At 35.0% G+C, this 52,646-nt stretch overlaps 12 protein-coding genes and 2 long non-coding RNA genes across 22 annotated transcripts; 10 read left to right on the top strand and 4 right to left on the bottom strand.

The window, feature by feature from the left end:
* Positions 1–717: 717 nt before the first annotated feature.
* LOC101899173 (protein YIPF5 homolog) lies at positions 718–2,446 on the top strand. Its single transcript, XM_005180943.4, has 5 exons — positions 718–947; positions 1,005–1,248; positions 1,677–1,787; positions 1,864–2,048; positions 2,180–2,446. Exons 1-5 carry the CDS (start codon positions 862–864, stop codon positions 2,340–2,342), a joined length of 789 nt encoding a protein of 262 aa, XP_005181000.1. The 5' UTR covers positions 718–861; the 3' UTR covers positions 2,343–2,446.
* A 146-nt stretch (positions 2,447–2,592) lies between these two features.
* Positions 2,593–3,547, bottom strand: LOC101900367 (INO80 complex subunit C). Its single transcript, XM_005180950.4, has 2 exons — positions 3,039–3,547; positions 2,593–2,980 (listed from the first exon to the last, which is right to left on the bottom strand). The coding sequence occupies exons 1-2, from the start codon at positions 3,340–3,342 to the stop codon at positions 2,781–2,783; spliced, it is 504 nt and encodes a 167-aa protein (XP_005181007.1). The 5' UTR covers positions 3,343–3,547; the 3' UTR covers positions 2,593–2,780.
* Positions 3,548–3,744: 197 nt separating this feature from the next.
* On the top strand, positions 3,745–4,873 carry LOC101900541 (rhythmically expressed gene 2 protein). The gene has a single exon (XM_005180951.4). The coding sequence runs from the start codon at positions 3,947–3,949 to the stop codon at positions 4,709–4,711; it is 765 nt and encodes a 254-aa protein (XP_005181008.2). The 5' UTR covers positions 3,745–3,946; the 3' UTR covers positions 4,712–4,873.
* Positions 4,874–7,724: 2,851 nt separating this feature from the next.
* LOC101899351 (large ribosomal subunit protein eL30) lies at positions 7,725–8,860 on the top strand. The gene is made up of 4 exons (XM_005180944.4): positions 7,725–7,811; positions 7,886–7,952; positions 8,024–8,169; positions 8,638–8,860. The coding sequence occupies exons 2-4, from the start codon at positions 7,932–7,934 to the stop codon at positions 8,804–8,806; spliced, it is 336 nt and encodes a 111-aa protein (XP_005181001.1). The 5' UTR covers positions 7,725–7,811; positions 7,886–7,931; the 3' UTR covers positions 8,807–8,860.
* A 1,843-nt stretch (positions 8,861–10,703) lies between these two features.
* Positions 10,704–12,483, top strand: LOC101900718 (zinc finger protein 501). Its single transcript, XM_011293159.3, has 2 exons — positions 10,704–10,885; positions 10,950–12,483. Exons 1-2 carry the CDS (start codon positions 10,763–10,765, stop codon positions 12,318–12,320), a joined length of 1,494 nt encoding a protein of 497 aa, XP_011291461.3. The 5' UTR covers positions 10,704–10,762; the 3' UTR covers positions 12,321–12,483.
* A 2,018-nt stretch (positions 12,484–14,501) lies between these two features.
* On the bottom strand, positions 14,502–25,123 carry LOC131801122 (uncharacterized). 6 transcript variants are annotated; one of them, XR_009341709.1, is made up of 6 exons: positions 24,995–25,116; positions 23,702–24,925; positions 23,138–23,638; positions 22,666–22,772; positions 15,500–15,568; positions 15,103–15,430 (listed from the first exon to the last, which is right to left on the bottom strand). XR_009341709.1 is itself a non-coding variant. In XM_059119233.1 (5 exons), the coding sequence occupies exons 2-5, from the start codon at positions 23,427–23,429 to the stop codon at positions 15,076–15,078; spliced, it is 576 nt and encodes a 191-aa protein (XP_058975216.1). In that variant the 5' UTR covers positions 23,430–23,638; positions 23,702–24,103; the 3' UTR covers positions 15,003–15,075. The 6 variants fall into 6 exon arrangements, 1 of the variants encoding a protein (XP_058975216.1); XR_009341708.1 differs by having other exon boundaries at positions 23,133–23,638; positions 24,995–25,113; XR_009341711.1 differs by lacking the exons at positions 15,103–15,430; positions 15,500–15,568 and adding an exon at positions 14,502–14,773 and having other exon boundaries at positions 24,995–25,117.
* Positions 14,897–17,396, top strand: LOC131801123 (uncharacterized). The gene is made up of 2 exons (XR_009341713.1): positions 14,897–15,035; positions 15,104–17,396. It is a non-coding gene; the product is annotated as an uncharacterized LOC131801123 (long non-coding RNA).
* LOC131801124 (uncharacterized) lies at positions 24,392–25,584 on the top strand. Its single transcript, XR_009341714.1, has 2 exons — positions 24,392–24,530; positions 24,599–25,584. It is a non-coding gene; the product is annotated as an uncharacterized LOC131801124 (long non-coding RNA).
* A 2,603-nt stretch (positions 25,585–28,187) lies between these two features.
* On the top strand, positions 28,188–30,433 carry LOC131801125 (zinc finger protein 726-like). Its single transcript, XM_059119234.1, has 2 exons — positions 28,188–28,622; positions 28,700–30,433. The coding sequence occupies exons 1-2, from the start codon at positions 28,500–28,502 to the stop codon at positions 30,317–30,319; spliced, it is 1,743 nt and encodes a 580-aa protein (XP_058975217.1). The 5' UTR covers positions 28,188–28,499; the 3' UTR covers positions 30,320–30,433.
* Positions 30,434–32,402: 1,969 nt separating this feature from the next.
* On the top strand, positions 32,403–34,307 carry LOC101900895 (transcription factor grauzone). Its single transcript, XM_020035862.2, has 2 exons — positions 32,403–32,615; positions 32,676–34,307. The coding sequence occupies exons 1-2, from the start codon at positions 32,493–32,495 to the stop codon at positions 34,272–34,274; spliced, it is 1,722 nt and encodes a 573-aa protein (XP_019891421.1). The 5' UTR covers positions 32,403–32,492; the 3' UTR covers positions 34,275–34,307.
* A 1,477-nt stretch (positions 34,308–35,784) lies between these two features.
* Positions 35,785–38,286, top strand: LOC101901076 (zinc finger protein 816-like). 2 transcript variants are annotated; one of them, XR_009341715.1, is made up of 3 exons: positions 35,785–35,985; positions 36,052–37,964; positions 38,031–38,286. XR_009341715.1 is itself a non-coding variant. In XM_020035863.2 (2 exons), the coding sequence occupies exons 1-2, from the start codon at positions 35,860–35,862 to the stop codon at positions 37,756–37,758; spliced, it is 1,833 nt and encodes a 610-aa protein (XP_019891422.2). In that variant the 5' UTR covers positions 35,785–35,859; the 3' UTR covers positions 37,759–38,286. The 2 variants fall into 2 exon arrangements, 1 of the variants encoding a protein (XP_019891422.2); XM_020035863.2 differs by having other exon boundaries at positions 36,052–38,286.
* A 1,657-nt stretch (positions 38,287–39,943) lies between these two features.
* On the top strand, positions 39,944–42,145 carry LOC101901245 (transcription factor grauzone). The gene is made up of 2 exons (XM_005180955.4): positions 39,944–40,410; positions 40,473–42,145. The coding sequence occupies exons 1-2, from the start codon at positions 40,288–40,290 to the stop codon at positions 42,075–42,077; spliced, it is 1,728 nt and encodes a 575-aa protein (XP_005181012.1). The 5' UTR covers positions 39,944–40,287; the 3' UTR covers positions 42,078–42,145.
* Positions 42,146–44,128: 1,983 nt separating this feature from the next.
* LOC131801066 (cytoplasmic dynein 1 intermediate chain-like) lies at positions 44,129–47,135 on the bottom strand. Of its 3 annotated transcripts, none has more exons than XM_059119041.1 (7): positions 46,907–47,135; positions 46,698–46,829; positions 46,503–46,633; positions 46,249–46,365; positions 45,898–46,190; positions 45,383–45,836; positions 44,129–44,757 (listed from the first exon to the last, which is right to left on the bottom strand). In XM_059119041.1, exons 1-7 carry the CDS (start codon positions 47,056–47,058, stop codon positions 44,246–44,248), a joined length of 1,791 nt encoding a protein of 596 aa, XP_058975024.1. In that variant the 5' UTR covers positions 47,059–47,135; the 3' UTR covers positions 44,129–44,245. The 3 variants fall into 3 exon arrangements, with proteins under 3 accessions (XP_058975024.1, XP_058975023.1, XP_058975022.1); XM_059119040.1 differs by having other exon boundaries at positions 45,898–46,184; positions 46,249–46,407; XM_059119039.1 differs by having other exon boundaries at positions 46,249–46,407; positions 46,907–47,131.
* Positions 47,136–47,652: 517 nt separating this feature from the next.
* On the bottom strand, positions 47,653–48,209 carry LOC101899525 (small nuclear ribonucleoprotein F). Its single transcript, XM_005180945.4, has 2 exons — positions 47,954–48,209; positions 47,653–47,889 (listed from the first exon to the last, which is right to left on the bottom strand). Exons 1-2 carry the CDS (start codon positions 48,126–48,128, stop codon positions 47,798–47,800), a joined length of 267 nt encoding a protein of 88 aa, XP_005181002.1. The 5' UTR covers positions 48,129–48,209; the 3' UTR covers positions 47,653–47,797.
* Positions 48,210–52,646: the final 4,437 nt, after the last annotated feature.

The raw sequence follows: 52,646 nt of genomic DNA on the forward strand, positions 1-52,646 counted from the left end.
CAATTCAATTGAACATTCTCATGAGCATTTGTTTTATACACACGCATTACCTAGATGTATTTATTGCCCTAGATATAGTATATGTGGTCCTTTCAATGAATGGACTCATTAGAAGATGGCATATTAATGTCAAATTATAATGAAAAACGGTGACAGGGTTCGAGCGTGGGTCTAGCATCGCTTTATGATGTGTCACAAAATATTTCATGCCAGGACTTCAAACTGCTTATTACCCACACCTTTATTCTATGAACATTTTTCATCGGTGTGTATGTCAAAATAGCCATTTTACATATGACTCATAATTCTTGCTATCACACGTTTGCATTAACTTTGTAATTCCGTTTGATAACATCCCTAAATATTTGTCGTAGACCCCATAAAGTATATATATTCATAATCACCATAAAATTCTAAGTCGATTTAACGATGTCAGTCTGTCTGTTGAAATCATGATTGTTTATAATCAACTATTAATAATAATATTGTTCTCAAGCTGTATTATAGTTTCATTTATTTTTGGTATGTTGGGTATATATTCAATCCCAAAACATTATTGTGCACAATTATGTATGAACCCGTTATTATATTTTTAACGTTTTTTTTTTTTGACTTGGAATGTGTGAACTCCCTGAATGATGCGAAATGACGCCGCTGATTCAGTAACATGCCGCCGACAAAGCAATTGCTAGCACTTTGTTATCCGTCATATAAATGCATATTCAAAAATCGACCTTGTCATCCCTACATCCAAATTCTTGTTTGCTTTCGTGGATTTCTGATTGAAATAGAAAAAAATAAAAAGGAAAACCTCCTTTCCCTAAGCTTAGTTTAAGGTGTTATTCTATAAACAATCACAAAATGGCTAATTTTGGTGGACCCAATGACTTTTACACGAGCGGTGATAATTCATACAACTTTGATATGCCGGAGTTCGAACAAGAATTGTAAGTTGTGGTTGCCATCATCCACACTATGTTATTTAAAATGTATTTTTCTTACAGAAATTTTCAGAATTTTGAAAATACACCAACAAATGTACCCCCAAATTATGATATGAATTATCCCAATACCAACAACAGTGGCATGAGTTCATTTTACGATCCAAATGCCTATGCACCAAATCCATACGATCAAAACGATAAGGGCTTTAAAGCTGGAGGCGGTGGCAATACCGGAAATGAGTTTGAAGATGAACCACCATTGTTGGAGGAGTTGGGTATAAATCCTAACCATATTTTTCAAAAGGTAAATTCGTATATCGAAAATATTTAAAGGGATCTCGGACCTAGACCTTAGATATGACGAATCATTGCTGGACAGCTCCTTTTGTTTACAGTAATATTAATAAAACAAATTGTATTATTACCATTAGATTCTTCTTAACAAAGTTAAATAATGCCTAAATTGACTTAGAAAATTGAGTTTTCACGTTACTTGACCAAATTAGCCTTTAGACTACAGATAATTTCAAAAACCAGTATTATTAAAAAAACGAGTGACTCCTTCCGATATATAACTTTCATTGATTATTAATTGGTAAAGGGCTGATCAATTGCAACAAATTATCCAAGATCTTATTAAATATTTTAAGAAACTGATCATTTTCTAAACTTTTTTTTTTGATTACGTGGTTTTTATTGCTTAGTATTTACTTAAATTTTTCTTATTCACAGACATTGGCTGTTTTGAATCCCATGCGTGGAGCCGATCAACAAATACTTCAGGATACTGACATGGCTGGTCCATTAGTCTTCTGTTTAGCATTGGGTGGATTTTTACTTTTGGTAAGTGCCTCGCTAGAGATCAACAACGAAACAAATTTTATAAATAAACGTTTTCCACATTGAATTTACCTTTCAGAGTGGCAAAGTGACATTTTCTTATATTTATGGCATTGGAGTTATGGGTAGTATTGCATTCTATTGTTTGCTAAGCCTTATGGCTTCACAAGCAAACGTAACATTTGGTGCAGTTGTCTCAGTTTTGGGTTATTGTTTACTACCCATGGTGGTGTTATCAGGGGTTAATGTCTTGATAACGATACAGTAAGTAAATGTAGTAAAATTTGATTCAAGCTCTAGTTTAAAAGAGTGGCGCTATGTCAAATAGATAATTCTGGACATGTGCTAACAAATTGACAAAGAATTATTTATTAAAGTATATTTTACATTTTCAGAGGAACAATCGGATTAATTGTTGCTGGTGTGTGCATACTATGGTGTTCGTTGTCAGCATCTAAGCTTTTTGTTACGGCCTACTCAATGGATCATCAACAAGTTTTGATCGCCTATCCCTGTGCCCTATTGTATGGAGTCTTTGCTTTAATTACCATTTTTTAATTCATTAAATCAATGAGAATGTTATTTGTGTACTCTATGTTTCATAAATTTAGTTTAATATTATTTCATTTAATACAACAAAATAAAAGATAATCGAAAAATTATTTCAATTATTTTCAATTTAAGACAACAGTAAGTTAAATTTCAAAACCCAGGAAAAAAATAAATCAAAAATTTTTGTTGCTGCATACCTATATATGACAAATTATTTACAATTTTATAATTTTAATAGACGTTAATAAATACCATTAAAACATTAGTTGAAGATTAAAGAAATGTTATGAATAACTGTCCTAGATTGCTAAAGACTAAGGCTCACTATATTATTGCGATTTCGTGTTAATTTTTAAATGAAAATTATTTTGCTTTTGTTTGGAAAATACTTAAACTCTTTTTATTACGCCTTACTGCCTATTCTAATAGTAATATATTTTATTATTAACCGACAATATTAGTAGCACCTCTGAGTGCCAAATATCCTTGTATAATATCCGATGGCAAAGTTCTTATGATACGAAATTCTTCGGCATTGTGATAATGTAGCTTAGTTTGGGGGTCAGTATAAGGTGCTTCCAATCCGGAAATATCGGAATACTTCTTGGCAGGTTTTAAAGATGGTGGCGCATTTAGGGAATTATCTGTAATTCATAATAAGTATATAATAATATCTAGTCAATTGGCACTTTTTATACATACACAAAACAACATCATCCGGCCATGGTAATGATCTTTCTTGTGTAACAATTTGTTTTAAGGATTTCCAAACAAACTTTTTACCACCAGGTTCAATGTAACTGAATTTGGGATTTTTACAAGAGATTTTGGGTCGTTTCGCAGTTACGGCTGTAGTTGGTGACGAAGCATCTGATGTGGTCTTGGTTATATTTACATCCTTCGGTTTGACGTCCTTATCGTCAGATGCCACATCTTCCTTAGTTGGTGTTATGGACACCGTACTAGATTTAGACTTCTTACACGGAACCTCTCCATCTCCATCCATTATCAAGTTGTTAGTACCTCTTCGCTAAGAATTCAGCAACTACTACCTTCGACATCCAGCAATACAAGCCGATATATATTTTTAAGTTATGATCTTTCAATAGGCTTTATTTTAATGACAATTTTGACAAAAAAATACTAATAAATACACAAACAGCAAATTAGCGAGTACACCTATTGTTTATGGCATAAACTGAGCGACACTACACTGAACTGCATGTACAGCTGTTTCTATGCTATGTAAAAACGACCACAGTTGTAAAATAGGGACATACAGTTCTGATGGAAATATCAAATGAGTTGTTGTTTTGGAAAAGGATACTTGTTGATATACTTATTAAAAATTAATTATTTTATGGCACGATCTGCATGATTAGGAAAAGGGGAGTACTTTTAATGCAACCATTTTTCTAAATCTTTCGAAATGTAGTGTCAATTTGATGCGATTTCTACCGCACATTTTTGCGCCGAGTAATCAATTAGGCAAATTTAGACTTACGAAAACCTACCTAAAGGTAAACAAACACAATTGGACATATGAGGAAGAAGGAGAGTAAAGGATTTCATAATACTTTAAGGCAGAGCGGGGCAAAATAATCAAAATAATGTCCAATACGACGAGATTAATAGACAACTTAAAACGTTTTCGTTTGGTAACATTCGACATCACCGATACATTGGTACGTTTTAGTAAACCACCTGCAGTGCAATATGCCAAAACAGCTGCTCAACTGGGAGTCACCGACATAGACCAAAGTGCCATGGAGGCGTGTTTCAAACGCGAATTCAAAGCTATGAAGAAATTGCATCCGAACTGGGGTTACAACACGCCAAATTTCACCTGGCAAGAATGGTGGACGTCTCTTGTAAAAAATATTTTTCTTTGCGTTAAGCCCGACATCGACCCTAAAAAACTACAAGAAGTTGCAAACACACTAGTTCGAATCTATCGTACAAAGGAGTGTTATAGTCACATAGATGGCGGAGTTGAACTAATTGATAGGGTGCGAAATAGTGGCAAGAAAATCGGTGTAATATCCAATTTTGACCCCAGTCTGAGGCAGGTGTTAAAAGAGATACATTTGGATGAGAAATTTGACTTTATAATGACATCGTATGACGTGGGTTTTGAAAAGCCGCATAAGGAAATTTATGACGCCTGCTTAAATAAATGCAATATACAATCCAATGAGGCATTACATATTGGAAATATGTACACCATGGATTATGAGGGAGCACGTAACGCTGGCTGGAGCAGCATTCTGTTAACGACGAACGAAGAAGATCTCGAAAGAACACAACCCACACAAGGTTATCGTAATATTAAAGATTTATTAAATGCCTTAGATAATGATGGTATTAAATGGTAGCTTATTAAGATAACCTTTTTGGATTTTCCTTTAGTTGTATGCAATGGTACATGTTCACATATATTATGATATTTAAGAAAAATTTTAGTATTTTGTGTATATTCGATTTAATATAAATAGGAACAAAACAAGATAATAAACAAATAGAAAAATGTATTAGAATTTCTCAGAAATCTTGTATGCTGACTTTTAATTATATAATAAGTTAAATGGTTAAAAAAGATGTAAAGTGTCCAGGTCGAACATTGCAGCCTTCCAATTGCAATTTTTTTGCGTCCTAACATATACGTGTACTCTGTTCCAAAACCTGTAAGAATCTGCTAGTTTTGCAATTTCTCTACATGTTATGATGAACAGAAATTTCCAAAAAAACAAAGAACTTTTTGCGTTTTTTAGTAAATTCGAAGCTGTTTGTGCCGTGTTAAAAACACGTTTTTTATATAAAAATGAGAAATATCAATAAAATGTATGTAATAAAATAAAATCATCATGTTCTGTTTCCGTATATCGCAGTGCCATATACAAAACTGATAATTTAAGGTTGCTTTTAATAAAATATTGCTCTGTTCCAATGAATAACTTATTTTTCATTACAAAAATTATAATTTTGATTTCAGTTCCTCAACAATTTAAAAGTTTAATACATTCATTGTTAGAAACAACCCTTTTTCTAGGGTTTACCGCAATATTTGAACGTAAGAGTGAAATTTTCTCAGGGAACTTTACTAGGTAATTTTTACTAGAAAAGTCATCGTACATACTTATTGTCTTTCTATTTTGGATTACATTTTGTGAAAACCCTAAACTTTCAATTCATGTTTTCTAGTTCATCCCCAATAAACAAAATTGGTGGAAATGTTTAAAATAAACAATATTAGCGTACTATAAACGCATATTTGAAACAATAAGACTCTAGTACATAGTTACATTCTCCCTTGCTCCTATGAATTTGAACAAACTTTCTGGTTAAGTTTGGTTGTAAATATAAATGATTATTCCATGTGAATTTAAATTTATTTTAGTTTATTTTTATTAAGTTTTTTTGACGGGTTTTGGGCGACACAAAAATAATATTTAGGAGGTTGCTTTAATCTACCTTTATTTTCGTGTCATACTTGGCAAAAATATATTGTTTTTTATCTTGGCAACATATGCCTACTTTTTACCACCATATTTAATGAAACTGAATTTGGGATTGCTACAATAAATTTTTGAGTGTTTGCAGTATTGGTTGTGATTGATCATATCGTCCTTATTTGGTTTTATAGATAAAATGGATTTGTTCCCTACATTTTAAAAAGGTAAAATTTGCCACAATAGCAAAGTGAAAAAACGCCTTTTCTTTGAATTTGAGATAAAATAATCGCTTTATTCCTTTTCTTTTCAATTTGGATAAAGTTTTCAAAAAATGTATTATGCAAACACTGATATTCTTTGAATTCTGCAGTTATTACACAGCAGAAGAACACATATAGTCGTGTAGTCGCATCGACACAGCTGCTAGGACAATGAACTGTCAAATCGATTTTGAAATTGAAAATGTTGAATGAAAAATTATTGAAATTTGACAAAATTTTTTTTAATGCATATTTAAATAACCCCCGATTTGCGTCGTATAAGAAAACTTATAAAAATCTACTTATTTTTAACAAAACATTTTAAAAATGCGATGATGCATATACATGTATTCTTCTACCATGAGTTATTGGTCTGTTCCAGAATGGCTAGAATGTAAAACTTTTTACTATTATAAAAGATTTTCCCTTTGAAATATCAAAAAAAAAAAAAAATAATAAATAAATAAATAAATAAATAAATAAATAATAATAATAATAATAATAATAATAATAATAATAATAATAATAATAATAATAATAATAATAATAATAATAATAATAATAATAATAAAATAAATTAAAATTAGTATATTTTTGCAGGTTCTGGAACAGAGCATAATATAAGAACCTGTACATTTTTTTGTTTTGAAATTAGTCCAATTGTAATATTTTTTCAAAAATACATGTTTTCCATGGTACAATAAAAATGTCAAGTAGAGCTACCAGCTGATTGAAATTTTTTTTCGGGGTGTGCCAGACTTCTATCAATTTTTTTCATGTGTTGATTGCATGGTAGAAGAATATAGGTAGACGCATCGACACAGCTGCTGGGACAATGAATTGTCAAACCAATTTTGGAATTGAAAATGTTGAATGAAAAATTATTTAAATTTGTAAAAATTGTTGAAAAACGGGAATGATGTCGTATAAGAAAACATATAAAAATGTACTTGTATTTAAAAAGAAATTTAAAATTTTTTGACATATCAATGCTTTCAAGCGTTGATGCATCTACCTGTATTTTTCTACCATGGTTGATTGTTTTGAAAAATAAAAACATTTTTTTTTTTTCAAAATCAATGATGGGAAGAGGGGTACATATCGAAGCGCATATTAAAAAAAATGTATCGGCTTTGGCATGTAATTGAAATATTGAACAGTTTTTATCATTTTTAAAAGGAAAATCCACGTATTTCATTTATCTTTTGTGCTGTTTTACTCATTTTAAAAATATTAAATAAATCAAAACTTTTTGCATCTGACTTTAATAGTTCTGACAAGAAGCGGGCACAACATTAGCTGGGACAATGAACTGTCATACCTATTTTGAAATTGAAATGTTAATTGGAAAATTATTTAAATTTGCAAAAATTGTTTAAACACTCCGAAGGAAGCGGTATAAAAAACATATAAAAATCTACTTATATTTGAAGCGTTGATGCATCTACCTGTATTCTTCTACTAGTATGTCGGCGCCTACACATATTTTATGAATGAATATGCATTCTTTCTAAGTTGAATTTGTTCAAATCATTTAAAGAAACTATCAAACGAAATCCCATATTATTCCATGGAAACGTGTAAGTACATATTATCATTTAAAAATATAGAACGTATGTACGTCATGCATAACGTCGCGCATCAGTTTTGGCAAATAGAAATAGACTGTCAAACAAAAATCAACACTGAGTGTTATTTTGACAATTTTATACTTCCGTTGCCGAGGCACTATTTCTTTCTTTTTCCAGTATCCGTCGTTGGAGGTGGGTGCATTTTTTTTTACTAAACAATATTTTTTTTTATTATAAATTAATGAATTATTTTGTTTTCTCAATAGAACTGTCATTGATTTTATATCAATTAAAACATAAGAACTAATCAACATGGTTGCCGTCAAGAAGACTGTAAGTTTTTACTTTACACGTGTTTTTATGAGAATTGTCTCTAACCTCTTATTTATTTCATACGATTACAGAAAAAGGCTTTGGATTCCATCAACTCCAAATTGGCTTTGGTGATGAAATCTGGCAAATTCTGCTTGGGTTACAAACAAACCTTGAAGACTTTGCGTCAAGGCAAAGCTAAATTGGTACTCATTGCCACCAACACTCCTGCCTTGAGGTGAGAAATTTGGATAGTGGATCAAAGACTTGATTGCAAAGTTTTTGGAACAAAATCACTACTTACCTAAGTGCAATTGTGCTGCGGGAACCATATGGAGTCTTGCGAGACTGAGAAGTATGATTCCTCATAAAGCAAATGCAGTTGTAGTTGTTGCTGAGGCACTCTCTGTTAATGCGTGTGCAGAATTGTACAAGATACTATTCAAAAGCATCTTCGAAATGTGTTACAAGACTTCATCGGGTTCCTGTTGCGTTAATTGTATACAAGTAAGTTGTTGTTTGAGTTTCAAACGAAGACAAAAATGAAAAGGATCATTTATTTTTATGATGAATGTATTATGCAGACAATGTTATGTTGAAACATATTTTACTAGAGACTCTTTCTGATGAAAAATTAAAACCATCTATAAGCTTTGCATTTGCAAGCCATGTAAAATTAATGAATATATTATTTTTTTCTTTATAGAAAATCTGAAATTGAATACTACGCCATGTTGGCCAAGACTGAAGTTCAACACTACAGTGGTACCAATATCGATTTGGGTACTGCCTGCGGTAAATACTTCCGTGTGTGCACCATGTCCATCACCGATGCTGGCGATTCCGATATTATCCGTACTGTCGGTGAAAACTAAATTTGTGGACTAGTTTTTATATAAATAAAATCTACAAAGTTATTTTGTAAAATATATGTGTGTTTACATTCGGGGTATTAATGTTTATGAACGTAGTACGGTGTGGGTAGGTTGAATTCCCCTTGGAGTCTTGAGCACGGCGATATACATTTCCGGGGAAATCCATACTAGTCCAGTTATAGGACTAGACCTCTTAGTTCTTGGTATATTTCCAGTGGTTATAAGGCCAACCAATGGGTGACGATATGAAGCCCTAGTTCCGGAGATTACAAAACCTGATAACCTTCTAAAAACTTGAAATATTAAAAGGAGGTTTAGCCTGTGCTCTGGTCTGTACATAAGTAGTCATATCGCATTGATTGCTCTTAAACACTGGAATATATCAGGCACTAGTAGAACTTTACCTCATCGTACTTAGGACCCCGAGGGGTTCCTGTGGTAATATTGGGCCTAAATTGAGGTTATCTTGAGATGGTGGAAAACTCTGTGCTCAAGACCCCAAGGGGAATTTTCCGCCATTTTGAACTAAACTCAATTTGTTCCTTGAGTTTTAATTATATTAAGCCGAATATTCATACCAAACAACTCTTTATGCACATCGATTTTTGATATTTTTAAGAAGAAATTTGAGTTTACACCAAGCTGGCTTAAAGTTTTTCCAGGTTTAGCTTAGTTAATTTTGCCTATATTTGAACTTTTTCGTCAAATATTTGCTCAATGTGACCTTACCTTAAGACATTAAATTGTTATTATGGTATGGTATTTGAAGTTCGTAATGGATACTACAGCCTGAGACAGAAAATTGTCTGTGTCTTCGTATATCCCCCCTATAACGGTACCTCCCGATATTCGGTATTTTGATGATTTTAGCGACATTATTCATCGGAATGGTTTCAAATTTGGTATTTGAAGTTCGTAATGGATTCTACAGCATAAGACAAAAAATTGTCTGTGAAGGTCTACGTCTTCTTATAGCCCCCATATAACGGTACCTCCCCATATTTGGTACTTGCTAATTTGGCATTTGGTAATTTAGCATTTGAAGTTCGTAATGGATGGTACAGCCCATGACAGACAATTGTTCGTGCAGGTCCACGGTTTGGTATAGTCCCCATATAATATATCTCCTATAGTGCCCATAAAGATACCTCCGTATATTCCGTATCTTGTTTTTTTAAGTTTCGCATTTGAATATTGTAATGGCTTATGACAAAATTTGCCTATGCATGTCCACGTTGTCGTATAGACCCTAATATAACGACTACATTTGGTATTTTTAAGATTTTAATAGAATTTTTAACGGTTTATTTTTTTTTTTTTGGAAATTGCCAATGGTGGAGGTTATTCAATGTTCGGGCCAGCCTAACATACAGCTTTTTACTTGTTTTTATCATATAAAGAACCTAAAGATATTCATATGATGTTCTATCTTTCGACGGGGTTTAAAACTTTCTTCTACAAACACACGCAATTGTAATACCCAAATAATACCATAATACCCATATCTTTAATCGGAAATGGATTAAGACTAGTTCTGATATGAAGTATAATCGATATTCAAATAAAGATAAATATATCCCATCCCCTTTTGTATGCTGCATATAAACGCATAAATATACAAGATCTTGAAGCACAGAGTGGTGGAGTATGTATGCTATACTCTTCCATGAGAGTTATTTAGCTTTCATACTGCTTTTCTTAGCCAGCTGGAAAAGATTAGCACATGAATGAGCAAACTATGTTGATGACAATGTTTGACCTACTTAGGATTACTCCGACGTTACAATGTAACCCTTAAATGGAAAATGTTATGTTTACAATAATATTCCCACCCCTTCACTGCAAAACAAACATGCGCAGTAATGTTTAGTTTTAACCCAATTTAATTTTTACAGTAAAATTTATTTATTAATCTCAACAAAGTCAATTATATTTAAGAAATCTAAATAAAAAAACATGTCCGAGGAAAAATTTTGCTGTCTATGTGTTACTTTATCTTCGGCGTATAAAGAGTTGTTCAATAAAAGTGGTGGAGAAACAGCCTTTTATGATATTACATTTAAATACTTCGATCCAGTGGTATGTTCCTATGGGCCTTATTACTTTAGTAACTTGCCAAATAATCTGTTATTATAATTGATAGCTTTTAAATGCGGAGGATGACAAAGAATCCAATGTTGTTTGTCTTGCATGCTGGAATACAATAAATGATTTCTACGAATTCCAAAATGTCATACAAAATGCACATAAGGATTTACAAGAAAGTCTTAGGGAAATTGCAAGAGAGGCTCTAAATGATGAATGTGAAAATGACCTGGAAGAAAACAACTTGGACAGTCAAACAATTGAAAATGGCACAGCAAATGAAGGGCAAATGGATGACTCTAAAGAAGATGAATATTGCCTAGGAATAGATGACGATAAAGTGTCACTGCAATTAAAGAGAAAACAGAGTCTCAGGAAAGGTACAAACTCAAAAACAGAAAAGCAAAATCGGAAAATTGAAAAAGAAAACATAGAGCACGGCGCAGAAGATTCTAATTCAAGTGAAGTATTGAATATAGATGAAATAATTGCCAAGTGGAAACCATCATTGGAATGTGTAATATGTTCCATTACTACAACCACATTTGGACTGCTGCGAACACATTTTCGTATACACCATCCGGGTCAGAAATGCTATATTACTTGCTGCGAACGCAAATTTTCCAAGCGGTGTGATGTCTATGAACACATACAGCTACATCTTGATCCCAGCACATTTAAGTGTAAAGTTTGTGGCAAATGCAGCACAAATAGTCGCAACTTGGCCAAACATATGCGTGACTTACATTCCGAAAGGGGAAAAATTAGACCATTTGAATGTGGTGTATGTCAAAAATGTTTCCCGAACAAAACAAAGTTGCGTATTCACATGGATGTGCACAAGACCGAACGTGAGTACGCCTGTAGCATATGTGGCAAGGGATTTTCGACGGAACAACGTAAAAAAGTACACGAAAATCTGGTGCATAACGTCGACAAAGTTTGCGAGCTGTGTGGTAAGACTATACACGGCATATACGCTCTCAAACAACATCTATTGGAGCATCAGGGTGTTGAGAAACCTAAGTGGCCATGTGATCAATGTAATGTCCAGCTTTATTCTCATACAAGTCTTAAACGCCACAAACAGTTTCGTCATAACGATGGATCAACCACACACATTTGTAGCGAGTGCGGTAAAAAATACCAATCCGAAACAGCTTTAAATAGTCATAAGCGATTAGTGCATATTCTCGAACGTAAACACAAGTGCACAATTTGTGACAAGTCTTTTAAACTTCCCAAAGTTTTGCGGGAACATATGGCATCGCACGAGGGCAAAAATTTGTATCAATGTCCCCATTGTCCGAAAACATATCGAATGAGTTCTAATTTATATCATCATCGTAGGAAAGCGCATCCCAATGAATGTTTAAAAAGTAAAACTAATAAACCTGTTACAAGTACAACAAGTCCTAAAAAAAACTGAAGCTGTTATGTGAATTAGTAGAATTTTGTAGGAAAATTTGCTTTGTAAATTTTGTGGATAAAATTCCACAGATTAGTAAAAGTTTTTCTTTTTTTAATTATGAATCTTGTTTGGTTTTTTAACTATTCCTTCAATAACTTCTCATATAATAAAGTACCTGTAAATGTCATACCATATTTTAATGTTATAGTAATTATATTTTATAAAATAATGTATAAAACAAAACTTCTCCATCAAAATATAAAATGTGTTTTGCGCATTGAGTTCTTATATCACTACCTAAAAATAAATAGGATGTAAATTAAAAACATCTTTACAAAAATATTCATTACTATAAAGTAGGCCACAGCTACCGACCAATTCTAAAAACCACTAAAACCCCGTTATCTTACTTTCGAAATTGTGAGGATATTCGCCGCGGCTGAACTTAACTGCTTATTTATTTGAAAAACGTTTGGGTATCCAAAGCTAAAAGGCCGGTAATATCGAGGAGAAGAACGAGCTCCCTTCTATAACATAGTAGGTCTGATCTAAGAATCGTGGTGGGCATGCTGACTGATCACTTCAGTATAGTGTTCCTGACTATTGTAGGCATGTCGTCCCATGTTATCCAACAAGAGATATAAGCTATTTGGCAGGTGGGAGATATAAATCATTAACAAATAAACAACCACCACCCTCCCAACTACACCTCCCTCTATAAATCTTTTCTACTCCTTCTCGCTTCTATATCTCTCCTATGATATGAGAGATATATAAGAGAGAAAAAGAAAATAAGAAAATTTGGGATAGGACCCCATGTCTAGCCTAGCCAAATCTATCCCAATTATTTCAAATTATTACTGAAAGAGAGATCAAATTGTACGCAGAAGATCAATATATCCATCTCGCCCTTTATGAAATTTTGAACTGACGGATCTTTTGATTGCCAGGCACAATGTGTACTTAGCCATTGTTACGAACACAAATTGTTGTATATATTTCCTTATTTATTGTACCCTTAGCCATATGGCTAGTTATACCCTCAGCCATATAGCTGATACGACCAAAACGTGCCTCATCGAAATAACGGTTTCATAACGTTTCAGGACATTTGGGGTCGATCTAGCTTTATCCGTCCTCCTGTCTGGCTCGCGAAGGGAGTATCCGATTTGATCCAAACTTGGTATATTGTAATATTATTCTCTAACTTAGATCAAGTTCGGAGAAGGGTAATATCGGTCCACTCCTTCCGGTACTTCCCCCACAAAATGTCAACATTTTTAAATTCACTGCACAGAAAATCTGATTCCATTCAGACTTAACACAACAATATTTACATCAACCCAAGATCTGTTATAAAGATGGTAGAGATCGAACCATTCCTAATGGCACCTCCCCCACAAAGGGTTAAATTTTGAATAACCAAAAAGTTCATAAACTCGGATGTAAGCATTTGGTATTCTTTAAATTACACACGTTATTACACACAATATTTAATCAGATGGGATGTGAAGATGGGACATATCGGTCCACTCCTTCTGGTACCTTCACCATGAAGCTCTTACAACGCAAAAAAGCATACGATTTCATTCATACTTGATACATCTCAATATTTCCGTCAACACAAGATCTATTATAAAGATGGTAGAGATCGCACCATATCTTTTGGTACCTTGCCCACATAGGGTTCAAGATTTTGAAAACCAAAATGCTCAAAGAAATCGAAATAAGCATCCAAATCAATCCATCCATCTCCTCAAATTTCCTACATACAAACATTTTAGCTAACACAAGATATGTTGTGCAGATGATATACATCTGCCAACCTTACCCACAAAGGGTCACAATTTGTACTTATATATGTCATAACTTGCGAAACAAGTCGGCGATTCTTTACAACTTGCTACATCTAAATATTTCTCTTAATCAGAAATCTGACATGAATATGTAATTTATCGGAATTTATGATTTCGCATAAAATTGGATATAAATGTTCGATTCCCTTCTGCATTACATGAAAACGGAATACTTCGGTCAGCTATATCTGTTACCTTGTTGCAGGCCGTTCACATTCGGCGCAAAAAGGCAACAAATATATGGGGCCGGGTTTTTTTGGCAAAACCTGTCCACAACCACCGCAGAAATTATCCCAATTCTATTGGTAGTGCATCCCATAATTGGTCCTCAAATGGATTTGCTCAGTTTTCTTGGGTTTTTAGTGAGGATGGTGAGGATGCTTCGAGATTTCAATTTGCTTGTAATTTCTGCGGGGTGTGTAGTCTGGGTGGCGATGGGATCAAAATGCCGGAAATGGTTTGTTAGGGTTCGCTACGTACGAAATTAGGCTCGAACAGGGTTGAGTTAAAGAGTATTATAAAGGTAGTGAATGACAGGGTGACTCAGGCTACGAAGTGACTAGGCAGCCCTATGATTGCTGAGTAGGTGGGAACCTACTACTACTCCGGGGTGAGCTGAAATGAGAATTCACAATAGAATAAAAAAATGGCTATTGACAGTTGAAAAGAAAAAGGAATGAAAATTGAAAATGGCTTAGGAAAATGGTGTTTCGTGGAAAATGAGCGTCTGGCGGGATTCACTGAGAAGAGGGGTATAAAAGGCTGCGAGCATAAGAAAAGCCAAAGTTAAGAATAAGACGTTACCGGTGAAACTTAGCTAGAGAGCAGTGCAGAAGTGGAAAAATTTAATTTGTGTGTTGCGATTTTTTTTTATTGTGTAAGTAGTTTGTAACAATGGTTTGTTGAGTAATGTGTTGTTATATGTGATGTGTGTTGCTCCAACAGGAATATTCCGGTGGTGTATCAAGCTTTTTTGGAAGCACCGAAAATTGTCCGGTTTTGGTCAGCACAACGGCGGGAAATTGCCTTTTCTTTTTGGTAACGCAAGGTAGTGGCAAGTTGTCCACAGGAGAAAAAAGCCAAAAAAAGTTACATTGAGGGTGTGGAGATTTGAATTGTAAACTGGCCAGCTGCAACTTTGAGCTTTTTGCTGTGCCTGTTATTGATCCCGCCCAGAACGCCGGCAGTGTAAAAGGACCAGTCAACAAGTCCAGCTTCATTTGAGGGTTTGCCTGGCGTTCAAAATCTGTTTCCTCCGGAAAGAAGCGTAAACTGGAAGGGGAGATAAGAAGAATTAATCAATAACGTTATAAATCACTGCTCAGGTAAAAGGTGTCTTACCGTTGTGTTGTCCTTGATATATTTATATATATGTGACGTCCATAAAGTTTGCTGTCTCCTTTTTTGGAACTAAAAGAAAAGAAAAAAAGAGTTAATAATCATAAATTTCGAGAAAAAAAAATTATAATATTCAGTATAAAAATTTGGTAATAAGATAGGTTATAGTTCTTAGGATTTAAGTAATAATCAATCTGTAAGGGAAAAATACCGCGTTTATTTTCAAAGGCTAGGAGGTGTTACAGTAAAATTATCTTGAGTCCTTGTGATTCGATCTGATAGTTTAGGCCGTGGAATTTTAGCGGCAATTAGGCCAGTTAAGAGAGCTCTTTTAGGTGGCTAGTAATTTCGTATAGACGCGTGAATATTGCGCGGGAAAAGCAAGGCAAAGGATAATATATTGGTTTCTACCGAGTAATTAAAGCCATAGATTTAAGAAAGCCCGGTATTATTCTTAATTTGTTTTTTTTTATACCATACAGTTTGTCAATTTTAGTGTAAGAAAAAAAAATAGTAGAGAAAAAAATTAAGAAAATATTTAAAGCTAACTTATTTTTTTTAATAAAATTAAAAATGATTCTTTTGTAAACAGTAGATACTAATATGTGTTGCTAAATTTGTATAACTTGGGGGGAAGGTGGTATGAAGTAAGTGTGTGATTCGAAGCGTGTGGTTTAAGGGGATTCAGAGAAACGCAAGAAATGGAAATACTGGATCCAGGTAGGGTGGGCGAGTGTGGGATCGATCCACCGAGATCCCTGTATGATGACTCCTATTTTGTATATCGTAGAGTAGAGCAATTGTAGTAAAGTCCCCTTTCAATGTTAGTGTGTTGGATTCGATTGGCGGGTTGAGATCCCTAGCCCTGGAAGTCTCTGTGACAGTCGGATGGCCTAATCGTATGCCGAGCATATGCACACATAACAGAGATGGCGCCCAATATTCTAAAATAAAGCTTTATTGTACCTAATACCACTGTAAAAAATGGCGACTCAAACATGGCCGTTGTAAACTGTGATATTAGGTTAGTAACTCTGTGCAATAATATCGACGCACACAGCCATAGAATGCTAGTAGATTTTAAATAGACAAAAGAAAATGTTTTTGACAAATAATATTCTGTGATATTAGTATGCATCCGAACTTTAGAGAGATGGGTTACGAAGTGCGATATTACTATATCAAATATATTATGGGAACGTTTTCTCCACTGTTCTAAGTAGGGTGTAATCAATAGCTTGTAATTCCGAGCTGGAATAAAACAATTTGTATTGAGAATCCTACTGTTAAAATTTGTTTTTGTGAAATAACCCAAATAAATTATAGACGGGAATAAGTACTTCGAGTAGCAGCAATAGCGATTTTGATCTGAGAGATGCAAAAATCCAAGTATTGCATATAAAAACCCTGAGCTTTCATTTATAAAATGTAATAGATATGTCATGGGTCCGAAGTTAACGAAGCACTATAATTTATGAGAAGAATAAGAATGTCTAAAGGAAAAGTCATACACCTCATAAAGGGCACTAAAATTATTATTAAAAACAGTAAAAAAAAAAAAAAAAAAAAAAAAAAAAAAAAAAAAAAAAAAAAAAAAAAAATAAAATAAATAAAAAAAAAAAAAAAAAAACCACACACACACTGCTTCTGAAAATTACACTTCCCCCGTAGATCTATGTTGTAATTGTCAAATTTGAAAATTTGTATGTGTAATTGTAATCGAATGTATTTATAAAAAGTATTTGTTTTGCCGATGTTTCATATTTGAAAAAAAGGTTAACTGAATTTAAAACTTACTTACAAGAAAAGGTTTCGTCCGAGATTCAATTGATAGCAAATGAGAAGATAAATTTTGGGTATAGGTCATGATCTACAATACCCGCAATAGTAAAAGAAATAAGAGAGGCAGACCCGAAAATTTTGACCTAAACCGATCGACTTATTTTCCAGAGCAGAGTAAGCAAAGACGAATAGGGTCGGACGAAATGGCGAATGAGGATAGGAATATGAGTGCTTTGCAATTTATCGATCTAGCAGACACGATAATGCGAAGAGATCAGAATACCAATCATGTGCCAACAGTGAGTGATAATTTGAATAATAATGGTCCAACTACTTCCGACTTACATGGACTAGTACAAGATGAAGCAGCGTCTGTCCAGAAGTCATTGGAAGATAAAGTTAAAAAAATGGTCGAAACAGAAATATCTGATGTGAAGAAAATGATAGATTCTTTATCAAAAGGCATGAGAGAACTATCCGACACTGTGCGTAAACAATTAATTGTACCCCCCAACGGCCACAGTAGCCTCTAATTCTATTACAAATAGTAATGCTAATCCGACGTCAAACAATAATAATGACGCAGTAAATAGGAATATGCCACCAATTATCCAATTTCCGAGTGCCAGTCAAACTCCATTATCAGATCAATTTACTGGCCCGATAACGAATACGTTTAGAGTGGAACCACTAGGAATACGAGTTGATAAACTTGGTTTAAATTTCAGTGGTGACCCGAAAGGCTTAAGAGTTATGGATTTTATTAAGCGGTTAGAGATCATGCAGGCTCAATATAACATTCCATGGTCTGAAGTGTTGAGGGATTTCGCCTTTCTGGTTTCTGGTCAAGCCAGAGAATGGTATTGGCTGCATAGACAAAGTAATGTTTACACCGATTGGGTGGGTCTTAAAGAAGCGCTGATAAGCCAGTATCAAACCCCACAATCCAAATTCGACATACTCAGGGATTTGTTAGAAAGGAAACAAAGGCCAAATGAAAGCATCAATAGTTATTTTCACGAGATGGGAATTTTGCGATCTAGATTACTTCAACCTATTTACGAGTACGAAATGATTAAGATCCTAAGGGGAAATATACGTGAAGATATAAAACGACATGTATATCAGATGACCATTTCGTCGGTTGAACAGCTACGAATAGAATGTATTGAAGCCGAGAGAAATTTCCCTAGGCGCGAAAATAGAGCTGTAACGTTCCCCCAGCGACCTATCCGCCAAGTAAATGAAATATATGATGAAATTTATGAAAAGCCTGTAGAAGTACCGGAGGAGAATATTGGTGAAGAGCTGTCAGCTATCCGGATACAAAGCCAAATTAGAGTCCCAATTATCTGCTGGAACTGTCGAGAAAAGGGGCATGTTTTTATGGACTGTCCAGTAGAAGTCCGGAAATTGTTCTGCTATAGGTGTGGGAAGCCGGACACAGTAACCCCAAAGTGTCCTGTCTGTCAACAGGGAAACTCCCGAAGGGGTGTGGAAGTGACAGGGGAAACACACCCGTCAGAGAACCCTGTGAATCGGAAGAATTAGCACCCAAAAACGTCCGAATTTTAATAAAAAACAACGATAATATATTTAGAGATAAGAGTAGTGTAGAATCGAAAAATTTTTCTGCAGGTCAGAGGCATTACATTCCATTAGAAGATCGCCAAAGAAATTATGCTAAGGTCAAGGAGAGAATTTTTAACTCAGAGTTTACTGTAATCCCGAAAAAAATTATTGAATTGAGACAAAAATCCAAGAAGTGGCGTGAGCAGCGAAGATATTTGATAGAAACGATTTCGAGAGTAACTGGTATTGCCTCAGATCCCAGAGTTTTCTCGGAAATCAGTATGCAAGGAAAAATCATGAATGGGCTCCTAGACACCGGCGCTTCGGTTACTATGTTAGGGAAAAATTGCCGAGAGATAATAGAAGAACTTGGCATTCCAATTATACCAATGTCCAGCAGGGTAACCACCGCCGGAGGTACACAGTATAATGTTTTAGGAAAATTTAAAGCCATCATAAAATACCAAGAGCAGGAAAAATTTATGACACTGTATCTATGTCCTCAATTGGAACAAGAACTATATCTTGGAATAGACTTCTGGCGAACATTCGAATTAGCCCCTGATGTGATAGGAGCTGCTGAAATTAATATAGAAAAAGTTTTCAGGGATATGACTGATACGGGTCCCGACTACAAACTCAACCCTCACGAGTTAACAAATGATCAAGAGAATCGATTAAAATGCATAGTAAAAAAATTCAAGACCTTTGAAGAAAATGGGCTAGGTTGTACTAGTTTAGAAAAGCATTCGATTAAGCTCGTGGAAGGTGCGGAACCGGTTAAAGACCGCCACTATCCAATGTCTCCAGCGGTTCAAGCTATCACGTACCAAGAAGTCGATAATATGTTAGCACTTAATGTTATTGAGGAAAGTGAAAGCCCTTGGAGCAATCGTACAACTATCGTACGAAAGCCCGGAAAAAATCGTTTCTGTCTGGATGCTCGAAAGTTAAATAAGCTCACGGTCAAGGACGCATACCCCCTGCAAAACATTGAAGGAATACTAAGTCGCATTGATGAAACTCATTACATTAGCAGCGTGGATCTTAAATATGCGTTCTGGCAAATCGAATTAGACGAAGAAAGCAAGCCGTACACCGCTTTTACGGTCCCAGGTCGTCCATTGTATCAATTCCGTGTGATGCCGTTTGGATTGTGTAATGCTGCACAAAGGTTATGTCGACTGATGGACAAAGTCATTCCTCAACGACTCAAGGAGAATGTCTTTGTGTACCTGGACGACCTGTTGATTATTTCAAGTGATTTCGACGAGCATCTTCGTCTATTGAATGAAGTAGCCGATTGCCTTGACCGAGCGAATTTAACAATCGGGTTAACCAAGTCAAAATTTTGTTTTCGTCAGTTGAGATATTTGGGTTTTATTATTGGAGAAGGCATGTTGCGTACTGACCCCGAAAAAGTAGAAGCAATTCGAAAAATTAGAATTCCCAAAAGTGCTAGGGAAGTGAGAAGTTTTCTGGGTACAGCAGGATGGTACCGAAGATTTATTAAAGACTTCGCGTCACTTTCAGCTCCCCTTACTGATACCCTGAAGAAATCACCCAAATTCGTAATTACGGAAAAGGCAAAGGAGGCATTTGAAAACTTAAAGAGGGCCTTAACTTCCGCACCGGTGTTACGCCACGCAGATTTTTCCAAACCCTTTTTTATTCAATGTGATGCTTCGGAATATGGCATCGGCGCTGTTCTATTTCAGCTGAATGCCGAAGGACATGAACATCCGATCGCTTTCTATTCGAAAAAACTCAATAAGTGTCAGAGAAATTATAGCGTGACAGAGAAGGAATGCTTGGCGGCGGTGATGGCTATCAAAACTTTCCGTCCTTACGTGGAGCTAATGGAATTCACCGTGATAACAGATCACGCTAGTTTACAATGGCTGATGAGTCTAAAGGACCTCAGTGGTCGTTTAGCTCGCTGGTCATTGCAACTTCAGGGATTTAACTTCAAAATCGAGCACCGAAAAGGAAAGGAAAATGTTGTCGCCGATATGCTATCCCGCCTACCCAATGCCGACGAAATAGACATGAATCGGGTTTTTGAATTCGAGACCACCGAGTTTGAAAGTGATTCGTACAAACAACTTAGAGAAATTATAGCAAATAAAAAGGAGAATCTCCCCGATCTAAAGATTGTCGACAATATGGTATTTAAAAGAGATCACAAGTCCTATAACCCAGAAACACAAGAGTTTCAGTGGAAATTGTGGGTCCCAGAGTCTTTGACCCATTCTTTAATAGAGCAAGCCCATGATAAAACTACGTCAGCTCACGGAGGCATATCAAAAACCATTTTTCGTTTAAGAGAAAAATATTACTGGCCTCTAATGGTATCCCAGGTTAGGCAATACGTGTCTAAATGTACTGTTTGCAAAGAGACAAAGCCTACTAATGAAAATACTCAGCCTCAGATCGGAAATGAAGTCGTGACAAATCTTCCCTTCCAGAAACTCTACGTTGACTTCCTCGGGAAATACCCCCGGTCTAAAAGTGGCAACGCCTTTATATTTATAGTGGTGGACCACTTTAGCAAATTTACATTTCTTAAGGCAATGAAAGAGGCAACAGCTTCCAATGTGGTAAAATTTATGGTTGAGGATATATTTCGTAAGTTTGGCGTACCCGAGACGATACATTCCGACAATGGGGCACAGTTCGTATCTAAAACTTTCAAAGACATGATTGAAACATATGGAATCAATCATATCCAAACAGCTCCATATGCTCCGCAGTCGAATGCATCTGAGAGAGTCAATCAATCAGTATTGGCGGCGATTAGGGCATATCTAGAAAATGACCACAGAGATTGGGACCTGTATCTAACAGACATAGAGTGCGCCTTAAGAACATCGATTCATACTGCAACTGGTGTAACGCCATTTTTCGCGCTGTTTGGTCATAGTATGTATACCCATGGTTCAGATTATAAATTAGCTCGGAAGCTCCACTCATTGGCAGACCATGAAATTATACATTTAGATCGTAACGACAAGATGGAACTAATCCGAAATAAAATTAGACAGAATATGCATCAGGCTTATCAACAAAGCGCAAAAAGGTATAACGCAAGGGCTCGTACGATTATTTTCTCTCCGGGTCAAGAGGTATATAAAAGAAACTATGTTCTTAGCGATTTTGGGAAAAATTTTAATGCTAAGTTTGCCCGGAAATTTACGAAGTGTCGTATAGTAAAGCCCATAGGAAATAATATGTATTCTCTCGAAGATCTAAATGGAAAGGCGATTGGAATCTGTCATGCAAAAGATCTTAAAAGATAAGTGGAAAAGAAAGTCTTTTCAATCCCCTTTCCCAATTCAATTTTTATAAAAAGAATTCTAAAATAACTCTCAAAAACTATTTCACATTTGTTACCAATTCTATATCACATTTATCAGCAATGGTTTAATTCAAAATCGAATGAATCAAAACAAAACATAGAAAATGTGTCTGAGGAAACTAAATACGATAGTAAAATCACCTTCGTACTGAATTCATTCGTATTAAGGTTCAAAAATATCAGCTGATCTGTTCCCCTAATTGGGTAATTCAAGTTAATCAGACTCTAGTTTCACGTTTATCACAGCTGTCTAATTTCTTTTACAAAATATTCTACGCGACATACAAATTTGAAAAAAAAAATGTACTTAAACACCCCCGGTGGCGATAAAAATAGCACAATCTGGTTTATTCCGGCATAAATTAATGAAAGATTCCCATACATAAAAAGCGAACATACATAAAACTACATTCTACCAGACAATCACGTAGACACCACGATTATGGTATTTGTTTACCTATCAATCACATCAGCATATACCGCATATAAAATCCGTTCTTCGGCAACCACGACGACAAGACAGGCATAGGCACAAATATTTCCGCATGCAAAATGTTTCACCACCTATTAAGGAATGAAAGTTATTAAATGTTCAAAACAAACAAAAAGTACCGAAATACATTCCTAGGGCTATGCCCGCTTTCTGTCAAAATTGTATGCGACAAAATGTTTTGATAATTGTTGTTATTTTTTGAATGCGTTATTGAACGCACGGATTTTTTTTTAAAAAATGTGATCCAAACTGTTTAATCCTTCAATTCCAGGACAAAACAGGGTAATATTTTGAACGCCGGCCACGCAGTGTTCGTTTTTCCAAACATTGACCTTGAAAATATTTTTTTTATTTTCAAAACAAATAATACACAATAATGACAGAAGTCGGGCACACTTGGAAAAAAAATTGTAATCAGCTTTTAGCTCTACCTTACTTTTTTATTGTACCATGATTTCAATAATTTGATCAAATTATTTGTGTATCAAAGTACGTATAGATTCCAACTTTGAAGATTATATCCATAACCAAGAAGAATGTGTGAAATTTTGATGGAATCGGAGAATTTTTCATTGAAAGCTGGTGGGTATTACCAGTGTAGATCCGCCGGAGAGGACAAATATATTCCAACTCCACACAAGGTCTTGGGTTGATAGAATTATTGGGTTGTTCCGGATGTTTACCTTTTTGTAGTGAAGGTCCCAAAGGAGTGGGCCGATAAATCCCATCCGTTCCTCTGAGCTTGTCTTAGTAGAAATACTGAATGCGGGATTTTATAAATGAATGAATGCGTATTTTAAAATTTATGAGCGTTTTTGATCTTCCCAAATGTTGACCTGCTATAGGGGAACTCGATCGATGTTTGATAGTGACACGATAATTTCAGGGTGTCGGATCGAGAATTATCAGGCGAACCAGCAAGACATGTTTCACAGATCTGATGGACAGATTAGAAAAATAAATTAATTTATGTGGTTCTATTTCGATGGGGGATATTTACCAGCATGAGGGGGAGGGCTTTGACCAGCCTGCTGTTCGGAGCTTATGCCCGGCATGAGACCTTCAGGGAGTGGGATGTCCCCACGTAAATGAGTAATGCGGCCGTGCACATCACCTCCGTCCTCGATTTTCTGGCCGAAGTTGAAGTTTTGTTGCAGGCCGTTCACATTCGGCGCAAAAAGGCAACAAATATATGGGGCCGGGTTTTTTTGGCAAAACCTGTCCACAACCACCGCAGAAATTATCCCAATTCTATTGGTAGTGCATCCCATAATTGGTCCTCAAATGGATTTGCTCAGTTTTCTTGGGTTTTTAGTGAGGATGGTGAGGATGCTTCGAGATTTCAATTTGCTTGTAATTTCTGCGGGGTGTGTAGTCTGGGTGGCGATGGGATCAAAATGCCGGAAATGGTTTGTTAGGGTTCGCTACGTACGAAATTAGGCTCGAACAGGGTTGAGTTAAAGAGTATTATAAAGGTAGTGAATGACAGGGTGACTCAGGCTACGAAGTGACTAGGCAGCCCTATGATTGCTGAGTAGGTGGGAACCTACTACTACTCCGGGGTGAGCTGAAATGAGAATTCACAATAGAATAAAAAAATGGCTATTGACAGTTGAAAAGAAAAAGGAATGAAAATTGAAAATGGCTTAGGAAAATGGTGTTTCGTGGAAAATGAGCGTCTGGCGGGATTCACTGAGAAGAGGGGTATAAAAGGCTGCGAGCATAAGAAAAGCCAAAGTTAAGAATAAGACGTTACCGGTGAAACTTAGCTAGAGAGCAGTGCAGAAGTGGAAAAATTTAATTTGTGTGTTGCGATTTTTTTTTATTGTGTAAGTAGTTTGTAACAATGGTTTGTTGAGTAATGTGTTGTTATATGTGATGTGTGTTGCTCCAACAGGAATATTCCGGTGGTGTATCAAGCTTTTTTGGAAGCACCGAAAATTGTCCGGTTTTGGTCAGCACAACGGCGGGAAATTGCCTTTTCTTTTTGGTAACGCAAGGTAGTGGCAAGTTGTCCACAGGAGAAAAAAGCCAAAAAAAGTTACATTGAGGGTGTGGAGATTTGAATTGTAAACTGGCCAGCTGCAACTTTGAGCTTTTTGCTGTGCCTGTTATTGATCCCGCCCAGAACGCCGGCAGTGTAAAAGGACCAGTCAACAAGTCCAGCTTCATTTGAGGGTTTGCCTGGCGTTCAAAATCTGTTTCCTCCGGAAAGAAGCGTAAACTGGAAGGGGAGATAAGAAGAATTAATCAATAACGTTATAAATCACTGCTCAGGTAAAAGGTGTCTTACCGTTGTGTTGTCCTTGATATATTTATATATATGTGACGTCCATAAAGTTTGCTGTCTCCTTTTTTGGAACTAAAAGAAAAGAAAAAAAGAGTTAATAATCATAAATTTCGAGAAAAAAAAATTATAATATTCAGTATAAAAATTTGGTAATAAGATAGGTTATAGTTCTTAGGATTTAAGTAATAATCAATCTGTAAGGGAAAAATACCGCGTTTATTTTCAAAGGCTAGGAGGTGTTACAGTAAAATTATCTTGAGTCCTTGTGATTCGATCTGATAGTTTAGGCCGTGGAATTTTAGCGGCAATTAGGCCAGTTAAGAGAGCTCTTTTAGGTGGCTAGTAATTTCGTATAGACGCGTGAATATTGCGCGGGAAAAGCAAGGCAAAGGATAATATATTGGTTTCTACCGAGTAATTAAAGCCATAGATTTAAGAAAGCCCGGTATTATTCTTAATTTGTTTTTTTTTATACCATACAGTTTGTCAATTTTAGTGTAAGAAAAAAAATAGTAGAGAAAAAAATTAAGAAAATATTTAAAGCTAACTTATTTTTTTTAATAAAATTAAAAATGATTCTTTTGTAAACAGTAGATACTAATATGTGTTGCTAAATTTGTATAACTTGGGGGGAAGGTGGTATGAAGTAAGTGTGTGATTCGAAGCGTGTGGTTTAAGGGGATTCAGAGAAACGCAAGAAATGGAAATACTGGATCCAGGTAGGGTGGGCGAGTGTGGGATCGATCCACCGAGATCCCTGTATGATGACTCCTATTTTGTATATCGTAGAGTAGAGCAATTGTAGTAAAGTCCCCTTTCAATGTTAGTGTGTTGGATTCGATTGGCGGGTTGAGATCCCTAGCCCTGGAAGTCTCTGTGACAGTCGGATGGCCTAATCGTATGCCGAGCATATGCGCACATAACAACCTCATGCATATTTCCACAACTTCCAAAGATTTGCACATATCCCATATAAAGTATAAGAAGTAGTCGATATATTCCGAATATATCACGTTGTAATATGTATATCAGACTTAGATCAGATACGAATTGGACAATATTGACCAACTGCTTCTGAACATTCTCAATAGAGGGTCAATACTTAGAGTAATCATAATCCAATGCTGGGGGCATACATCTGTCGGCAAACCCGAGTGATACTATTTAACTTTTTTTTTGATTATATGTTGGCGCAGATATTCTAACAAGCACCTTAGGTTTTATTGTTTGTAAATAAACAGGTTTTGTCCCAGATTATTCCCGGAAATTATTACCGTATATTGGGACCCTATGTGTCCAGTCTTCCAAAAATGATATTGCTCAGTTCCAGATCTTAGAAGAATCTACTAGTTTTGCAATTTTATAGAAATAATAAAAAAGAAAAAATCCGTTATCGCAATAAACAATTTTACATTCCGAAACACTACTTTGTGTTATTTTTCCGTTATCTTCTTCTATATATATAAAAATCAATTGTTGTTTGTTGGTAACGGAATCAGTTGAAAACGGCTGAACCGATTTGCATAATTTTTTGTACAAACGTTTGTCATACCCCGAGTTAGGTTTTTAAAGAAAAAAATATTGACCACGCCTCCTTTTACGCCCACTATTTCGATTTATCTAAAATCCCCTTATATATATATATATATATATATATATATATATATATATATATATATATATATATATATATATATATATATATATATATATATATATATATAAAAGAAAGTTGTGTTAGTTACTACGCTTATAAGTTAAGAACCGCTGAACTGACTTTAATGATTCATATAAATTCGGAATTGTCTCCTATCCGAAAAAGATAATATCCAAAAAAATTTTTGAATTCGAATATTAATACCAATTTATTTAATTGACTTGATTTCTTGAGAACTGAAATTGATGGCGGGTTACATGGAACCGAATTATGTGAAAATTACTTTTTCAAAATCGTTAAAAAAAAAAACACGAAAAAAGAGATCTCATTGCAAAAATTCTCAAAACGGGAAAATATCGAAAAAAATTTCCAATGGAATTGAATTTTAAAATAAAAGTACATTCTATTGACAAACTTTGTAAGGATCTTTAAACAGTTGCTGTAAAAAATCAGCAAACAAGTTGAAGATTTTTTCAATTTGTTATTCTTCTTTTGTCAATTTATTTCAATTTGTATTATCATATTGAATTCAGCGGATTTTTTGTGAACAAAATAAAGAATAATTTTTCACTATATACAATTTTTCACTAAAAAAATGAAATAAGTGCGAAATAAGATGTTAACTGACATCTACCTTTCAACTCCAGGGCCTACATCGTGCTTCAGCTGGAAGATGCGCAGACATATAAACAAACAAAATTGAATTGAATTGAATTTTAAAATAAAAGTACATTCTATTGACAAACTTTGTAAGGATCTTTAAACAGTTGCTGTAAAAAATCAGCAAACAAGTTGAAGATTTTTTCAATTTGTTATTCTTCTTTTGTCAATTTATTTTAATTTGTATTATCATATTGAATTCAGCGGATTTTTTGTGAACAAAATAAAGAATAATTTTTCACTATATACAATTTTTCACTAAAAAAATGAAATAAGTGCGAAATAAGATGTTAACTGACATCTACCTTTCAACTCCAGGGCCTACATCGTGCTTCAGCTGGAAGATGCGCAGACATATAAACAAACAAAAATGACTAATGGGGCTTATTTCAAAGCGTGGACCTACCTTTTTCATGTGACAATAATCCGTCCAATGAGAGCTCAAATTGCAAATATTTTTGGGAGTACAATCAGTAAAATACCAAATATAAAGGGTGGAAAATAGTAGAGCGAATGGGACTTTTAGTAAGAAAAGGATTTCTATCCTTCCAAAAATTCTTCCCGAACATTTAAGATACCTTAAATCGCTTTTGCAGCTTTTGCATGACCTGCAATATGATATCGATCATAAATAACTATTGTATGATTTAAGCTATTTTTGGAGTCTTCGTCATTTTCTTCTATTTTTGGCTTTTATTTGCCATCTTTGTTTCTTTTGTTTCCAAGGGAGTAGAAAATTTTCGGAGTAGGGCCCATATTGGTCTTGACCACTAAAAAATTGTATTTATGCTACCCTGGGGTAAGGAACCATCATACAGATAATTGCATTTGGAAAAACGATAGTAGCAGCTAGTTCCGCACTCTTTAGTGAAGATGTTCAATTTTCTCATGTCTCATTCGTAAACAACAGAGTACCCGGAGTCTTTGCTTTCTGTTTATTTTTTATCAAGTATTGCTTTTTGGCCTTTATATTCGCTTCGTTGGGACGTTTTTCATTTTTGTTTCCCAATTGGTTTTCGGCTGTGGCCCTAATGCATACCTTAGTGATAATACCAGTCAAAAGGAAGAATTGCTGCGAGTGCTTCTAGCCACATCTGCTGGTGGACATAAGCCCATAACACTACTGGAACAGTGTACCAATTTATTGCAGCAGGAGTCATATAAAATGTAATAATACATTTAAAGTAAATAATGTACAATAAATCATTGTGCCGCCTGTGCGTGTCCTCGCAATCAGAATATAAAAGCCTGTATGACGACAATGGCCAAGGAAATGAAGTTTACGAAATTACTCTGAAATATTTTGATCCAATAGTAAGTGTTGGAACAGTTTCTTGTAATAATTTGGAATTTACTTATGTATCTATATTGCATTTTCCGAATTCTAACAGTTACTAAGTCCTGCAAATGAACAGGATTCAAAAGTTATATGCTTGGAATGCTGGCATCATATCAGTGAATTTTATGGTTTTCAACAATCAGTGCTTCAGGCTCAAGCCGTACTGCAGGCCCAGTTGGAGAACGATGTTAAACAGCTAGTTCCTGAAGTTAAGTTGGAAGAGGAGGTATTGCAGGAACCACTACAAATCAGAGAGATAGCTACAGCGGAAATTCCAATTTTTAATGATAGCCTTAAGAATGAAAATATCACCTCAGATAAACATGACTTTGGCAGCGACTATGAAGATGACTTTAGGGATGACAACCCATTCTCCACTGATGACGATGAAAAGCCTCTTATAGAACACATAAATAGATTGAAAAATAAAAGTAAGACGAATAAGCAACAAAATAATGACAAATCATTAGAGACGCCGATGGCTGTTAGGAAGCCAAGAAAACCTAGAAGCCCAAATAAGAACAAAAAACAAAAGGAGACAGAACATACAACCAATAGAAGACGGAAAGGAAGGCCTAAGAAATTACAAATTGAGCATGTGGAAGATCAAATCAACGACCCCAATGCTTGCGCTAATGAAATGGAAGATGATGACGGTTCTAATAGTGAGAAGAAATCCGTAAAGGAGAAAACAAAAGAATGTGATGAATTTATTGCACAATGGAAACAAGAATTGGAATGTGTATGTTGTCCAACAACGGTTGCAAATTTTACACTACTTCGCAAACACTTTCGACTAATGCACCCAACAGAAAAATGCTACGTTATATGCTGTCAGAGGAAATTTTACCATCGATTTCACATTGTCGAACATATACGACTACATATTAATCCTAATGCCTTCAGATGTGATGAATGTGGAAGATGCAGCACCAATAGCCGTAACTTGGCCAAACATAAAAAAGAAATGCACACAGAAGAGGGTAAACAACGTCCGTTTGAATGTGATGTTTGTCATAAGAAGTTTGCCAATAAAACCATTTTACGAACCCACATGGAGGTACACGAAGCCGGTCGCGATTATGTATGCAGCGAATGTGGCAAAGGGTTTCCATCGGAAAATCGGCGCAAAATTCACGAGCGAATGGTACATCAAGCCGATCGGGTATGTGATCAATGCGGCAAGACCATACATGGTATTTATGCCCTTAAACTGCATTTGATGGAACATGCCGGCTACAAAAAACCAAAATGGCCTTGCGATGAGTGTAACGCCCAACTGAATTCACATTCAAGTTTGAAACGACATAAGCTAATAGCCCACCACGACGGTAGTACGGTTTACATATGCAGTGAATGTGGCAAGGTGTTTACATCAGAGAACGCATTGCGAAGTCACAAGAGAATTGTTCACTTAATAGAACGAAAGTTCAAATGCAATATATGTGAAAAAGCCTTTAAGTTTCCGAAAATATTACGTGAACATATGGCATCACATACCGGCGAAGATCTCTATCAGTGTCCGCACTGTCCGAAAACATTCAAGGTTAGCGCTAATATGCATCATCATCGAAAAAAGGTCCATCCAAAGGAATGGGCTGAAGCTAGGATAAATAAACCGGTAACGAAAAAAGTAGATATAGCTTTGGTATCCAATGAAATTATTATGTAAAAAGTGCACATTTCTATAGAATAAAAATTTCATGTAAAATAAAAAATAATAATATTAGTAAATAATAATATACAAGGTAGGTCATGGAAAACACAGGAGTACGATTTTTTGCATTACGCAAGGCCGGACAAGTAGATCATTTTTGACGAAAATTATGTATTTTGAGTCAAAATTTTTTATTTTGAGTCAAAATTTTAATTTATATGATCCGTTTATTTTTTCCACGCTTGTGGTAAATTTAAATAATAAATATTTTTATGTATTTTTTTTATTTGCCAAATCGGTGATGGATAAATGTTTGGAACTCATATATAATTTTCACATTTGAAATTAATTCATAACTTCGCAAAAAAGTGGCATATTTTTAGTAAAATTAGAAAATAACGACGTCTGACAAAAATAACGAGTTTGGCCTTCATAAACAAGTAAAAAACTGTAAGTATGGCAGGCCGATCTTTAAACGAATATAGCAATTTTCAAAAAAAAAAAAATTGTTAAAAATTTGGAACGAATTTGTTTTCAAAAAGAAAAAAAAAGTAAATGACAAAAATAAATAAAATCCGTTAAAAATTCTGTTAAAATCTTAAAAATACCGAATGTAGCCGTTATATTAGAGTCCATACGACAACGTGGCAACTTTGTCATAAGCCATTACAATATTGAAATGCGAAACTTGAAAACAATTCCGGTGAATAATGTCGCTAAAATCAACAAAGTACCGCTTGTCGGGAGGTACAGTTATATTGGGGATATACGATGACGTGAACCTGCACAAACAATTTTTGTCATACGCTTTAAAATCCATTACGAACTTCAAATGCTGAGGGCTATACGAAGACGTGGATCTGCACAGACAATTTTCCGTCACAGGCTGTAGTATCCATTACGAACTTCAAATGCCAAATTTGAAACCATTTCGGTGAATAATGTCGTCTTAATCACCAAAATACTGAAAATAAGGAGGTACCATTATATGGGGGCTATACCAAAACGTGGTTCGGCAAGGCCCATTTTCATTACGAAAAGTCCAGCAGACATAATATACATTTGAGTAAAATTTTACCAACCTACTTAATTTCGTTTGGAAGCTGAAGTGGTTTCCACAGACGGACAGATGGATGGGCATCGCTTAATCGACATAGAATTTTATGCTGATCAAGCATATGTATACTTTGTGGGGTCTAAAATGTATATTTCGAGGTGTTACAAACGGAATGACAAACTTAATATACCCACCATACCATGGTGGGGGGTATAAAAACAAAAGCTTAAACAGTGCTACGATCAATACCACTCCATATGCTTTTGACAACGCTCAATACCAGATGAATGTATTATTTGCTCTAAAACCTGAGAAAATGGTGAACATTTTTATTTTAAATAGAGTTTTAAAATGTAAAAAATTAATATTCGCATAGAACAATATTCATGTAGTTTTTCTAGATTAATTTTATTAATTATTAATAAGTATATTTATAAATAAAACATTTAAATTAAATTTACAAGGGTTTAAAATGCTGTTATTGAAAACATAGTTTTAATGAACTGGTTAAAACTGGACTCAGTAATTAGCACAAATTATAGCATTTTGGAAAGGTAAGAGTGTCAGCTATAATTTGGCATCAATTTTGTTGTCCCCCATAAGGAACCCTTTTTTGACTTTTTGGGGGTTTTATAAAAAATCGGGGTCCAAAAAATCGATCATTTAACTATAACTTCCGAACCGTAACATCTTACCCCATCATGTGACCACTTGTTGGATAGGTATTTTAAGCTTTCCAACTATATCTATATTGTATATCTGGGGTCCCAGGTCCGTCCCCCCAAGAAAAAAATAGTTTCCCAGGATAAGGGTAAAAATACCTACCACTGAAAAAAATTTCGAAAAAACTGAACAGTTTTTACTAAACTAGAATTAAGCCTTTCTTTTATAAAAAATACAAAAATTAATAAATTATAAATAAATAAATGTTAACAGTTTTATTTTAGCTTTGGAATTTTGATAACTTCCATTGCTTGAATGAACTAGTCGAACTAAACGAAACAACTGGATCATCCTCCTTATGGTTCACTTCAATGAACATTTCTATTGAACATTCGCATTGGAATCGGAAAAACTCTAATTTCTCTTGTTTGTTTAATAAACAAATGTGGAAAAGTTAGAAAAGTAAATATGGATAAATCAACTCTATGCCGATTATGTGTGGAAATTTGCGCCGATTGCAAAAACCTTTACGACGAGGATGGCAGCAGTACACAAGTGTACGAAACAACTGTAAAATATTTCGATCCCATGGTAAGGCAACAAAACCCCAATTCGTGACAACAGCATAAACAAATCTTCCTATGTTTACAGTTATTAAGTTTGGAATTGGACAAATCTCTCACAGTGATTTGTTTGCCATGTTGGAGGCATATCAGCGATTTTCATGAATTTCAGCAGACCGTGTACAATGCCCAAACGAAGTTGGCATTTGATATGAAGCAAGCCGACATCAAGACTGAAGACGATTCGCTTAACGAACACATTCCGCTGGACATTGTTAAGGAGGATCCGGTGGAAAGTATGCTGATCGATCAATCACTCAACGTTACCACAGAAGATGATAAATATGAGATATCTCTGCCCGAAGAATTTTATGACGAACCTCATAATTCCGTTGAATTTACTTCAGACGACGAAAGACCATTGCTAGAATGTCTAAAGAAAACCAGAAAGAAACGTACCAAAACAAAAAGTCCGAATAAAAAGGAAGACAATGGCAAAACTCCTAAGAAACGTGGAAGGAAGCCGAAATGTGCTGATGTCAACAAGTCCAGTGAAATTGATGTAAACAGTTCCAAGAATCAATGTGATTCTTTTCCGTATGGAGACAATTCTCAAGATGGGCATTTATCATCATCAATTGGTGGCGACACCGATGACAATTCTGTCGGAAAACCACCAGCGAAAAACGTTGGTAGACAACGTAGAACCCAGGAAATAGATGAATTTATAGCTCAATGGAAACAAGATTTGGAATGTGTCGTTTGTGGTCAACTTTATCCGAATCTTACGTCGCTGCGGAAACATTTTCGAGAATTCCATCCCAAACAGAAATGCTATATTACCTGCTGCCAACGCAAACTACGTCATCGTTTTCATATCGAAGAGCATATTCGCATTCATTTAAATCCCGATGCCTTCAAGTGTGATGTTTGCGGCAAATGCTGTACAACGAGCCGGAGTCTAAATAGTCACAAGCTTGAAAAACATACCGCTGAAGGCCAAGAACGAACATTCGAATGTCCTATATGTCAGAAACGATTTGCCAAGAAAACTGTCTTAAAATGTCACATTGAAACGCACAAAACTGGAACGGATTATGTGTGCAGTGAGTGTGGCAAAGGATTTGCAACGGAACAGCGCCGCAAGGTTCATGAACGAACCGTACATAATGTTGATCGAGTTTGTGATCAATGTGGCAAGACCATCCACGGTATATATGCCCTGAAACAACATCTACTAGAACATCAGGGCATTAAGAAGCCAAAATGGCCCTGTGATATATGTAATGCCCAATTGTATTCACATTCCAGTCTTAAGCGTCACAAACAAGTGGCGCACAATGACGGCAGCACAGTATACGTCTGTGGTGAATGCGGAAAAATTGCTGCAACCGAAACAGCACTGCGCAGCCACAAGAAGTATGTCCATCAAGCTGAACGCAAACACAAATGTACAATATGCGATAAAGCCTTTAAAGTGGCTGTTGTTTTGCGCGAACATATGGCTACGCATACCGGCGAAGATCTGTATACATGTCCGCACTGTCCCAAGACGTTTAAAGTCAGTTCCAACATGCATCATCATCGGAAAAAGGCACATCCCAAAGAGTGGGCGGAAGGCAGATTGAATCGGCCCACAATAGCAAAGGTTGATATCAATCAAGTATCAAACGAAGTGGTATTGTAAATAGAGTTAATAAATATCAAAATATTTGCTAAGTAAAAAAGAAATTATGTGTTTTCTTGCTTTCATGTTAAAGAGTAAATGGCAGGATGTGACAATGCTTTCGTTGACATGTCCTGTTTTTTGTAGTTTAACCGTAGAATGTCACAACATTATACATTTCCCTAGTCCACAGTTGCATATTTCTTTTAAATCCAACCTTTGTTTTTGTAACATGCAAACTGAAAGACATATTTAGATATAGCTACCAATTTCTATCCGATTTTAGATCAGGCTGTGATATTGATTCGTAACCAGTAACATCTGAACCGATTTATACAACGTATATATCATTGAAAGCTTTTTACAGCCTGCTCCAACAAGTGGTCATATGAAGAGGTTACTTTGACTTGATAAGTAGTTAGATAGATAGACCGCACAATGTATATATATTCTGTATCAGCGTAAAATTCTAAGACGATTTAGCGATGTCCGTCTGTCTATATGTTGTAATAACGCTATCCTTCGAACGAATTGATATAGAATGCTAAAATTTTGCATACATGCATATTTTCCCAGTAGACAGGTTAAGTTCGTAAATGGGCCATGCCGGACCACGTTTTTGAATAGCCCCAATATAACGGTACCTCCCGGTATTCGGTATTTTCGTGATTTTAGCGACATTATTTACCGGGATTATTTAAATTATTGAAATTCCTAATAGAAACTACAATCTATGACAGAAAATTACATATGCAGATCCAGGCTTTCGTATAGCCCCCATATAACGGTACCCCCTACTATTCGGTATTTTGATGATTTCAGCAACACTATTCAGCGGAATTGTTTCAAATTTCGTTTTTAAAGTTCCTAATGGGCACTATAGCCTGTGACAGAAAATCGCCTATGCGAGTCCACGTCTTTGTATGGACCCCAAAATAACGGGGATTTTAGTGACACTATTCACCGGAATTGTTAAAAATTTCGTATTTGAAGTTCGTAATGGGTACTACAGCCTATGAGAGAAAATTGTCTGTTCAGGTCCATGTCTTCGTATATCTCCCATATAACGTTACCTCCCGATATTCTGTACTTTCATGATTTTTGCGACATTATTCACCGGAATTGTTGCAAAATTTCGCATTTAAAGTTCGTAACGGGTACTACAGCATATGACAAAAAAAATCGTATGCAGGTCCACGCCTTCCTATAGTCGCCATATAGTGGTAGTTTAAATTTTTTTTCAAGTTCCTTCCAAATGGTGGAGGGCATTAAAAGCTCGGCCCGGCCAGCTGTTTTTTACTTGTTCCCTATTTCAAATAGAACCTTAATAGTAGAAATCGGGTCAGTACAAATTTTCAAGGGAAATATAACTGGAAGTCAAACATTTCGGGGAAAAAGTATACTTTAGTAAGATTGGTAATAGTTCTGAGAGATGTCCTTAATAGGAAATGAATATATTATTGTAAGCGTATTTTACTCTTGGTTTTTCGTTGATCTGTTTTTTAGTGAATCGTTCATTTGAACTAGTTCGTTTGTGAACTACACAACACAGTTGCCTGCAGTAATGTAGTAATGTAATGGTCTGTTTGGTAGTCAGGAGTACTCAATGATGGAAACGCACCCATTGTGCCGGCTCTGTGTAGAAATTTGTAGCAATTGCCAAAATCTTTACGATGATGAAGGTAACAGTACGCATGTATATGAAACGATAGTCAAATATTTCGATCCTATGGTAAGACTTTTGCTATTGACTGTTGTGTATAGTTGTAAAAGCTTGTCTTTTTTACCTTTTTTACAGCTGCTGAATTTGGACATGGACCAAAAAAATACGGTCATTTGTTTTCGGTGTTGGCGCAGCATTAGCGATTTCCACGAATTTCAGCAAATTATATACAATGCCCAAAAGAAATTCTCTTTGGGAATGGACCAAACGACAGACATTAAACCAGAAGATGATAAGCTGAACGATCAATTATCAGAGGATGTTGTAGAAGACGACCTAGACGATGAGGATATGTTACTTGTAGGACTGGAAATTAGCGTAGAGGGAGATGATGGAAATAATTCTCTTACGGAAGAATGCTCCGAAGAAAATTCTGATTCAGTTGAGATTGAATCGGAAAATGAATATTCTAGGTCTGGAAATGACATAAACGGAGCAAACGGTGAAAGTAGAAGATCTGACAAAATACACGACAGGTCTGAAAAAGGCATGTCATTTACATTTAAAGAAGACAATACTCAAGATCACAATTCAGGTGAATATGGCTCTGAAGATGAATATACGTGGAAAGAATTACAAGGCAAGACAAGGATGGAACAGCCTACAATAAAAAGCCACACAATGGAAGCAATCAGCGAACACAGGAGGCCTAACGAAAAAAACATTCCGGATGCCGAAAATATGTCTTTTACATCTGAAGAGGATTCTCAAGATGGCAATATATCACAACCAAGTTACGATGATGACCATTCTGACACCAAAACTCCCACGGAAAATGATAAATATGCCAGGCAACGTAAGATACAGGAAATAGACGAGTTTATAGCAAAATGGAAAAAAGATCTTGAGTGTGTGGTTTGCTCTGAACTTTATCCAAACGTTGATACACTACGTCGACATTTTCGAGAGTGTCATCCCAAACATTACTTTCATGTCATCTGCTGTCAAATTAAATTGCGACATCGATCCCATATCTATGAACACATTCGGATACATCTTGATCCGAGTGCTTTTAAATGTGATGTTTGCGGAAAATGTTTTAAAACAAGCGAGAATATGAATAAACACAAGGTTCAGAAGCACACGGCAAAAGGTCAACAACTTTCGTTTGAATGTTCAATGTGTCAGAAGCGATTTTATAAGAAATGGGCACTTAAACATCACATGAATACACACAAAACTGGAACGGATTACGTCTGTGAGGAATGTGGTAAAGGATTTGCAACCGATGAAATTCGGAAGTTGCACGAGCGAAGAGTACACAATATTGACAGAGTTTGTGATCAATGTGGCAAGACTCTCCATGGTGCATATGCCCTGAGACAACACCTCTTGGATCATCAGGGCATTAAGAAACCTAAATGGCCCTGCGATATTTGTAAAGCCCAATTGTCCTCACATTCCAGCCTGAAACGCCACAAAAAGGTGGCTCATACGGACGGTAGTACCGTGTACATTTGTGGCGAGTGTGGAAAAATTGCCGCCACCGAAGAAGCTTTGCAAAAACATAAAAGTGTTGTGCATCGAGCCGAGCGTAAATATAAATGTACAATCTGTGATAAGGCCTTTAAGACAGCGGTTTATTTACGTGAACACATGACAACTCATACTGGTGAATCCCTATACACGTGCCCACATTGTCCAACAAAGTTTAGAGCTCGTTCGAACATGTATCATCATCGGAAAAAAGCACATCCCAAAGAATGGGCTGAGAGCAGACTAAATCGTCCAATCATAGCGAAGGTCGATATAAATCAAGTCTCCAACGAAGTAGTTATGTGAAGAGATGTGAAAAATTGAATGTTTTCGGGAACATTGCACGATTGTCAACAGACCAGGTGTATCGTCTGTAGATCTTAATCTTGGGTAAAAATTGTACAAAATGTTACAGGATGTTGTGTGTTTACATAAAGGTCCAATAAAAAAGAGTGAATCAAGAGTGAAATACCTATGCTGAGAAGTTACTGGGTTTCACTGATACATATCAGGTATTTATATGACTGGAAAATAGAAAATGTTAGTTTATTTTGAAAATATTATCATTTTTATTGCAGGGTATAGTCTGTCTGCAATATCTATTCTAAAATCTTATGAGTGTTTTCGACTCAGAAATTGTAAAGCAAATGGAGAAAATATATTTGGTCAGCTGATTTCTAATTAATTCTTACAAAATGTATGTTGTAACTTTCCTAGTCATGATACAACCATTGCAAAGTAGGGCAGGTTGCTTTAATTTGAAAAACACAACTCGCCTTATTAACTCATATTAAAAAAATAAAATAGTATCAGTCGGTTTTGCCGACAGATGTATACCCTCAGCCTTGTGTTATGATTATTCAAACTGTTGACCCTTTATGGGGGAGGTTCTGAAACAGTTAGGCAATATTGACCAACTCGTATCTGACTTAAGACAGACAAAAATATTACAACGTGTCAGATTTGGACTATATATAAGATATGTGAAAATTTTTGGAAAATATTGAAATATGCGTGAGGTAACAAGTAACAAGTATTTTCATAATGCATTTAATACAGTTAAAAATATTGGTATGTGCAACATTTGATTAAAATCGAACATTTATATCCAATTTTATGCGAAATAATAAATTTCGATCAATAAGATATTCCTATCAGATTTTTGGTTGAGAGAAATATTGCCGACTCATTTCGCAAGTTATGACAGATAAAATAATTGAAAATTGTGACTCTTTGTGGGTGAGTACCAGAAGGGGTTGGCAGATATATGTAATCTTTACAGCAGACCTTGCTTTAGCAAAAAATTTTTTAAGTGTTAAATTTTGAAGAAAGTTTTCTTCGAGCGTTTTGATTTCACAAATATCTTGATCCCTATGTGAAAGAATGGTCCGATTTCTATCATCTTAACAACAGATCTTGTGTTTATGGAAATATTGTGATGTGTGAATCGGATGCTTACCTCGGATTTTATGATCGTTTACCTCGTATGGGGAAAGTGCCAGAAGAAATGGTTCGATCGCCATCATCATCAAAACTAGACCCATAGTTACTTTTGAGGATCTTCATAGAATCACTTTCTGAATCGATTTATGCATGTCAGTACGTCTGTCCGTCCGTCCATGTCCATGTATTCTTGTGATTGAGATGAAATTTTCAAACAATATTTGTTTTGGTGATAATCGGATCAGATTTAGATATAACGCAGATAAATCTTAAACCGATTTTGGTTTTATTGGTTCATATATAGGTATAGCTCCCACATATATGTTTCATCCGATTTGGTGTTTAAGTCCCTCACATTCGTAATGGCATTCAAAAACAATGATATTTGGTACCAGATGTCATTTACAGCCCAGAAATACCTCTGCCAAATTTAATCGATATCGGTATAGATTTAGATGGAGCTCCCATATATATCTTCAAACGATTTTGGGTTAATTGTGCACCAAATGGCCAATATTAGTCCAAAAGTCCAGAATTTTGGTACATCCAACCGTATTCCGTCTAGAAGCAAGTACATTAAATTTGGTGAAAATCGGTTCAGATATGGCTATAGCTCCCATACATAGGTTTCATCCGATTTGATGTTTAAGTCCCTCACATTCGTAATGTGTATTCGACAACAATGATATTTGGCATCAGATATCAGATGCAGCCCAGAAATACGTCTACCAAATTTTATCAATATCGGTTCAGATTTGGATATAGCCTTAATCCGATTTCAGGTTTATTTAATTTCCGAATGGAGTGAATTTCGAGACGTACGTTTCCATTTTGTGGAACTCGGCCTCGATATATATATTTTTTAGTATAATCCTTCTTGGAATTGGATCCTGGGCACGGAAACGAGATTCAGATTTAAAAAGCATAAATGACGTTAATCTAAACATATTCTAAGTTTCCGTTGCGTTACGTTTCTAATAACTTAACGATGTTTTTTCGATTACGTTTTCAATTGTTTTCGTAAATAAAAATATTTTTGGTGGAAATCAAGACCCACCGAGGACTTAATAACAAAAAACCTGGATAAATTCACATAAACGGATATATTTAAATCCCAAACAAAGAAATTAACTTGAGATTGTCCTGATATTTCGGCCTTTTTGCGCTACAAAATTGTATTTCCAGCAGGCGACATATAATAAACTAGCTAAATCTATCCCAGATGCTACCTGTGGGGTTATCAATGGAATGTATGGACCACGATCGAATTTGCTAAAACCAAGAAAAAATCGCGAAACTTTAGAAATTTAATGGCATAAGTACATTCAACAGTACTATGGCTCTGTACTGAATCTCTATTCAATTGGAATGTTCTCAGCTCAATCTTGAAAGATGGCTCAAACAACTCTGTGCCGACTTTGTGTTGAAATTTGCAGTCAATATGAAACATTGTGCGATGAAAATGGTGAAAGCAATGCCATATACGAAACCACTGTCAAATATTTCGATCCAATTGTAAGTGAAGCTTTGTGGCATTTGTTATCTACTGTTAAGGACACTACTTATTTATATTACAGCTTTTGAATTTGGATCAGGAGAAACAACCCGTAATATGTGTTGGATGCTGGCGCCACATAGATGATTTCAATAAATTTCAAGTGTCAGTTATACTGGCACAATCCAAGTTAAATGAATATACTAGCTCACAGGTAGAGCCGGAGACGATAGTTAAAACTGAAGATGCCATTACTGAGGAATCTGTATTAGATTATAAGGACAATATTGTTCAAATTTTTACCACTGCAAGTAATACCAATATCGAGAACAATGGATATGACAAAGACTTTATTGGATTTCCAGAAGTGGATGGACTCGATGACCATCGTGATACATACTTCAGCTCCGATGATGACAAACCTTTGTTAGAATGTATGAGAACACGTTCAAAAGGTAAAAGGAAGATTTCCTCCAAAACCAAGAAGTATGATGATTGCATTAACGTTCCCAAAAGACGGGGAAGAAAACCAAAAGTGAAAGATTCAACAACCGTTAAGGAAAGCGTTTTAGATGTTGCCAATTCTGGCGAGGTAGACAATTTAATAAATGATGTTACATTAAAAGAAGAGGATGCGGCGGACGATACAGCACCCTCAAATGATGAAGTCGGCGCAACAAAACCCAATAATTCAACGAAAAGATCATCCAAAGAAATTGACGAATTTATAGCAAAATGGAAACAGGATTTGGACTGTTACCTATGCAGTGCAACTGCCCCAAATATGATGGCTTTACGAAATCACTTTCGTAAACAACACCCCAAGCAGAGGTGTTATGTTCTTTGTTGCCAAAGAAAGTTGAGTCGTCGTCATCAGCTGGAAGAACACATTCGCGTCCATGTTGATCCTGGTGCCTTCCAGTGTAAACTATGTGGCAAATGTTGTACAAATAAACGAACTTTGAGTAATCATATGTACGAACAGCATACCGAGCAGGGACAGGAACGATCCTTTGAGTGTCCAATATGCCATAAATGTTTCGCCAAAAAGCCAGTGTGGAAACGTCATATGGAAATACACGAGCCTAACAAGGATCATGTGTGCAGCGAATGTGGCAAGGGATTTCCAACCGAACAACGTCGTATTGTACACCAACGAATGGTTCACAATGTTGAACGTGTATGTGATCAGTGCGGAAAAACTTTCCGCGGCATCTATTCACTGCGGACACATTTGCAAGAGCACGCTGGTATAGAGAGACGAAAATGGCCATGTGATCAGTGCAGTGCAAAGTTAAACACCCACGCAAGCCTAAAGCGTCATAAATTGGTGGCTCATAATGACGGCAAAACCGTTTACATATGCAGCGAGTGTGGAAAAGTGGCTCCATCCTCGGTGGCATTACTTAGTCATAAGAAATATGTTCATCAAGCAGAACGGAAATATAAGTGTACCATTTGTGATAAGGCTTTTAAAACCAGTCTAGTACTGCGCGAGCATATGGCCAGCCATACAGGTGAAGATCTCTATACCTGTCCACATTGTCCGAAAACGTTTAAAGTCAGCTCTAATATGCATCATCATCGTAAAAAAGCCCATCCCGTAGAATGGGCTGCAGCTAGATCGAAAAAGCCAATGACGGCGAGTATTAATATGGCACAAGTGTCACAGGAAATAGTTATGTAAATATTTTATACAATAGTTAGATACATAGATTTTTATGTAATTAGTGCAATGTAAATAAATATACATATGTAGGAAAAAAATATTTTAAAATAACTGAGTTTCATTTGTGAAGACGACAAGTATTTTATCGAAAATCCAAAACTTATGTGATTAGGCAATTCTTTATAGCACAAAGAAGGGAAGTACTTTGCATGGTCTTGAAATTATGATTCCAAATAGTCTGAACAAAACAATTCTGCCCCTTAAGGGGTGTCGAGGCTTCCGAACGGAATGAAGTGGGTTGATAAAATTCTACTCAAATGTGTTTTATGTCTGCAGAAGTTTTGGAATTGAAAATGGACCATGTAGGTCTACGTTTTGGTATAGTCCACATACAATGGTACTTTCCTATTTTCAGTATTTTGGTGATTTAAGCGACATTATTCACCGGAAATGTTTCAAATTTTGTATTTGAAGTTCGTAATGGATACTACAGCCTATGACAGAAAATTTTCTGTGCAGGTCTACGCCTTCGTATAGCCCCCATGTAACGGCAACTCCCGATATTCCGTACTTTCATGATTTTAGCGACATTATTCACCGGAATTGTTTCAAATTTGGTATTTGAAGTTCGTAATGGATACTACAGCCCATTATCAATGCAATTGTACGTGCAGGTCCACGTCTTCGTACTGTCCCCATGTAAAGGCGCCTCCCGAAATTCGATATATAGCCCCATATAACGGTACCTTCCGATATTCGATATTTTGATGATTTTAGCGACATTATTCGCCGGAATTGTTTCGCATTTGAATATTGTAATGGTTTATGACAAAAGTTGCCTATGCAGGTCCACATCGTCGTATATGCCCTACTACTACCTACTTATATTTGAAAAAACAATTACAATTTTTTGACATATCAATACTCCCAAGCGTTGATGCATCTACCTGTATTCTTCTGCCATGATTAGGTACACGAATTAACCCGTTCATACGCACGATTCGTAATTCATAGTAAAATAATTCCTTTTTTCAAAAATTTTGTTTGTTGATTTTAATGGGAATTTATACGAAAATACATGAAATTTTCACTAATATGAATAGAAAAAATTATTGTTTTTCTCCCAAAATTTTATTATATCATTAATTTTACAATTTTCATTCATGTTTTCAACTTTTTGTGTAAATGTTGACATTTTGAACGTATTTTTTTATTTTTTAAATTCTGATGGAGAGATACTTGACAAATATATTTTCTGCCGATACAAACATTTTGAAAATATTCCAGATTCCAGATTCTGTAGAAATTTCATCTCGTGGACAAAATGCCCACCTCGGATGGGAGAGAAAACAACATTTACTTTCGTTTGAATGAACATACGCCATTCAACATTGTAGTTATCATTCATAACTTTCAGTCTTCCCAAAATTTCATTAAATTTTTCAATTTTGAATTTTTAAATGTCATAATTTGTTTTTTCGATAAATGCTCTCATTTGTTAGGGATGGCACACACTTCATCTTAGTTCTGAGATTGATTTGAATGGAACAAAGAACAAAAATCTTTGTTCGCTCAGCAAATTTTGTGTGGGGAATTACCTAGATATTTCTTAATTAATAGTCGAACAAGGAATAAAGAGCGAATCACGTGCAATGTGAACTTAGCGTAACACAGCTGCTGGGGCAATAAACTGTCAAACCAATTTTGGAATGGACAACATTGAATGACAATTTATTTAAATTCGTTAATATAGTTGAAAAATGCATTTCAGAACAACCTACGTTTGTCGTCGTATAAGAAAGCAAAGAAAAATCTACTTATTTTTGAAAAAAAAAAACATTAAAAAATTGTTGACATATAAATGTTCCCAAACGTTGATGCATCTACCTATATTCTTCTACCATGGTTCTAATTAAATCTTAAGATCGGCTTGAAAATCTTTTTTATATGGTTATGGCAACATTAGAAGTACTATGAGTGAATATGAAAATGCTTCTATTAGGTGTAATACTAAATGCCCTTTTTATAAAAAAAAAATAATTATATTTATTCATCAATATTATGCTTCTTAAAAATGTATATGCTCAATATACTCCCAAAAATATCTGAGGCTTCTTAAATTTAAATTTTATCGATACGCCCTACTGCGCTCAAGAAAGTAAAATAGAATATGGCATTTGGAGACTCTAGTCTCTTATTAAACTTTTTTGCCTTAACATATCCAAGGTTTCAATAAGCGCAGAGTTTTCATTGTGAACAGGCTGTGTTAATCTATTGTCTGCCTCATACAGATACAGCCTTCCATCTAAATCACCAACTGCAATATGTTTAGCATTTGGCATCCATGAAAAACGATTAAGAGCTGGTTGACCATCTACAATAGTAGATACAATAGGTTCCTCAGAGTCCATATTTATATTCCATAAATCAATATGACCACTTTCATTTACAGTGCCAAATAGAGCAGGATTTGTTGGACACCATGATATATCCATGACATAATCGAAGTTATTATAAATGGTATGTAATGGGTTTTCACTATGTAATGACCACAATTTTATGGTCGAATCAATAGATGATGTTAAAAACAAGTGATTAAATTCTGAGGCTGATGAGTGCGACATCGATATTCCACTTATTGGACAATCGTGTTGTTCATATTTAGCCTTGATGCCGGCATTTGCATCGAAACGATTAGCTAAAAGTCACAAATATTCAGTTCAATTTGCATTGTAAGGTAGTTGTATATCCCATGGTACAATGATATCAAGGTAGGGCTATGATACCATATGATTTTAATTTTTTTTTATTTTCTTGGCTTAATATGTCATCTTTATTTGTTTATGTATGTGTTTTCTTTTCAATAACAAAAAATTGTTCAGAAAATATTCAAATTCGGATGTTTTCAAAATGTTTATTTCAACGTATGCATCGACAAAATCTAGAGTTTTTGTAGCGAAATAATCCTTTAGAGATATATAGTACATGATTTTGATAAGAAGTGTTGACCTTTCATTCAGTTATCGCGGTTTTCAATTATTTATTCAAAATAAATGCAACAAGTTTTTGTAGCGAAATAATCCTTTAGAGATATATAGTACATGATTTTGATAAGAAGTATTGACCTTTCATTCAGTTATCGCGGTTTTCAATTATTTATTCAAAATAAATGCAACAAGTTGTTTGATTTTTTATTGTTTTGATACTAATTTTGACATTACAAGCCAAACAGGTAGACCTCTATACTTGCAATTTTTTCAAAGTTGACCTACCTTCTCTTCATTGTACCATGGTATATCCTATATCTTTAGTTTGATAATTACCTTTGTACACACATCCATCTTCACCACCCACAAGGAAGTCGTTATATTCAATGTCTGTAAACGTCATGCAGGTTGCTGCAATGGGACGTTTTTGTTTGGTTCCTAATGTGAAAACATCAATCGGCTTAGACAGCATATCCATGTTCCAAGTACAGAAACGACCATCAGATGAAATTGAATAAATATTATGAGAATTAATATTTAAAGATCGAATGGGTTGTACATGAGCTCCGCTATTCAATTTGGTTGTTTGTATTGGAATTGATTTCGGCGAACGTGTATCCCACATGACAATTTGTCCTGAATAGGTTCCACCAATAATAATGTTTGGATCGAAGTTATCGAAACAAATTGACATAACTGCACTGGAAGAATGCATTATGTATTCCGGATATGTTTTGCCAAAAGATGCATTCCACACCAGTGTCATACCCTCTGGTGCTAAGGGTTCATTCTAAAAGATTATGAAAATAAGTAAGGGATAAAATGCTCAAGATATGTATGTTTAATTATACCACATTGGAATGATAGGATGCGACAATTCGATCAGCTACAAAAGGCGACCAATCCATGTCGGTTATACAACGATTGGTTGTAAGTTCACACTCAAACATGACATTTAATAATACTCCTGAACATGACACATCGTCGGCATCATCAATGCTGGTGTTAGGTCTCGTATAGTCCTTTGTTATATCTCTATTATTGGCAACTACATTTTCGACTACACTACCTATGCGCTTTAATGCATTTTGAAAATTAGTATTGGAAATAAATGCTAACTTTTCTTCTTCTGTTAATTCTGTAACTAAAAATATTGATGTTCGATTAGGATTGTCTTGAGTTTTTACACATGCGTCCCTTACCGGCTTTACGCTCTTCAATTATGCTCTCTAAACGAGTTATGGCTGGCAGCACAAATTCAACCTTTGGCAAACCTGGTGACATACAACCGGGTGGTAATTTTGATTTGAATCCTCCCTCTAATATGTCATCATCGTGGCTATCTTCAATATTTTTAATAACTAATATTTAAATTCAAAATAATAATTATTTGCATATGTTTTCATTTCGATAATAGAATGAATAGAACAGAATTAAAATTGAATTGCATAGTTACCTAAACGTTGGAGACAAGCATTGCTATTTTTAGTTTGAGTTGACTTAGTAGATGTGAGTATATCTCGAGGCTGAATGTCCGTAATTTCTGTGTGGAATACTGTTAACTTGGAAAGTTTTTCCGATATGTCTCTAGGAATGAACATACAAAGAAAAAATTATTACAAAAGCATATATATATATATGTACAAGGTACCTTTTAGGCGTTTCAACGTTGTCCTTGAGAATTTGTATATTTTCGTTTTCTTTTTTCTTGGAACTAGACACTGTGGGGTTTTCTATCTGTGGTGTTAATCTCAACGTTTCTTCACATATTTTATCAAAATCACTGAAATAAAATTACTTTGTTAAAGATATTAAAGATATTTGTTTTTCCCTACATAAAGCAGCATTCTCAATACTAACACAAACGACTTGATTTTTTTAATATATTTTTCTTTCGCTTTTTCAGCATCGCGTGCAGATTTTAAGACCTCCAGTTGTTTTCTTTCCTGGCGTATCTCCTCCAATTTTGCCAATTTTCGTTTAATAACATCATCGAAGTTCTTTCCCGACATTCTTAAATGCTTTCTGTATTACTTTTGAATAATTGTGCAAATATTGCGACCAGTCATGTTCTGAATAACATCTTGTTAATAAAACCACAACTACATCATATATTGAGTTCTATATTTAAAGAATAAACTTAAATTACCCACCGAGTGTTGCTGTAATAACTGTATAAAGATTTCGAAGGGCACCCTACATCAGTATCAGTTGTATGGCTCTAAAACACAAATACAAGTTATTTCGAAAAACATATGAATTTGAGAACACGAATAAGTAGCAATGGTTTGAGAATTGTTGCATTTTTTCGCGCCAAAATTCTAAATGAATTAACTGCAAACCTACTACAATATAAGATTATATGCCATGAAACATTATGCATGGTTCGTAAATTTTATTGGAATACAATGGAAAACTCCTAGTCCAATTATAACCTTTAGGAAAAGTACTAGATGTCTCACTATTGTCCTATCACTGTGTGATACAGTCGAATGGAAACATGCCCTAGGACCGCAGCAAGAGCATTTTATATCGCTGTTTTCCATGACAACTTTCAGACTAGAGCTGATTGAGTCATCGTAAAATTATAAGGAAATAGGTACTGGTACATTTTGTTATCCTGTTGATTGTTTTTTTATTACAAAATATTTTTTTTCAAATTCATAATAGAATTCAAAGTATTATACATGAAATATACGTAAAACTAGTACATTATAAGCTATGACCATTATAAATGGTTTGTACTTTTTATTAGTCTCTCATTTCACCTTCCTCATCTTCATCGTCGACGCCTTTAATGTACAAAACGTTGTTGCATCGAATCAAGACTTCTCCCAAGTTTCCTGTAAATTAGACGTAAATTCTTAGTAACAATTTTACTTCTTCTTAATTTATTCAAGTTACTACCGGTGACTTGACCATCAATGTGTTCCTCTGTATTGGCCAATTGCATGTTCATGTAGCCATCCACAGACACCAGATAACCTTTATACTCATGTCCCCATTTAAGTTTGATTATCACAGCTTTACCCGTTAGACCATTCAGGAATGGTTTGGGATTAATTGGCATAGCAGCAGACATTTTTTACAGATTATTTTATTTATTACTTTAATATATGAGATGAAAACGTTTTGCAAACAACAAACGAGTACTCAATCTTCTGAATCTCGAACTCGACTATGGACTTGGGTGAAAACCGAGTACTCGACTATTCGTAGTCGATTGTTCGACTCATGCTATGTTTTAATTGCAATTTCAATAACGTTGTTCGCTCTCAGAATTAGGATTAGCCCATTCATACGGCATAATTCCTTTTTTTATTGATTTTTTTTAAGAATTTGATTTTTATAGGCATTTGTACCAAAATACATGAAATTAGCATTATTAAGAATAGAAGATATTATAGTTTTTACTCCAAAGATTAATTTTATGTTTCATTTAACAATTTTCATACATGTTTCTAAGGCTGGAAATACATAAAGCGCATATTTGGCTGGCTTAAGTCATCGGCTGGCTTCTTCGTAGACGAACAAAGGAGTTTTAGGTTGACCTAGTTCGATTTTGGCCCTAGGCTCCTTTGTTCATTTCTGAAGAAGCCAGCCGATGACTTAAGCCAACCAAATAAGCGCTTTATGTATTTGCAGCTTAATGCTAGGAACACAATTGAAGCGAACGACGAATTTCGTCCTACGCGGCGACAAAATGAGCCGCGAAAATTCGTCGTATGGATCACAATACCGACGAAATTATAAAACAGCTGATGAAGTTGTTTACTTTTTGCTCATTTGTTGACTACAATGAATTATACAAGAACACATAATTCTTTACGTTCTCCATTATAATTTCACTTATGTCCATCTTCTCTATTATAAATTCACTGATATCCATCTTCACTCAGGCGCAAGTACACAAATAAATAAACAAATTAATTATGTTTTTTTTATACGAGTAACAGATAGTAGAGTGACCATAACAAATTTTAAAGAAAAAAGTAACTTTATTTACTAAAACACATAAAATTCGTACAAGTATGGCCACCTTGTACTGTTTTGTTCGCCGGTCGCCGGCGTATGAAATAGAAATAAAGCTAATTGAGTTCGCGGCGACCGACGAAATTTTCGCCGGTGCCGTGATTGTGTGCACTTCCATATACACATATGTGTTTTATTTTTGACGACGAACATACGCCGCGAAAAAATTCGTCGTTCGCTCCAATTGTGTTCCTAGCATAAGGCTGCAAATACATAAAAAGCTTGAAGTCATTGTCAAATTATAATGAAAAACGACGGCAGGATTTTAGTACGGCTCTGTAATTCCTTTGTGAAATGTCACAAAATAGGCCGTGCCATGACTTCAAGCTTCTTATGTACTTAGCCCTTAACTTTTTGTATAAATTTTGACATTTTACATATATATTTTTTTTGTTTTTAAATTCGGTTGGAGAGTCACTGATCAAAAAATGTTTTGTCGATACAAACATTTTGAAATTATTGCCTCGTTTGTTTCCAGTTTTCTGTTGAAATTCCTACTAGTGGACAAAAAGAGTACCTGGCATGAGAGAAAAACGAAATTTGCATTCGTTTAAATGCACATACTCCATTCAACATTATATTTTTCATTCATAATTTTCAGTCTTCCTGTAAAATTTTAAAATATCATTAATTTTTCTATTTTCGATTTTGAATTGTCATAATTTATTTCTTCGATAAATGCTGTCATTTGTTACGGATTTCATCGAAGTGCTGAGAGTGATTTGAATGGAACCATAAGATAGGTTGCTCAACTTCAAGGAAACTAAAAAATGCAACTCTGTACTGGAGTCTTATTATGTCAAATAGACTTTTTAAATACTCAACAATTGGTTTTGTTTATAAAAAACTTGAGTGGAATATTGGGATTTCTGAACAAAATTGAATCCAAGATAATAGGAAAATATTGTTTTATCCCAAAATTATACATTTTTTACGCGTTAACCTGAAAAATATGCATTTATATTATCCCTAAATTTGAAATAAATTTAAATTATTTTTCTTTTTATTCAAAACAAAACAATACACACACATATTCAAACTGTGTATATGTTTTGACAGAATAGGGGTACAATCATGGTAGAAGAATATAGGTAGACGCATTCAAACAGCTGTTGGGACAATGAACTGTCAAACCAATCTTGAAATTGAAAATGTTGAATGAAAAATTATTTAAATTTGTAAAAATCGTCGAAAAATACATATCATTTCAACCATCGATTTTTGTCGAATAAGAAAATATATAAAAATCTACTTATTTTTCAAAACAAAAAAAAAAAACTCTAAAAATGTTGACATATCAATATTCTTAAGCGTTGATGCATCTACCCATGGTACAATGAATTCAAGATAGGGCAGAACTACCATATGATTTCAATTTTTTTATTTTTCTGGCTTAATATGTCAACTTCATTTGCTTATGTGTGTGTCTTCTTTTAAATATTAAAAAATTGTTCAGAAAATATTCAAATTCGGGTGTTTTCAACATGCTTATTGCAACGAATGCATCGACAAAATCTCCAGTTTTTGTCGCGAAATAAACCATAAGAGATATATAGAACATGATATTGAAAAGAAATTTTGACCATTCATTCAGTTTTCGCGGTTGTCTACTACTTGCAATTTTTTCAAAGTTGACCTACCTTCTCTTCATTGTACCAAGCATCTACCTATATTCTTCTACCATGAGGGATACCCAAAGGAAAAATTGTATTTAGGAGGTAGCTTTGTTCTACATTCTGTAATTATCCCATGAATGAAACAAAGAACAAAAATCTTGGTTCGCTCAAATTTCAAATTCCAGTTTGACTAATGTGTCCAATTCCAATGTGGCTGTAAGGTGAGATGAGTTGGTTGTTATTGTGGTTAAGTTGTGCTTCTAAAGCGCGCGCACTGTCCTGTTGGGTTGTTGCAGAACAGGGCGAAAGTGCGCGGGGAAACCAAAAGCAAAATCGTAATCGAAATATAAAAGTGTAGTGTACACAATAGGTTGGTCAAGCAAGAATTACCACTATTTCAAAGCTAGAAGAAATATTAAAAGTTGTTTATGCCATGTTTACGTTAGAACTTTTTGTAGGGTTAACCCATGGTACAATGATATCAAGGTAGGGCTATGATACCATATGATTTAATTTTTTTCATTTTCTTGGCTTAATATGTCATCTTTATTTGTTTATGTATGCGTTTTCTTTTCAATAACAAAATAATTGTTCAGAAAACATTCAAATTCGGATGTTTTCAAAATGTTTATTTCATCGTATGCATCGACAAAATCTAGAGTTTTTGTAGCGGAATAATCCTTTATAGATATATAGAACCCGGTTTTGAAAAGAAGTGTTGACCTTTCATTCAGTTTTCGCGGTTTTCAAATATTTATTCAAAATAAATGCAACAAGTTGTATGATTTTTTTATTGTTTTGATACTAATTCTGACATTACAAGCCAAACAGGTAGACCTCTATACTTGCAATTTTTTCAAACTTGGCCTACCTTCTCTTCATTGTACCATGGGTTAACCTACTTTGAGAGGATTTATTTGAAGTAAAAGTAATGGATATGACAATTTAAATCCAAATTCAGTGGGTTAACCCTCATATATATAAACGTACTGTTACGTTACAATCATGACGCAATATTTTCAATCACAAAAGGAGTTTCCACATCCTGTGATATGGCGCAACAACAAGGTGTTCCAGCAAATTTGAAAACCATATTTTATGTCAAAATTTGTTTATACTTTTTTGGCCATTGCTTATTTCTTGTTCTGCGATTTCAGCTACGATGTAAGGCGGATCTTATATTTGGGTCATGTCAAAATGTATAATTGTAATTGAAATTACATAACAAAATGTAAACAATAGTCAAAAAAGTGTAAATAAATTTTGACATTTCATCAGGTTTTTAAAATTTGCAGAAACACTTTGTTGTTGCTCCATGGGTCATGCCTTGTAATAAATACTTGACTTTTTCGCTTTGCAAATGTCAAAATAAAGAAATATCAGGGAACAGTATTTCCAACACCGTTGACATTTATTATGAAGAACGTGATGTACAAAACGTAAGCTAAGGCATTTTTCGATATGATGAAAGGAAAATTAGTTATCGTCGTCAATTTTCATACCCTCCACCTTAAAAAGGAGGGTATATTAAGTTTGTCATTCCGTTTGTAATCCCTAAATATTCGTTGTAGACCCCATTAAGTATAAAATTCTAAGTTGATTTAACGATGTCCGTCTGTCTGTTGAAGTCATTTGACGTAGAGCTTTACAATTTGGCAGAACAACTTGTATTATATCTATGATAGTTGGTATTGAAAATGAGATGTTTTGTTTTTTCGCCACATATTTTCACGGATTTGTATAAAAAATTATATTTGTAGGTTATAATGGGGCTTAGCTCCGGTGGCGGAACATTGTATGCTTGGGTGCCGTTTTTGTATAGCCCCCACATATAACGATACCTCTCGATATTCGATATTTTGATGATGTTTGCCATGGACGAGTTCTATGTCCGGTGGCGAAACATTGTATGTAAAGGTCCACGTTTTTGTATAGCCTCTATATTACAGTAC

This window comes from Musca domestica, unplaced genomic scaffold (assembly GCF_030504385.1).
Source record: "Musca domestica strain aabys unplaced genomic scaffold, Musca_domestica.polishedcontigs.V.1.1 14, whole genome shotgun sequence".
In the NCBI taxonomy this organism is placed as follows: Eukaryota; Metazoa; Arthropoda; class Insecta; order Diptera; family Muscidae; genus Musca; species Musca domestica.

Coding starts and splice junctions, on each gene's coding strand:
- LOC101899525 (XM_005180945.4), bottom strand. CDS start 48,128: ATGTCTGCTGCTATGCCAATTAATCCCAAACCATTCCTGAATGGTCTA. Junction 47,890..47,953: donor CATTGATGGTCAAGTCACCG/GTAGTAACTTGA, acceptor TCTAATTTACAG/GAAACTTGGGAGAAGTCTTG.
- LOC101900367 (XM_005180950.4), bottom strand. CDS start 3,342: ATGGATGGAGATGGAGAGGTTCCGTGTAAGAAGTCTAAATCTAGTACG. Junction 2,981..3,038: donor GCCGGATGATGTTGTTTTGT/GTATGTATAAAA, acceptor TATGAATTACAG/ATAATTCCCTAAATGCGCCA.
- LOC131801125 (XM_059119234.1), top strand. CDS start 28,500: ATGTACAATAAATCATTGTGCCGCCTGTGCGTGTCCTCGCAATCAGAA. Junction 28,623..28,699: donor TGAAATATTTTGATCCAATA/GTAAGTGTTGGA, acceptor GAATTCTAACAG/TTACTAAGTCCTGCAAATGA.
- LOC101899351 (XM_005180944.4), top strand. CDS start 7,932: ATGGTTGCCGTCAAGAAGACT. Junction 7,953..8,023: donor TGGTTGCCGTCAAGAAGACT/GTAAGTTTTTAC, acceptor ATACGATTACAG/AAAAAGGCTTTGGATTCCAT. Junction 8,170..8,637: donor ACCAACACTCCTGCCTTGAG/GTGAGAAATTTG, acceptor TTTTCTTTATAG/AAAATCTGAAATTGAATACT.
- LOC101901076 (XM_020035863.2), top strand. CDS start 35,860: ATGATGGAAACGCACCCATTGTGCCGGCTCTGTGTAGAAATTTGTAGC. Junction 35,986..36,051: donor TCAAATATTTCGATCCTATG/GTAAGACTTTTG, acceptor CCTTTTTTACAG/CTGCTGAATTTGGACATGGA.
- LOC101900895 (XM_020035862.2), top strand. CDS start 32,493: ATGGATAAATCAACTCTATGCCGATTATGTGTGGAAATTTGCGCCGAT. Junction 32,616..32,675: donor TAAAATATTTCGATCCCATG/GTAAGGCAACAA, acceptor CTATGTTTACAG/TTATTAAGTTTGGAATTGGA.
- LOC131801122 (XM_059119233.1), bottom strand. CDS start 23,429: ATGGGATTTATCGGCCCACTCCTTTGGGACCTTCACTACAAAAAG. Junction 22,773..23,384: donor GGGACCTTCACTACAAAAAG/GTAAACATCCGG, acceptor ATTCCTTAATAG/GTGGTGAAACATTTTGCATG. Junction 15,569..22,665: donor TATGCTGATGTGATTGATAG/GTAAACAAATAC, acceptor CTTTTCTTTTAG/TTCCAAAAAAGGAGACAGCA.
- LOC101900541 (XM_005180951.4), top strand. CDS start 3,947: ATGTCCAATACGACGAGATTAATAGACAACTTAAAACGTTTTCGTTTG.
- LOC101900718 (XM_011293159.3), top strand. CDS start 10,763: ATGTCCGAGGAAAAATTTTGCTGTCTATGTGTTACTTTATCTTCGGCG. Junction 10,886..10,949: donor TTAAATACTTCGATCCAGTG/GTATGTTCCTAT, acceptor TATAATTGATAG/CTTTTAAATGCGGAGGATGA.
- LOC101901245 (XM_005180955.4), top strand. CDS start 40,288: ATGGCTCAAACAACTCTGTGCCGACTTTGTGTTGAAATTTGCAGTCAA. Junction 40,411..40,472: donor TCAAATATTTCGATCCAATT/GTAAGTGAAGCT, acceptor TTTATATTACAG/CTTTTGAATTTGGATCAGGA.
- LOC101899173 (XM_005180943.4), top strand. CDS start 862: ATGGCTAATTTTGGTGGACCCAATGACTTTTACACGAGCGGTGATAAT. Junction 1,249..1,676: donor CTAACCATATTTTTCAAAAG/GTAAATTCGTAT, acceptor TCTTATTCACAG/ACATTGGCTGTTTTGAATCC. Junction 2,049..2,179: donor AATGTCTTGATAACGATACA/GTAAGTAAATGT, acceptor TTACATTTTCAG/AGGAACAATCGGATTAATTG.
- LOC131801066 (XM_059119039.1), bottom strand. CDS start 47,058: ATGTCGGGAAAGAACTTCGATGATGTTATTAAACGAAAATTGGCAAAA. Junction 46,830..46,906: donor AAAAAAATCAAGTCGTTTGT/GTTAGTATTGAG, acceptor ATTTTATTTCAG/TGATTTTGATAAAATATGTG. Junction 46,191..46,248: donor AATTGAAGAGCGTAAAGCCG/GTAAGGGACGCA, acceptor CAATATTTTTAG/TTACAGAATTAACAGAAGAA.